Raw genomic sequence first — 70,031 nt, 5'->3', positions numbered from 1 at the left:
TTCTACCTGGAACCATTTGCTTCTGAAAAACCCTTTCCCTGAATAAAGGGTTTTCAAGGGTTTCTTGGTGGAACCCTCCAAATGGGTTCCAGTTGGAACCTTTATAGGCTTTACAGGTTCTACTTGTAGCCAAAAAGGGTTCTCCTATGAGGACAAGCCGAAGAACCTTATATGGTTCTCCTTAGCACTTTTATTCCTAAGAGTGTACCTGGTAAGATGTCTGCTTCACATGAACTGTGTAAAGCAGAGGTGTCAAACTGTCGGCCCGTGGGCCTCATGAGCCACCCGAACAAATGCCATGTCTTATATCTGAGTATATGTACTCAGTGGCTTCTCACCTCTGCTACCAGTTGTAACATAAAACCCAGACATGTGCAGACAAAACAGTATAACTTTTTAAAGTTTTTTTGTTTTTTTTGTTTTTTTAAAGGGAGAAACAGATGTGATTGGCTTACATATAATTATTATCTGCAGCAGCAGTTTCATCTGGAGGATGTTTGAATAGCTGGAGATAGACAAAGTGTTATTGCAATGCTGGAACAGTCGTGACAGCGTTTGTTATCGACTCACTCTGCTTCACGCACGGCGTGACGGCAATGAAGGACATGAGGCCGCAGAGTCCCAGGTTAATCCACAGCAGAGCCTTGTTGAATTGGCAGGTGATGGGATGCGTGTAGTACTTGTACATGAAGGTGAAGGCCATGGTGGCGATGGTGTAGAAGAAGAGTGTGGCGCACATCACGGCCAGGTACCAGCGTTTGTTTTCTGCCGCACCAGTTAACCTGAGAACAGCATCCAGAAGGCATTTGTAATTATTATAGATCATACACTAAAAGTGCTAAGTAGAACCATATAAGGTTCTTCGGCTTGTCCTCATAGGAGAACCCTTTTTGGCTCCAGGTAGAACATTTTTATAAAGGTTCTACCTGAAACCCTTTTGGAAGGTTCCACCAAGAACCCTTTAAACCCTAGAACACTATCGCTCAACACCATCACTAACGCTGGGTGATTTTTACCCGAGATAATAAATACACCCAATCAAAAGTACTTGTCATCAAAATATATCAAAATATGACAATACAAGACAAATTTCTTTCTAAAATTCTTTTACTGTGTCATGTCTGACAAAATGAAAGAAAAGCATCATGAGGGGACCATATACAAATGCTCCAAAATTACTGGAAAATGAGGAATTTGGGAACAAAAAATTTCTAAAACAATAAATAATGAAGATGAAAACTTGGTTTTCATGAGAATCACATACATTTATTTGCTCGGGTGAAAACCACCTGGCAATGGTGTTCTAGGGTTAAAAGCCTTTATTCAGGAAAGGGGTTTTAAAGGATTCTCTGGATCAAAATGGTTCTTACTGGAACCATTAGTGTTACCAAAGGGTTTTTCAGAAGCAAATGGTTCCAGGAAGAACCTCAGCCCTTGTAGAAAGACCCTTTTGGAACCCTTATTTCTAAGAGTGTAGTCAGGATTGAGGTAAAGTCAGTAGGTCAGTCGGAGGATAAAACACAGAAAACACTGCTTTCTTCTTTATGGGAAATAATTTACCACATTATTGAACCTTCTCAGCAGCATGGGGAATGTAAAATCTTCTTCTGACCTAAAAACACATTGTAGTTTTAAAAGGAGACTAACGAAAAGCCCAAAATGCTGTAAACGAATTAAGAGGATTTGGTTTGATTCTGCGTGTTTGCCTTGAATTAATAAATCCTCTTAGCTGTTATAACTAAAAACTCTGCCGTATCACAGCAGCGTTCAGACGTGTGTGTGTGTGTGTGAGGGAGAGAGAGAAAGAGCCACAGCCAACTCGGTAAATAACATCTTGTCTGGGACGAGCAGGCTGTCGAGAGGGCTAAATGATTCAGGACATGGTAGCTTAAACTGAGGTAGAACAAGAGATCAAAAAATAAAAACCTAGAAAAGAATATTAAGCATTTAAATACAAAAGACAGAATAAACCAAAAAAATAAAGAGGTCATCAAACAGCTGCTGCTCTGGTATTGACAACTTATTGAGTTGATCAAAAGAAAAAAATAATCAGCAGCTATTTTAATGAAACACAAATGTGTTTCTTACTGGAAAAAACCCATCAAAAACAATAATGAAAAAGGAATACAAAAACTTAAAGCTGATTTTTGACGTTTTTTGTACATTTAAGTCTCTGAATATTGTTCAGTCACACACTTTTCACAGTGTCTACCTGCTCCAAACCTCGGCAGTGCGAAGACAGAGATTCACTACAAGTCACTGACCCATCAAAATGATTTTGAAAGAACACGTTAAAAGATCACAGCAGGGCCTCTGTCTGTCAGCCTGTCTGTGTACAGATGTTGGAAGTTGAAGTGCACGAGGTTCTTATGATTTACAGAGCACTGTCGGAGAGAAGGGAAATCAATCATCACCGGTGAGCAGTGAGGACATATGAGCCAGGCTGCAGTCTGTATACAATATGTGTATAGTAAGTGTGTGTGTGTGTGTGTGTGTGTGTACACACACGTGTATTTGTTACCTCTTTAAGCCCTTTCCTGGCATAAACACTGATCTCGTCAGGACCAGTAGTCCTCATGGAGGACTAATTTCTGAGGAACTGCTTCAGTTTATGGGCAAGATTTGAATTGAGATTAGGTAAGATTAGGGTTAAGGTTAAGGTTATGGTTAAAGTTAGGCATGAACTGGTTAGCGATAACACTTTGTTTAGGCTTTCCAAATGAATGGAAGTCAATGCAGTGTTCTTTGAAGAATAGCTGCAAAAACCTGTGTGTGTGTGTTGTACTTTTGTAGAAATGTTTACTTGGCCTCATGAATGAACGGAGTACAATTTGAGGTCAATATCATGCAGACATTATAAGAACTAATGTTTGGAATGTCATTATATCTCTGGCAAAAATGTACACTTGGATTCAGGGATGTCCTGATTAGGCTTTGGTGGTCTAAGGTCAAAGGTTAAACCCTTTTTTTGGCCTTGAGGATATCCACAGATGAATGAAACATACACTAAAGATAAAGGTTGCATCCCCCCACAGTCTTCTGCCAACTAAATAATACTACAGTTCTAAGTATACATTTATTTTTTTCCCCTATGATGACACTCACTCACCAGTTCTTGTTCCAGGTGTGTGCAAACGCTGTGATGAGGATGAGTTGGATGAGGATGAAGGCAAATCCTCCCACCACACCAACATAATGCCAAGCTGTGAGGAGGCAACAGGGTGGAGAAGACGAGCTGTGAGTTATAAATCTGCTCTGATATCAGGAATGTATCACCATCACATGTATTGTTAGATTTACAGTCAAATCGTGGACTTAGAATGGCCAACTGCAAGTGGCTTTGGAGACATAGTCTCTGCTGCCCTCTAGCTGAAGCAGAGAGCCGTACGCAAAACAAATCCTTTTAATTCCCAGTAAGTCAAACTGCCTCTGCTCCAGCTCTCACCGTGCAGAAAGGACTCTGTTGGAATGAAGAAGGCAGCGGTGCACATTCCGAGCAGAGTGATGAACTTTAAGAACCAGAAGCTGTAGAAAGCACAGAGAGAGACAACACACGGGGTTAGTTCATTTCAAAGGGTGAGACATTAAAGGTGCCATATGTAAGAATGTGGCCAAACACGGTTACTACATTCAAATTCAAAATACCGAGGTCTTTTTGGTTTCATTTTCTGACGGAACTGGCAACCCGTGGTTGCTCGGCAGCTGAGACTCTACTGACTGCAATGATTGGTAGACGGCGGTAGGTGGCGCCACATGCCAAAAGATTTCAAAACATAAACATGATTTGCAGTCTGCAAAATATTTTTTAATGCAAATAATTTAGCTGTACTGTTGTTGGTGAGTTCAGTGACATATTAGGACGGTTTTATGGCCAGTTGCTTTAGATTTATTACATAATGCACCTTCAAAGAACATTTTGGAAATGTGTCTATATTCAGTAAATAGTGATGCAATGATAACATTTGGTACTGAGTCCATCAGACTACAATAAGAAAGAAACAAAGAAAATTCCTAATTGTCTTTAGTCGTGAATATTTTAGTACTTTATTACCTTTATATTATATTGTCTTGTGCCTTTAAAATTAATCTACTTATTAAAACAAATGTTATCTCAACCTCCCTCCAAACAGTCTTCCATATACATGCACATGTCCCTGTGTGACATCCATATGTCCACTCTGTGGAGCAGAAAGGCACTGGGTCACAGACCACTGGCAGATGCAACTTTTGCCAAGACCCTGGAAGCTTTCGCCTTTGGCCCTGATTAGACTCCTGTGATTAGATTTATAAACAATCCAGTCGGTCAAATCCTAATCCTAATGCATCACTGAGTGCGCTACAGTGGAAAGTGTGACAACCAACAGCTTTAAATAGACTCAGTGAGGCCAGGTGAGGTGAGCAGAGAGAGGAGGAATCTTCTCCTTCTTTACCTTTGCTCAAATAGATTGAAAAGGTGTTTTCAAATTAGAATTTTTTAAAAATTCTCATCTGGGTCTTTCCTATCATTTTTTTTAGATTTAGTTAATGTAGGAAAAGGATTAATATGAGTTTATTCTCATTCAGTCTTTGATTAAGTATTGTGTGTTGTAGATTTAGGAATTTAAAGTTTATATTCTCTTCTTAAATACTTAAATACTCTGCCCTGTATGCCTTCACTAAATACCAGACCTGCCTTCAAAATAAAATGTCTTAACAGATAATATTATGATGTCAGGTTTGAATTTGAGTCATGATTATTATGCTGTGTTCAGGTACAAATGGTACACTATCTGATTAAAGTGCTGTGAGCAAGCGAGCACAGAGTAATGAGGAAATATTCTGGAGAATAAGAAGTGACCTGAAAGACATTTCTGTGTGGAAACAAGACTATGAGAAATAAGCTGATCCTGGAGCAGGAAAACCTGATGATATTTTGAGACCTGCTTAGATTCAGTGACTGAGCTTTTGGTTGGGGGCGACACACAAGTAGCAGATAAGTCAATTTTTCAGTAACTCTCCTGGCGTCTCCTGACTTCCAACCTCAAGCTATAAGCATCCACCCTCACCCCTTTGATGATTACCAAAAAAAACAAAAAACTATGAAATCCGTAACAGCCAGGGTGCTGTTCGATGTAGTAAAGTCTGCAGCACTGACTGACCCGTTGTGTACGAGCGCTCTAAAGTCCTGACTGGACTTCACATCTATGAGGAAGATCGCCATCATCAGGTAGAAACAGGACGTGCCAAAGCAGACTCTGTAAACAGCCGAGTAGCCCACGAGCATCTCACAGTGGCCTCCGCCGTGTGCCTGGTCACACACCATGTTGAAGAAAGGCACCTGGAAAACACACGCACACAAACACACACACACGTTTTCAACCAGTGCATGACTTTGTGAATCTTTATGTCTGAAGATGCAGAGGTGGTCTGACAAAAAATAGAAATCAACAGTAGATAATCGTATAGAAACCTTTGGAAAATGTTTAATGATCCTTATGAATCGTGGCAATTGAAGCCAAATTTACAGTCAAGGTCAAAGGTGAGATTTAAGCACCAGCTGACACTGGTTTTGCTGTTTTTCAAGAATGTAAAAAATCAATCCCATACAACCACTGAGACCTGTGTTTTACTCCCTAATTTGGAGAATGGAGATTAAAGAATCATTTTTAACTGGAAATTTTAATTTGAGGTCAATTTAACCCCAAAAGCTGCATTGAATGTGTGCTAACTTGGGATAAGAGACCAAATTTGAATTTCCATTTAATTCACAAACTAAAATGAGATGAAATGACAAAGATGAACAAAAGATTCCGTGCTCACGTTTTCCCTGACTAGCTCAGAGACGGTGCGGGACAGCATGAGGCAGGAGACGGCGCAGCTCATGATGTGGAAGAGGGTGTACATGACCCGCGTGCTGGTGGACGATTTGACTGGAGGACAGAAGGCACAGCAGAGGGAGCAAGGAGCTGGTCCACAGCAGCAGCATATCTGAAGAGGGGGAAACGGAGGCAGCTCAGCATCCAAACAATCAAACATTTATTAGTAGTGTGACATAGAAACAGTGTTGTTATTGTGAATATACATACAACATTCGTATCTGTTCTTGTCTTTGTTATTTATATTTCTAGCAAATTTTACTTTCACTCCACTACATTTCCTCTAAATGTCTTTGTTACTCGTTACTACCGATAGTCTGTATTTATATAGAGCTTGATGAGCTGCTTTAAAAGAGATGTGTGAATGGCTAAAGCTATAGTGAGTTTTGTCATTCACCCATTCACACATCTTTCATACCCATTCACACGCTGCAATATGGGGTTAAGTGTCTTGCTCAAGGACACATATAGACTGACAGAGCCAGGATTCAAACTCACAACCTTCTAGTTGAAAGACAATTTACCCTATCACTGAGAAATTACTTTTGATACTTAAGTACATATACTTTAAGGTACGGGTACTAACGTATAATCCGTTTTTCTGACAAAACCAAAAAACGGAAATACGGCAACAACCTCCTTTTCTTTTTTTTGTTTTAAACCAAAACAAAAGTGGCAAAATAAGTTGGCACGCTACTTTTATTTTGAAGTTTGTTACACTTCACTTCCGCTTCCGGTCTGTCACGAAAAAACGGAAAAAGGAATTTGCAAAAAACAAAGTTGGGCCGTTATTTTGTTTTAGTTTTTTTTTTTTTACGTTATTCCGTATTTTGACGCAAACAGCAGTTTTTCTGTTTATGGTTTTTTGGTTTTGTGAGAAAAACGGATTATACTTTAGTACCTGGACCCTTTAAGACTTCAGCTTCTACCAAAGTCATTTTCTGCATAAATAAAGCCATCACAGCTGAACAAGGTTTTAAAAAAATGAAAGATGATGCAGTTGAAAATCACATGTGACATCGGGATAATAACGTCTTTATTCTTGCTCTTCCATTATGAAAGAATTGGGGCATTTTACAACATTTGTTGTTTATTCACCTTCAGGAGCACCAGTGCAGGGGGTGGTGTTCATTCGTTGCTCTCAAATTTGAGACTTCTGCGAAGTATTTAACTAAAAATATTAGTTTATTATTAATAATAATACTTGTATTGCAATTATAACATGCATCCATAACCTGTCCTTTACTCATTTGACTGCAAATCTGTATATAAAAATGTGTGGGGTTTTTTCATAGAAAAAAAATACAGAGAAATACTAATCTGCTCATTGACAAATGACTCAGATAGACTCAGTATAAACTGTACATGTATTTAATTCCAGACTAATCAAACAGCTGGAAGTCCTTTTTGGGGTCAGAGCATCAGATGTGTTGAATGTAATGGACGTCAGTGGCAGATTATTCTCATGGGTCTAGGATCATGTAGCCGGTTCTGATTCTGTAAAAACAATTGGGCCATGGTGACAACTGGATAATAAAACCAGTCATCACTGACCCTGAACCAAATCTTAAGAAGGGAAAACCTGCGTGCACATCAGCAAATTACAATCTTGTCTGCATTATCAGGTTCACATGAAGCTGCAAGAACTTGTGATGATTTTCAATATCTGTGAAATCCTCACTTTAAACAATCGTGTTGCCCTGTCCCACACTGTACTCTTTGATGAATGTGTTTTCAGAATGCTGTTGCAGTGGATTCTGAAATGCAGGTTATAATCTGATGGATAATACAGAGAGGAGCTTATCCATCTTCTCGCTGAAGGGAGAACTGAATAGAAACAGAGCGTTTCGTGTTACAGTGGCTGGAAAATGATTTGATCCTGTACCAAAATGATTAAAGGGACAGTTCATGCACATTTTGTCTCCATCTGTGGAATGTGTATGGAACACTGTTTTCTTATAAGAAAAATCCACACTACATAGAAGGAACCCATTGCTATTTATTCATAAATGTTCACTTTTTTTTGTTACTTCTGTAGCTTTAACGTTATGTGTCTCTATGCTGATAATACAGTCACACATTAAAACATTTTAATTCATAGACCATACTAATCATTTTAAGTGATTTAGGATAAGTTATGTTTGTTTTACTTTGTCATTTTTCTGTCTTCTAGGTTCCCTTTACACCTGGCATTAAAATTAGTTTTCTGTGATCAGATTGCAATTGGATAGCAATCAGATAGCTCCTGACTAAATACAGGTGTAAATACACCCGAGACATTTTTGATTTGTTCCTTTCATGTTCCCTGTTGTTACCTCCATCTATGAAATCTGCTGTCTGTGTGTTTTGTCATGCATGATTGCTTAAAAACTACTGAAGTGATTTCATAAAATCTTGTGGGAGGATGGGGCCTGACCCACGGATGAACCCATATTTAGTATTTTGGAGTGGGATCATTGAAAGGGCTGGAAACTGTATTTTTTTTTCACTTTCTTCTGTAAGATTTTGAGATATGAGATCAGTGGATTAGTTTCCTTGTGCATAACAACTTAAAAAGACCGTAAGACAATTACAGTCTTTTACAGTGGTATAAAACTCACTTGATCTGTCTGACGTGTGTAACGTGGGAAACTGCTACACTCTCCTGCTGTGTGAAGGAATAATTGCTGAGCAGGGCATCCTCAGATTTAAGATCCAAACGACTGAGCCCTAATCGAAACATTGTACAACTTCGGAAAATGGTACAATGTTCAAGGGAGGGTCAAATATTCATTTGCTATGCACAGAGGGGGAGAGAGGAGAGAGGACACATGCCGGCTGTTTGTTTAGAGATGATTGTAGAACTCCCTGCGTGTTCCCAAGTATCCAGGCAGCTAATCTGAGAGCTAATCCTGCATGAATCACATTCGTAATGCCCTAATGGTCCAGATTTAACTTTCATCATAAACAGCAGCAGCTCTGTGCATTCATATTTCGTTTTCATAAAATGTTAAGTGATAAAATGTATGTGTACATAAGTGGTTGTTTTTAAGATAATTCATAATAATAAAACTATTTTTTATGCTTTGTTCCAGAAAGAGTACATGGGACCAGGAGTCACCTGGTCAGGTGAGCTATGCATGACAACAGCTGATCAGACAGGTGCTCTATAGGCAAGCAAAAATAATCAAAAAGCTAAATCCCACATTTCCTGTTCGACGTTGAATACTGCAGACAGCCATGGAGATTATTCATGATATGTCTCGATCGCAATCAAAGTGGTGGACTGACCAAAAAGGCCAGGGTTGGTCTGTTGGAGCAACATTTACTAACTCCTGCAGTGGCTGGTTCTTTCATACAATTACAGGACAATAAAATAAAGCCACAGTATGTTCAGTATCTTTATGATGCACGTTTAATGGTTGGCATCATCAATCAGAACCAGTGGGCAGGGGTCTGTTCAGTGTTATTGATCCAAAATGGATTTCTGTTATACATCAGAATCTAGGTTATTACACACTTTAATACAATAAATGAATGACTTGGCAGTATCTCACAAGTAGTCTACCTTTACAAACTCCATATTTAACTTATGGCCACATGCACCAAAGTGCACCACACATTCTGACCCCTCAGTATGTGTGAGGGCCCCTGTTGATGGTGCTATCAGTTATATCAGAACTATAAGATGAGCACATTGAACACATTTCTGCATGAAACAGACATTTCTGCTTCATCTTCCTTCAGTACACTATGATGGACGGTCATATATTGTTCAGCCAGTCATTTCAACATATTAAAACAGCATTCATTTACACATATCTGAGAATGATAAATGGCAAATCCACATGTATTATATGCTGGTAACTTTGGTTAGCAGGCCTGCTAATTTAGACTGTGTGTTTCCGTAGTTAACATTATGACGACAGAAATCAGCCTTCATCTGTAGTGGAATATCGTCAGAAAGTTTGTGCACCAAAGAACTTATTTGTGGTTTAAACGTCTTGAGTGCATAATATCTTGTACCTTACACCATCTGCTCGAGACTTGCAGGTGCATGTATGTTATGATCACTTACAGACACCATTCTGTAGCAGGTTATACTTTTCTAATAATACTTAAGCACTTAACTATGTTGTCTTCATGATGAAAGGTTCAGCGTGATTAAGTCTAACTGTGCTATTGCAAATGCTCTAAATTAATCTCCAGAGTTAAAATATAATCATTTAAAATCAGGACTAAGCTGACATTGGGAAAAAAAAGCTCCAGCTGCAGTCCCTGCCTGCTGTGCTGCTGTTCATCCACTCTCACCTGATAGGCCACCATGTTGAGGAAGTAGTTGTAGATGCCACTGCGGTTCATCCCCTGAGTGGCCGACATTGTGCCTAAATTGCCTCTAAATTGCTTCTCCTCCACTGCCACAGCTCCACATTTGGCCATGGACTTCCAGCACAGAGTTTTCTCAGATGGCCTGCAAAGATGGCATCCTCATATCCTCAAAGAGGCCGTAACACAACATTTATCATCTAACAGGCCTGTTGGAAAACACAAAATAAAAAGTAAAGCCCCGATGCTCAATCCAGCAGGTTGTCCCCGCTCTCTCCTTATGCTGGATTAGCAGCAAATCTAGTCCGAATGGGCTCCCTACAGCCGACAACCTCAGCATGAGCTCTAGCTCAGCTACCCTCAGTCCAGCCTCACAGGGAATAAGTTCTTTTTTTGCCCATATCCTGTGTGCTTTGGCTCCGTGGCTGTGGTGGGTGCTGCCAGAAAAGAGGGAGAGGTGGTAGAGAATGCCCGGTGCCCTCCCCCATCCTCCCCCTGTCCAACCCAGTCAGATTAGGCAGAGAGTCTGTGAGGGGAGGAGGAGGAGGAGGAGGAGGAGGAGGAGGAGGTCGACAGGGACCATGTAAGTCCCATCTGTCTCCTCCTTCCCTTCCCCCATCGCTGTTCAAACCCCACAGTACGATGCGATTCTTCTGTTTCAATAATAATTACCCATAATGTCATTTTTTGGGGGGGATTATGCTGCCTGTCACTTAATGGCCTCCTGTTGCATTAGTGAAGCACTCCAGGTCTCCCCTCAGAGACAGAGTCTGTGCGTCACTCACAGAAACAGGCCATGTCCATAATCCTGACAAGTTATCATGGCTGTATTACAACCCAGACGCACTAAAAGTGCGGCGGCTGACTCAGATGGAATCCACAGAGGCAGGGTGCATTAGCAGAAGTGTGGGTTTAACAATGTCATTATGTATTTATTTTTTTGACCTGTTGCAGTCATCTAACTATTTAGGTTTGTGCGTCTCATTTGTATTTATTTTTGTTTTCAAGGCAATGGTTGCAGCTGGCATTTGTAATGATGTATTATCGCCTCATTCAACCTTCACATTTACCTTAAACTTAGTGAGTAATTCTTATTGTTTGTGCACAATCGAACAGTCGCACAAATGGAATAGAAGAGTTTTATTAGTATTATTGTTTGGTCTCATCACATATTTAATACATTGATTAATAAGTTCCTGCCTTCCCTCTGACAGTCATGGGAGAAGCTAAAACCAATCATTTCATAATAAGTGTTACTTAATTAATAGCTCTATTTTTCTGGAAAGCCATGTTGAATGTTGTCAGTGCCGGCCCAAGCCTTTATGGGGCCTTCAATTAATTCATTATAGTTGTGTTATTTAAACCAATTTAAACCAATCCAGTGTCACTCCTTTTTTAACCTTAGAGGGCAGTGGAATCACAAAAGTGTATTCTCTTTTGTTTTCAAAGTGAAGCATGAAGTGCAGTGACACTGAACTTGATTTTAACACTTAAAAAACATGTGCAAATATGCAGTAAATAAGAAAATCTTCAACTACAAACTAAAACCAAGTAACTTAAGATAAACACTTTTTAGTTATCTAACTATATCTAGATTTCTTTAATATGTTAAAGTAAAAAAAAAAAAGAAGATTTCTCCACACACTACTACTGGGGGCCCCCTGGTGATCTGATTCGCTTAGGCCGGCTCTGAATGTTGTTCAGAATAAAGAAAAAGCTGGATATAAACTATGCAATTTGTTAAAGGATATACGTTTTCAGTTGAGGGTGCCAAGTGATACAGATGTGTCTGTTTTGCACAGCAGCAAAGATAAATATAAAGTGATGTATTTGTTGTTAGTTGTTTAAAAGGCACCGATCGCAGGAGGAGAGCGTCTGATAAGATTTGGGTTGTTGTGCAGGGTGGAGTGGAGTGTCCCGATAATCCCGCCATTGTTTAGCCCTCCTTTCAGTCAGGATGACCTTCATCTGCTGGGATTGGGTTAGCTGCAGCCTGCAGTTTAGACGCTGCGACAGAGCCAGAGGGTCTGCAGGCAAACTGTTGTGATTTGCTCCTGTACTTCATCTCACCTGATAATACACAGTGTCCCACAAGGAAATATATATATATATATAAAAAGATACACAGATTACATGGTAAAGGACCAGCTGGGAGCTCTACATTGCATGTTTAAGGGATTTAATGGCTTTATTGTTTATCTCAGCGATAAAATTTAAATTTCTCGGTGCCACTACCCGATCAAGAATAAGAGAAGAGAAGAAAGAAAATCCAAGACGAATTAAATTAAAGGTGCATTATGTAATAAATCTAAAGCAACTGGCCATAAAATCCTCCTAATATGTCACAGAGACTCAGGAATAATGTTCATATAAGAAACTGAACTCACCAACAACAACAACAGTACAGCCTAAATATTTGCATTAAAAAATATATTTTGCAGACTGCAAATCTTGTTTATATTTTGAAATCATGTTTTGGCATGTGGCGCCACCTACCGCCGCCTACCAATCATTGCAGTCAGTAGAGTCTCAGCTGCCGAGCAACCACGGGTTGCCAGTTACGTCAGAAAACGAAACCTAAAAGACCTCTGTATTTTGAATTTGAATGTAGTAACCGTTTTTGGCCACATTCTTACATATGGCACCTTTAAGAATATATCATACTAAAAGTAAAGAATAAAAAAACAATACATAGTGTACACACACACACACACACACTTTACCATACAACTGTTGGATTACTTTACTTTCCAAAATCAACTACATTCTGAAGAACCATAAACTTTGCACACTTTGCACATCTATGCCTGATGTGAACATGTAATATCTTAATACTGCTCAAATAATCCCTCGAACGGAAACCCATGCTTGTTCTAAGAATTGGCAAAACATCTGTTCTAGTTAGTTATCGATCTGATTTTCACAAAAATTCCTGATTTTATTGATGAGAATAGTTTTTGTAAATGACAACAGATATTCATGTTGCAGTAAAGTGGTTCAATACTGATGAATGGAGAGATAAGGACTTCCTTGGGCTTCCTTTAAAAAGAATATTGGGGAAAAACAGACTCTGCCAAAGTCTTTACTGTGATTCCTCAGAAGAACCAGAGTCTAACCAGAGTCTGTCCAGAGTCACTTTCTAGGAGCTGAGGTTTAATAAGAGTTAAACGTCAAAGGTTAGCTTGGCTCAGACTCAACTAAGAGGCTTCGACTCACACACACCCAGTGAACTGTGACTCTCATTTCTGGAGCAACAGTTGTAGGATTATGGGACTGATGATGGCATCAGCAGCAGCAGCAGCAGCAGTAGCACAGGACACAACCAAGAACACATGGAACCAAAGGAACACAGACTAAAACACACACCGTCTATTCATTTGTACTCACAAAACCGGATGTTGCAACCGAGCTTTCACGAATCCAATCGGAAAACAACAGTTTAAACAAAGGAGCATGTTCCCTATAAATCTTTATTTTTATAAAGCAAGAAGGATTGTCAGAGCATTGGCCTTTTTAAATTATCAAACATAACCTCTGGTTTAAGAGAGGACAGTGTCAGTCAGTCCTGTCCATCATGAGGTTGAACCAGCTGTTAAAGAACTGTTTGTATTTAAAGCAAGTAATATGTTAATTATCAAATCACCAGATGTTGTTAGATTCATGAATAAACTCATGACGACTGTTATAAAGAAGTGGTTTAGATCAGCTAAGCTTGCATTTTCAAGTTTGTACAATGAATATCTTTGTATAATTAGATATGCTTATATGTATTTGGTAACATATTTATAATTAAGAGAACATGTTGTTCAATCTCACTTTCATTCATTCCCTCCAACATTAATGCTTGTTTGCGTGCGTGCGTGTGGTGTGTGTGTGTGTGTGTGTGTGTGTGTGTGTGTGTGTGTGTGTGTGTGTGTGTGTGTGTGTGTGTGTGTGTGTGTGTGTGTGTGTGTGTGTGTGTGTGTGTGTGTGTGTGTGTGTGTATACTACAAGCTACTGTGATATACACGCGTTGCTCTGAGTGGCTCAGGCCGCCATGGCCTGGCATTCCTGGGGGCCCCTTTCACTCTAAAGATAATTGCTGCTGCTGTGTGAGAGAGGAGGAAGTGCCAAATGGAACAAACAAAAGAAAACTAGTGGATGCAAATCGCCATTCGAGTGAAAGCGCTCAACCTATGGTTTCAATAGGCTTGCGCAATAACGGCTGGTCGGAATCCAGTACTTGTTTAGCAAAAAGGACACAAAAATTATCCATTCATAATTAATCTGGAGCTTTTCTTTTTAATAGTTTGTCTTGGGAGTTGGGAGCTGTACGCTATTTTCTAGGGGTGGGGGAAAAAATTGATTCACATAGGAATCGCGATTATAATCATCCACGATTCTGAATCGATTCATAAATTTCAAAAAATATATTTTTGAAAAAAAATAAAATCTTCTAATTATTTTTTTTTAAGGTGCATTATGTAATAAATCTAAATCAACTGGCCATAAAATCCTTATAATATGTCACAGAGACACTGAACTCACCACCAACAACAGTACAACCAAAATGTTTGCATTAAAAAAATTATTTTGCAGTTTTTATTTTATGTTTTTAAATCATGTTTTGGCATGTGGCGCTACCTACTGCCTCCTACCAATCATTGCAGTCAGTAGAGTCTCAGCTGCCGAGCAACCCACAGGTTGCCAGTTACGTTAGAAAACAAAACCTAAAAGACCTTTGTATTTTGAATTTGAATGTAGTAAACGTTTTTGGCCACATTCATACATATGGCACCTTTAAAGTTTCTATTTTGAAAAACCACAAAAAACACCAGTTTGTTATTTTTGTACAGTTTATTTTTGTAACTTCTGGGAGAAAAAGACTGCTAGCCTCAGCTTTTATTATTATACAAGATATTTTTTGTACAGTGAGTAAGTTTTTATTTGTTTTGAATTAATAAACGTTAACTTTTGTCTTAAGTTTGCCTTTGTGTGATCACATTATCACATTATCTTATACAAATGGTATTGTTTTGATGCCATAATTTGCCTCAACACACTACGCATTGTATCAATTTTTGAATCGAGAATTGTTTGAATCGAGAATCGTATGAATCGAATCGGTTGAATTGAAAATCGATTTTGAATCGAATCGTGACCCTAAGAATCGGAATCGAATCGAATCGGAATCGAATCGAATCATGATCCATCCAAAGATTCACATCCCTACTATTTACAAGTAATTGGTAAAAATTGCCCAGAGAAAAACATAAAACCTTTATCTTCAGGTCAATCTGTAACATTTTATTTATGTATTTATTTATTTATTTAAAATGAACACGTTTTCATTAATTCCAACACCAAAACCAGGTATTTGCTGTAGTATTCTTTTGCATGATTTATGCAAAAGAATACTACCACACTCATGTACATGCTCTGATTGGTTTATTCTTGGTTTGGAGTTGTTGAGGCTTATTCATTCAAATAATTTGCTATGTTATTATCACCTGTACCTTTTGCTCACTCACAGTGGGTGTTTTCTACACTGTACCCATGCGAGGATCCAGGTTGAGCGCAGAAGCTTTGAGTTACTATGACCATGTATTCTGAAACAAACTGACCTCAGTGACTGTTTTCTTATATAAATGAAAACATTGTTTTCTCGGGCTAAAAGGATGTGTGTGTGGGTGCTTAACAAATTAAAACAACAGAATTTCTGTGTGATCTATAGTTCACCTTTATGTTTTTGTTTTTTTTTCTTGTTTTTTTTTTAAATCATCTCAGTATTTTGTACTTCCACTAAAAGAAACAAAACAAAACTGTTGTCTCACCTGAGCCCGAAACTGTCGTGCTGACATCATGTCCCTGAGGCCTGAGGTGATGGGAGCTTCACACAGTCAGGCGGACATCAGTCATAAAGCAAAATGAAGGGGTTGGTGTGATAACAGCGTTGTCTCCTCAGTCCCGGCACCATTGCTCTGGCCACTTACATTTCCGTCAAGGCAAAAGCAGCACCAGAGAGCACTGATGGAGTTGTGAGCCCTGCTCAGGGTTCAAGACACAAGCAGGTTTCTCTTTCCTTTTAATCTGATTAAAAGGATTGAAAAAGCTCAACAGCACGAATGGACTGGAAAAGTCTACAGACACAGAAAATCTATTACAGTGGAGGAAAAGCTGTTTGTATTACAGAAGGCCAAGACTAAACCTCTTATAATAGACAGGAATAGAACAAGCAGCAAGTGATTCAGTAATCCAGTCTGCCGATTTGCATTTTATTGGTTGGATTTCACTAAATGTCTGTTAAAAGGCCTTTTGTATAGATTAGAGATTTTGTTCAGTTAATAAACTGATATGTTTTCATATGTCAACCTATACCGCACTATCCTCAGTGCGGTATAGGTTAAATTGAAATGTAGTAGACTAGGCAAGTTCATTTGTAATAAATCCAGATGTAGAAATCATAATTAAATCATGTCTGAGAGCTGATGTACAGGTTAATTTATGACACATACTTTGTGTTAACACGAATCCCTCTATAAGACCATGTGCTTCATCCCTGTAATTTTTTTAAAATAAAAAAGAACACAGAATTCACTAAAAGGAATATTCAATCATAGCCTTTATAAAACTGTAAATACCAAAGCAATATTGAAAAAAATACTCTATTTGTTATCAGTGGTAAATAAATACCTGTAATCACAATTTAGTAGACATTGTAAGAAACTACTAGCCAACAAGTTTCCTATTAAAGCTTACAGACCATGTAAGCTTCTTTTTTTTGTATTATTATTATTATTATTCGTATTATTATTAATAACACTACTACTAATAATAATAACACTACTACTACTACTACTACTGCTACTACTACTAATAATAATAATAATAATAATAATAAAGTAACGACTAATACTTTTTAAATTAAGCTCAAATAATAAGAAAAGGCAGTTGAAGAATGTTTTGCATGGACAGTTTGTTTAAATTCCCTTTCACATCCGGTGCTACCCAATATTCCCTCCGACGTTTGATTGAATCGTCCGCTTTTGTTCCGGCCTTCTTACTAACTGGAGTAAACATGGCGGCAGAGGGAGACGTCGACTTGGACCTTGAAGCCGAGGAAAACTGCACTGGGAAACCGGCAGAGAAGCCCCGGAAACATGACAGCGGAGCCGCGGATCTGGAGAGAGTCACTGACTATGCGGAGGAGAAGGAAATATCCAGCTCGGATTTAGAAACGGTGAGAGCTTCGGGCTAACGCTAGCCGGGGGAACATGCGGCCACTCCTGCCGTCAGTGTCTGCTCATCATCCCTCTGACACCGACCCACGTGAAGAGTTCAGCTCTACTTACTTATTCTATAAATCAGCTCATTACCTTTAATGTATTTAATGCTTGCTAAATTGTGGCTAACGTTTGCCTTGAAATTGCGTGATAAATAATTAGCTCAGTGGCTAATTAACTGGCTAAACCTCATCACGATTATTTCAATTAATCGACATATTTGTTCAAGCACATTCATGAACTTTCTCGTTATTCATCAGTGTTTATGTACATATAGGTATGATATATAGATAGATTAATCGATCGAGGATCAATCCAAACAACAACTATCCACATTTGAGTTGCTATATCATATGTCACACAGCTAACACTTTTCCAATGATCTGCTCTCTGATAATTCAGGTCAATTATTATTCATTAAACATATATGTGTGTCGTATTTTAATGTAGTGTTAATGAACAAAACATGGGTTTGATGTTTTTTTTAAACCTAAAATAATTTTTCATCACCTTGTTAGAAAAAAATTGACAGCCTCCATAAAGCAAGGCCTTTCCCTTACATACAAACAATATCCTTAAAATAAGGCAAAGTGGATGAAGTGACTTTTATGTTGAAAGTGATTATTCGTTTCAATTGTTGGTGAACAACAACATGCAATGACTGCAATTTAATCATATTTTTAATCTTATCAGATGGTTTTATGTTCTGTAAAAATTTAATGCAAGTTGGAAAAGATTGTTATATGCACATTTTGTCATTAAACTGGTTTACTTGTTAGATCTGTCTTGATCATGTACACTCAGATCTGAGTTCTGAAAATGAAGCAGTGCCTCAGTGTGTAATTCCTCTGAGACAAGTTAATATTCTTCTTGAAACCAAGACAAATAAATTAATAACATGTCTCTTCTTTCAGGCTATGTCAGTGATTGGCGACAGAAGGTCACGTGAACAAAAAGCCAAACAAGAAAGGTGAGATCAGTGTTGACCCAGCTCTGCCTTTACACATCAAACAGAGAGTCTGTGCAACAGCAGCATCAACTCCCTGATTCTTACTCTTGGATGTAAAGATTTTAAATATGTGTCTTGTTTTTTTTAATGCTTTCAGAGAAAAAGAGTTGGCCAAAGTCACAATCAAGAAAGAGGATGTAGAACTAATTGTAAGTTGTTGTTTTTTTTTGCTCAGTTTCTGTTTTTAATTTTGTTTGCCAATGCATGGCCAAAAGTTTATGGACATCAGGACATTTAATACTGAATGAAAATCATAGGTGTTGTTTCTCCAGCTACAAAAGCCTATTTATAACCTGCTAGATGCTGCAATGTATCTGTAGGTAAAATTGAATTCAATTCAATTTACACAAAAAAGTTTTAAGATTGTATTAGAGAGAAAAAAAATGCCGTCTCTGACTATTAGCAGTTATTTGACACCTATACATTCAAGGTGCCTGTGTTATTGAAGGATATTGTTCAGTCTCTATTACTTGGTGTCACTTAACAATGTAAAAAAAACATGTCTCACTTTAGTTTATTGATCACAGACGTTCAAACGCAACAATCAAACAACACAAGTAAGTTAAAATAGGAGGACAGAGAGAAAACAAAAGAAAGAGGGCTTTGGCGCTGCCACAGGAAAGGCTCTATATCCCCTGCTTTATTGACATGATATCAGCACATCCAAGAGCAGCTGTTGACCTGGAGTGAGTGGCTTCAAGAGTTCTGTCTGTTACACAGGTGCCAGGCCATTGAGACATTTACAAAGCAAGTAATACAATCTTAAGGATCCCCTATTGTGCAAAATCAACTTTTTAATCTTTTAGTACTTATATTTGGGACTCAGTGGGCCATACCAGTCCCCAAAATGTGAAAAAACAAGACTCAGTCATGTTTTAGTGGTTCCACTTTGTGTAAGTATAGGCGATAAAACGCACGACGTTTACACCTCCCGACCAAGTGACGACAGTGCGGACATTTCACCGTGAATGTTGGCACCCCGCCAGGCAGAGTACTTCACAGCTCCACCGTAGCTCCCCCTTGTCCCTGTGAAATACGAGAGTGCAGGCAAGGAGGAAGAGTGGCTGCACAGCGGAGCACAGTGTTTTACACAAACTTCCAGCCTCAGAGGATGTTTGTGTCCAGAGGATATATTTTATTTATGAAAAAAATGTTCACACGCTTCCCCTGGAAGCAGTGGATGTGTGTTTACCTGGGTCTCATTCACATGTAAATGACCAGGCACAAAACCGAGCGTTCTGAAAAAGGCTGTTTTGGCAGGTTATTGAACTGCTATTGTGCTTCATCCTTATGATATTTTGACTAAAGCATGACACAGACATGTTCATTAGGGCACCAGGACCTAGTTTAACTTGGGTTAATAGGGTAGAATATGGGACCTTTAAAATTAATCCTAAAATAGACGGGGGCCAGTGTAAAGAGGCCATCAAAATGCAACCTGTAACCATGATCGAGACCAATTTACAATAGTTGATTTGAAACTATAATGGAGTCTTGATTCACCCTCTCAAAGTCTTTCAAGGCAAGGTAGGAAATGAGCCTTATTTGGAAGAAGCTTGTTTTTACTACTGAGTGTAGGTTTTCAAGTTTAAATGTGCTGTCCATAATCACACTGATTCCTTTCATTTGTGTGACAGAATGGCACTGTCCTAACCTTCTGAAAGGTCATGTTGTCCTAATAAAAAATAATTTCATTTTACTTTTTGTGAAAGCATATCTGTATGTCTCTGAGACAGTCTGGCTGAGACTGGAAGCTGGGCTGTTTGACAGTAAGGGAAGATTATAGTATCTGTAAATCATCAGCAAAAAATGGAAGGTGATGTTGTATTTAAAAATAAATCCCAAGTGGAGCAGGTACAGTGAGAGAAGGATAATAGGATTTTAACCAATTAAGGGCTGTGCCACACACAAGGCGAGACCAAAGAATGTTAACTACTTTATCAAAGGCTTTAGTTAAGTTAAAACACTACTGCAGCCTGTCCGCGCTCATGTTTAGCTTTTAGCATTTGTATGTGAATCCCTGCTTTATAGTTCTGAATAGGTAGTTAAGTTTTTAAACATGAGGGCTTACTTTACTGCAATTTTATCATTTATAACATTGAAGTTATTAATTCAATATAATGGATCAACAGTGTAATCATGAATGGTCTTTAAAAAATTTAACTTTCCTTGAATTTCTCTGATACAAATGTTAATTTTCCTTGAGGACAGGATCATCTTTTTGTATTTTACACAAGTGATTAATGACGCGTGAAACTAATTTGTGTCAGTATTGTATTTTCCCAATGAGGTTGCTAATGTAATTATTTACCATTTGTCATAGTAACAGCTTAAATTCTTTTGATGGTTTGCAGATGTCAGAGATGGAGATTTCGAGGGTTGTAGCAGAGCGCAGTCTGAGGGAACACATGGGGAATGTGGTCGAGGCTCTGGTGGCTCTCACCAATTGAACAGCTTTCTCAAAAAATTGACTCTTTCTTCATTGAGGTTGAACTGTGGCTTCTACCCATTTTTTTTTCTTTTTTAAAATAAAGTTTGACATTTGACCCACCTTTTCTCTACCTGTGATTTAAATCATGGAATCATGAACATGTTATAAAAATGAAAATACAGATTTTATTTGCAAACAAATCAATACATGATTTACCAATACCTGTACTTTCACAAAAGTAGATATTAAAAAGAAAATCAACACAAATCTGCCACATTTTATATTTACAAACGGTGTTTTGTCTCAAACTCGACAAGACTGGGGTGATGTGGCTCAAAAACCTGAATAACGTACATCAAGTTATTTTACACATCCACAAACCAAAAACGAGCTGAATGTTTGTGCACCTTTTAGGTAGATGTGCAGGAAGAGACGCTACATCCTTGAAATCAGGAGGGTGCAGCGAAGTTTCAATAGTCTCTAAAGCTGCAGCATTGGCCCGATGAAATCAGTTCCACGCTCTTATGTCTTCCTCTTCTTCACTGTGGGCCGGTCAAACACGTCCCTCACTCCTGCTGCCTTCTGCTTAAAGAACTTGCTGTTCTGAGCACTCTCCTGGGCCCAGGCAGAGTCGAATGATGTGGTGTCCTGGTCCACCAGGTGGGTGTACTTGGTGCGACCAGACCTACCAAAGTTTTTCACCTTAAGGGAAAATAGGATAAAGTCAAATCAGAGTTGTACATATTAAATGTATACTACACATTCATTTAAAAAAAGAAAAAAGGTGAGCAGCACCATGGAAAAATTAGGGTGATGTTCATTTTAAGCAGCTAATGTGGCAGGTTAAGCCATATTCTGTGTTTTTCCCCTTAATTTCTCATACAAAGTGTAAATGTGGAAATTGTTTAGCAGCAAACACGTACCCCTTTTCCCCCACTACTTTAAATAAACACATTTGATATTGTGTTACATGTGTAACTTCACTGCAACCACATTCTGTTGATCAGACTAGGGATATAACATGCAACTTGCAATACAGCAGATGAATGATCAGTAAAAAAAAACAAAAAAACAGCTGACCTGCATGACTTTAGGTAAGATGGTTTTGTTGAAGTGATCCTCCAGAGTAGGTGCGCTGAAATCTCTCTTGTACACATCATCCTCTTCGTCCTGTAACAGAAACCATGTGTTTACATGAGTTAGAGAAAAACGATGGTTTGCTGTCCATAGCACTTTCAACCGGAGCAATTTTAGTCAGATTTAGACATTAAATGAGAAAGCAACAGACCACAAACATGGAGTAACCCTAACTAATGAATACACATTTATTGATGGTTCATCGAGGAGAACGAGTTGTAAGATAAAATCTGGGAACCATAAGGCTGTAGATCAAACTGAAGCCACCGTAAGCGTTCACCACAGCGTTGACTTACCATAAAGAAGGCTCCTCTGTGGTAGTACTTCTGGAGGAACTTGTATTTGCCTTTGGAGGCTTTGTTGGTGATAAGTTTGCCACTGTTGCGCAGCTCAGCCCGACGCTCCTCCTCTGTCAAGTTGTGGAATCTCTCAATTTCACTCTTCTCCTTCTCCATGCTGAGGGCAAACACCACATATTAGCCAACACTGTGACAACTGCAGTGCTACAAAATACTAGTACTGATTTAATACAGTCAAATAAATGTTTACTCACGCTTCTCTGGCCTCTCTGTCCCTCTTGATGCGTTTCAGCTCTCGTACTTTCCAGGCTTCAAATTCTTCCTCCTCATTCTCATCATCTGTGTCCAGGGCATCCAGTGCAGCCTGTGAGCGCCTGTTCTCCTCAAACTCCTTCTTAGCCTCCTCCTCCACAATCTTGAGTGTGTAGCGCCGTCGATCTTCAACTTGCTTCTTGGCCTCGGCCTCCAGCTCTCTTTGCTTCAGCTCCTCTGCTTCACGCTCTGCCACGGTGATTCTGTCCTTTCTGTGAAACGGAAAAGAAACTTACTACCTTTCACAAATGGTTTTATTGTTACATTGCTTCGCAAGAAAAAAAAACACAACAAATTGGAATTTGTTTTTAATTCATACTTGCGAATGAAGACCGGCTTGAGTCGTGGCTCTGCTTCATCCTCGCTGTCTGTGTACTCTTCATATTCTGACTCGGACTCTGACTCTTCCCCTGACTTCCCTTCCTCCTCCACCTCCATTACCTCCATATCCTCATTCTTTCGTTCTACTGCACGCTGTCGCATCATCGATCGTCTTCTTTCAATTTCCTGCAAAGAAGGACAAACTCTGTTAAACTAACTATATATTTGATAATATGATGTAAAAATAAAACATCACTAAAACAACAAAGATCCCAACCTCATCGTCTACTTCTTCCTCTTCCTCCTCTTCTTCCTCACTACTCTCTTCACGCTCTGGGTGCCATGTGCCTTCATCGGAGTCCTCGCTGCTCTCAGCAACAACTTCAGGTTCTACAATTTGTCTGTGTCTTGCAAGTCTGAGGAGAAAGACGTGAATATGAAGGGATCAACATAGAATTTTAGCAACAAAAAATTGCATGCTCATACCAGTCATATTCAATCATGTACGTACCTCTCCTCCACATCCTCAGACACACGGTTGAGCAAACGCTTTAAACGTGGGTCAGATACATCTTCTTCCTCCAGCTCCACCTCTTGCTCCGCTTCCTTTCCTTTCTTTGGAAACTGGAAATCCTCTTCTTCCTCGTCTGATGACTCCATTGGGGCATAGTCAGGTCGTTTACCTGATACATACCTCTTCACCTTGACCTTCTCCATGGAGAGCTCACCTGGAAATTGAAGAGACAGGAGTTATGCGATGGATTGTCACTAGTTCACACAAATCATTAAAATATCCGATTGACTGTGTTCAAAGTGTAACTGAGGTACTGCTATGCTTAATTTTGAAACTGTTCGCTACAAGCTCTTTCTGGAAATGCTGAAGAAAAATGTGGATAACGAAAGAGGCAATATCCCCCATAATCGAATAAAACATTTAGGAGAATGGAGGTATTATTCCTCCTTGACGTTACAGTAAATTAGGAAAAAACAACAACCAATTTAATAACATGAGTAAGTATCTGATTATGTAACTACCACTGCCCCACACCTCAATAACTGGTGATAGACTACATTATTAAATACTAGGGAAAAAAAATATTAATACAACGTTAGCTACAGCGCTACTAGCTGCTAGCTTAGCACACGGTCAGTTGCCTGCTAAACGTTCTCTTACCTTTCTCATTCCGGATTGGGACAGCCCCAGCCGTCGACTGGATCGGCGGCAGCTTCATGTTGACGGATTCGTGACTAGACATGATTGTCTGGTCGACGGCACCAGCTAAATACAAATAAAAACGAGTATTTTGATGGACACAAGTTAGATTCTTGTCGACTCTTCAGCGAAACGGAAGCAGCTTATCAGAACACGTAAAGGGACAGGAAGAGGATTTGTTCCGACCAGACACAATAAATGGTTCCGCACTTCTCGATCTACTCCCCACCTTTTTAATGTTTTTTCTTCTTCTTATGTGTGTGTTTAAAGGCAGCTTGCATCCATTATGTTGTTATTTCAAATTCCGGAGGTAGGAAACTCGTACACTACACAGTTTGCTTATTCCTGCTGCTCTATTAACGTTTAACAGCCACTTTCTGCGATTCTCTGTGTTGTCGCCTGTGCCTGCCTTTCTCATCACAGTTGCCACGGAAACTCAGATGATTGTTGTGTCTCACGGACCCACGAAGCACGACACACTCTCCAGTATCTGGTTCCGGTTATCCAAGCGAGTTATTCCAGCAGTTACAAGATCACTTGACTTCCCTTGGGCTGACTATCAATATAATATCATAGCATGCAATCATCAAATGCACTAATCCTTTAAGGATAAACTCAATGGTCATCACAGGTCCAAGATACCAAGATTTTTATCATTTTTTCCTAGAATGAATAATAATTACAGTGGAATAATTCATACTCTTGCCTTTGCAGCAAGAAAGCCCAGGTTGGAACAAGTGCCTTTCTGCATGGAGTTTGCATGTTCTCCCAGTGTGTGCATGGGTTTTCCTCAGTGTTCAAAAAAACATGCAGCTTTGGGGATTAGGCAAATTGGACAATCTACATTGAACATAGGTGTGAGTGTGAATTGTTGTTGATCTCTACAGTATGTGGAACTGTGATGGACTGGTCCAGGGTGTACCCTGTCTTTCACCATGTCAGCTGAGATTGGCACCAGGACCCCCCCCCCCCCCGTGTGGATAAAGCAGTAGAAGATGAATGAATGAACTCAATTTTGCCAAAGGATCGTGCAACTACTTTTTAATTTTTTAAACACATAAAGATCAAAATTTGTGTGCAAACCTTAGACCATACAAAATACCAAAAATAATACATTGCAAACTAAATTTATACAAAAACAGCAAATAAAATATTATATAAAATATAATTTATTTGTGGTCTATTTATATTTGAGTTAATCAAAACTGAAATAAGTCTGTAATGCACTGTTTTGTGGTGAAGTTGTCAGAGCTGGACTCCTCTCTGTCTGAACAGCTCCTCCAGCTTCTCCTCCAAAACCAAGTTGGTTCCTTTGAGGCCTTTCACCACCTCTGAAGCCCACACAAAGTACTCCTGGACCCGTTGAGCTGTCCAGCCTCACACACACACAAACACACAGTGGATAGTAAGTACACAGAGTAATACTGGTATGTGCATTTTCATTACGAGTGAACGTACAGACGGTCGTTTACTTTATTTCCTTTCCGTCGTAATCATGTCGCAATGCATACTGAACTCATAACTTTGACATACTTGTTTTTACAACTGTAAAATAATCTGCTTTCAATGTTTCAAACACAATTAAATACAAAACATAACTTAAATTATTAGATAAAATCTGTCCTAAACTCTCATTGAAAATAAGCTGTTTTCAATGTGACTAAGATTTGGAATGAGAGAAGATTTGAGGGAAGTTTTGTTTAAAAAGAAATATCAATGTATATATTGTCAAAAAATAGTTGCAATTGTAAAATATACATAAACAAAACATTAAAGATGAATGCAATTGCTATAAATGCCTGAGGTTAGACAGAGACATAGGTGCTGACCAACAGGAGTGCAGCGGTTCAGGTCCCTCAGGTTGTACAGCTTGTCAGCCAGTTTGACCAGTTTGGCCTGGTGGCTGCAGTGCGGTGCGTGTTCCACCTGCTGGCGCTTCCTCTCCTGTTTGGGCAGACTTTTGTCATCGGTCACCTCCGCAACAATTCTAGCTACAGTTGGACCAAACGTGTCTTCAAGCTCTGCCGGAGTGGTGTCCGTGTCCTCCACTGTGTCGTGAAGCACAGCAGCCTGCAGAGACAGTACACACACACACACACACACACACACACACACACACACACACACACACACACACACACACACACACACACACACACACACACACACACACACACACACACACACACACACACACACACACACACACACACACACACACACACACACATCGACCACAGAAAGTTATTCATTGGAACTTGACATTGTAAGTAATACTGATATCCACGCACTTGTAAAACTTCAATGTCTGTGACCCCTCCTTCATGGCTTAGGATCCGTGCAACACCTTAAATGTAAACACACACATAAAGAGAAGCAAGTATCTGCAGCATGACAGTAATCACTGTGTTAGACTGCTTCCAGGCAAGATACAGAGACGTGTACATATACCTGAAATTAGACTTAAACACAAACAGTAAATGGAATGTGTTTGTGTGTTAAATTAAACACCTAACAAAACAAAAAAAACAGTTGTTTCCGTCAGATTTACGGAGCATATGAAGGCACCACAGAGTGAAAACGTACGAACCGATAGGGTGATTAATATACGGTGTTTTGTCCGCATCTTTGCGTCGCTGGTTGCGATGTTTCTCAGCGGCAAAATTAACTGTCTCCAACAACAAATGTGCGTCCGAGCTCATTATGGAACACTACTTGGAGAGAAAACAAACAAACGCGTCGGTAAAGTTTGACAGTCCGTTTTCTTTAGTTTCCGGGTGGAAACCAATGACTGTGGATTCACTTCCGTTTCTTTAGCTATGGAAGCAAGTGTCTGTTAATATGATCCGGGTGCCTTATTTTATGTATTTAGCAGGTTAACGAATGTTCGCTGCTAAGCTTCCGTCATTCGTTGACATTTTTGGAAGATTCTTTCCAAATCAGCGTCTTCACTTTGACGCCAATCGTTGAGAATCCGTGTGATGTGAAGGTGTGTTTTTAGCATACTAGCTAACTGTGCTATTCAGTCAGCCACAGCACATTATGTGTAAATAGTAACCTTACGTGAGTATTGTGTTTGATTATTTTGTGTAGAGTGTCCGTCGTCCTGTCCCATCATGGCTCACAGTGCCAGGAGAGACTCTCCTAAGCTCCCTGACTTTTCTCTGCTGAAGCGGTTGGCCAAAGATCAGCTCGTCTACCTGCTGGAGCAGGTGAGATCAAGTCAATTACTTGATGACTTACTTCATTACCCTTTACATTTTATTTGTTGAAAAACTTTGAATGGAATAGTGCTGATGTTATATGGTCTTGGCCTTCAACTAACTGGTTTTCATGATCAATACATCTACACATTATTTTGTCCAGTAATCCATTTGTTGCCCTGTCAAATAAAGTGTGAGAGTCTGATCTATTTTATCTCTCCTCAACAAATTTATTCCTGTTTTAACGGTAGACAGACATTATTGATCTCAATTTTTTGTGTGTGTTTAAGCAACATGGTAAAATAGAGGAAATAGAATGAATACAAAAACTACATGTCAACTGAGGAATATGTAAAATATTAAATACAAAGAAGGAACAAAATCTCACAATAAAGTGTTAAAATGTAAGGATACACACAGCAGCTATACCAGGGGTCTCAAACTGGTGTCCTGGGGGCCACATGCGGCCCCCCAATCGATTACATGCGATTAAATATCATGTTATTATGAAAACATGGACCACGACCTCACCGTCTATTAAACGCAGTGTGTAACTGAGGCACAGCTGCCAGCGGGGTGATAGAATATAATGCTTTTTTATTATTATTTTAACAGAAATAATAAGAAATTTGGTCATAATTATCCCATTATTAAATGTATCATATACAACATTGAATTACATATACAGTATAAATACGCTTGTTAGGGCCCGAGCCACGAATGGCAGTCTGGTACGAATTTTAATTACAGTTGTCCACACTATTATTTATGTAATTTTAAAATCAATGTCTGTTTTTGATATTAATACATTAGTTTTGCATCATAAATAGTATTATTAAGTATGCGTGTGATCACATGATGCAATATTGTGAACAGTTGTTTTTTTTTCTCCCCCACTTTTTGTTCTCAATGCCGGCCCCCTCTTGACCACAAAAGATGCGCATTGGCCCCCAGGTCATTTGAGTTTGAGACCCCTGAGTTATTGAGGATAAGGAATAGTAACTTTAACAATGAATATATATAGTGCAACTGTGCAGTTTATGCGAAATATAAAGGTGCAGAGGGGGATTTGTATATTAAGTTATGTTATGTTAACTCCAGATTGCTCTCTGTCAGAGTAGATGTTTCATACAGAGTTAAGGTAACTTTATTCATCTACATGGAGAAAATCCAATCCTCTACTCGGAACTCCTCAAACTAGGAACAGTGGACAGCCACTGAGCAGCACCCAGGATGGATGGAGAGAACTTGCAAACTCGAGACAAAAATACACTGCTAATAGTGCTGATCTGTGTTCCTCAATGCACTCCACGGTTTTATTGCAGTAAACACAAAATATTTTCTGTACTGGGTCTTGTGACATAGAAGCTGTAAGAGGCCGTTTGAGAAGGTGCTTCACTGTCTGTTGGGTGGTAAAGACGATGCTCTAGGTTGTTTGATTGTCCTTTCAGTCACAGCTTCAAATGTCTCCTGTTTGCATCCAGTCAAATGTTCTTATCAGGTTGTTCAGTCTGTTAGTGTAGCTGACTCTGATGCTGCCCCCACTGCTTTTGGATATATTATTCTACTTTACTCAAATATCTCGTCCTCTGTGACACACAGCTGCCAGGAAAGAAGGATCTCTTCATTGAGGCAGACTTGATGAGCCCGCTGGATCGTATCGCTAACGTGTCAACATTAAAGGTGAGTTCCTCATTAGGTAATGCTGACTGCTTTCATTTTGGACATTGTTTTTTTTTTTCAAACATTTTGTTCTTTTTTGTTTCAGCAACATGAAGTCGACAAACTTTATAAAGTGGAATACAAACCTATTGTCAGCACCTCAGATCAGCTCTGTTTTCTGATCCGGCCAAGAATAAAAACTGTGAAATGGATATGTGGTAAGTAGAGTTTTTTTTTCTCTATGATGTCATAATACTTAATAATTATTTAATAGACCTGAAAATAAAAATGGAAACAAGGTGAATGTGACTGTATGTGCCAGTGTCATCATCAGCTGTTCTATGATCATAGCCTTTTGCCCTTTCTGCCTAACATTTATATTATTATTAAAATTACTAAAGTTAACTCACAGAAAAGTACTGACTTCATTATAGAAAGTGAATACCTGAAAAACTCAAAATGTCAGTAATAGTAACAGCTCATCAGATCCTCAGTAATCATTTCTGGTATCAGTGTTGAGTGTTGTAAATGTATTGAAACTGATTCTAGATTATAATCTTATTCATTTATTCTGTGACAATGCTGGGTCTCAATTTGGCAGATTCAGGTATAAAACATGTTGTTTGATAGCACAATAATTGACCGTTTTAAAAAGTCAAGTCATCCCATTTCACACACAGTTTTTTGTGACAATAAAATATTTGTATTGTTTTTGTTTCCAAACTTGTCTGGAGAATAACCACTTCTATCATTCCAGATGTCTGATGTTATGTAAAATAGTAGTAGTTTTTAATAAGGATTATAATATACTTACTAAATCATTCTACATCACCTCCTCCCTACTGGTTGTATGTACATTTGGCAACGTGTTAGTGACATTGGTGCTAACTTACATTTTGTGTGGTATTTGAAAGGCTTCAAGAAGTCTAAGATTAGGTGAATCTTGCAATGTCAAGTGTATTTCATGCTGTTGTCCTTCTTGTTCCAGATGTGGCCAACGCTGACAAAGCAGCAGGAAGATTTAGAAGATACAAGATAATCTTCACCCCTCAAAAGGTATTTCTGCTTCCACTATTTTGCTCACACTGGTGATTTGAGGTGCTCGAAATAAAGGGTTTTTAACACATTCTGTGTTGTCCAGTTCTATGCCTGCGAGTCGGTGCTGGAGGAGCAGGGTTTATTCGGAGGTGAGTGTCCTCGTCTGTTCACGTCTCATTTTTGTAGCAATGATTATTGATAATGAATGAGCGCATTAAACTTATTGTTGCCCTTCCACAGATGTGACCACAGATGAATGGGCTTTCTACCTCCTTCCACTTGATGATGATATCATCAGCATGGAGCTGCCAGAATTCTTTCAAGACAACTTCCTGGTAAGGTCTGGGTCTGAGGAAGAACTGAAACGATTAGTTTATTGGTTATTTTTTAGAAAAAAATGTTCCTTGTTGATATAAACAGCTGTAGCTAAAGGCATTCTATTTTTAGGGAATTTCGACATATTTGGTGCAAAGGTTCTCTTTGATTGAGCTAATGAGATTAGGGAGGTCAAAGGTCAAGATCAATATGAGTTCACAAATACATTGTTGGCATCTTGCACATGTCAAGATTGCTTAGAGGTTATGAGAAGGTGTGAGAAAACAAAAAAGTCTTCCAGATAAAGTAAATTGCAACTGTTCACCATCTGTTAGAGATTAGTGGAAGTGATTCTCTTGCACAGTGTCAGCTGGGATTGGTTTCTAGCTCCTAGTTATTGATCAATAATCCAGTCTTTTTTTAACACTAGCGACAATTTGAACCACTGTACATGTAGCACCCACTTTCTTACTTTACCAAAACTACTGTTTCTGATCGTTATTTCTTGATTTGTAGCTCAAAAAAGAAAAAAAAATCCAACTGTGTACATGAACCCTTTTTCCTCAGGCAGGGGACCAGCGCTGGGTGAGAACAGCCGGCAGCACTCTGCACCTTCTTCACTCTATTTATGGCCCGTTTTCAAAGATCTATGGGATTGGAAGATGTTCCAAGGTGCGGTACAATAAGACACCAAATACTATCAACAAAGCATCGAAAAGATAATGTTTCTCCAGCTCTTAACTGTTGTTCATTCTGTCTCTGCCTGGTACCAGATGGTATATGAGTCGTGGAGGGAGCAGGTGGAAGAGGGAGAAACAAAAGGTCGTCAGGCTGAAATAGGAAATGTTTTTCTTATCGATAGAGGTAAGCATGTGTCATTTACACATTTCGCATATTGATTTGTCTTCTTCTCTTTTTTAAATCCTAACGTCATTTTTTGTGTTTCACAGATGTGGACTTTGTCACTCCTCTGTGCTCACAAGTCGTCTATGAAGGACTCGTGGACGATATATTTAGAATCAAGTGTGGTGGGTATTAATGTTAACAAACATTTTCTACTAGTCCTGACCACATTGATGTTCCATAGCATAAAGGAGTTAGGGTCAAATGAATTGAGTGCACATGTCCTGGTTTTGGAGAATTGCAAATTAATTAGGTGAAAGCTGGTTTCTAAATATTCTCTCTTCATAGAAGAATGAGTGGCGAAGATGCTCAGAAATACTAGTTACACGTGTGTCGATGTGTGATCACATATCCTCATTTGCTCTGCAGGATGTGTGGGGTTTGGAGGTGATGTCGCTGCAGACAAAAATGTGAAAGTCATGTTGAACTCCCAGGATAAGGTAAAGCTGATAGTGTCACAAGTGTTATTATTATTATTATTATTATTATTATTATTAGTGCTGTGCAAAAGGCTAACGCATGCCACGTTTCCATGACGACTGACTGGAAAAAGACGCGAATGACGCCATGTTTACATGCCGCGACACCAGAGTCCAGGCACTGTTTACCAGTTAGCTCCGTTGGCTGCATTAGCTCCTTCTGGCACCGGCTAGCGAGCCTACAGTCAAACTGGAGCGGTCTGTTTATTAGAAGAAAAGAGCAGTGCTACAAATAACCAGCGTACCTGTGTACTGCGTACGTGTGCCTCTGTTTTTAAAGTTTACCGTTACTTTAGGGACTCATTTTCGAGCAGAAGCACCTTCAGCAACAGACTCATTCTCCCCCGGTGTAACACAGAACGCCAGAGGAAGTCTTTTCTTCCTGTGGCCATCAGGCTGTTTAATTTTGCTACTTCTGGCCGCATTAGGAACAGTGGAGACACTGTGTCCTGATCCAATGTCACTTTACCTATATCACTTCATCACTTTACTTTGTGTGCACTATGCAGATATTATTAGTCACCTTATCACTGTTTATCACTTTCAACATTTGCTCACCATATTTAGTTAATAATACTTATTTTATTTTCGTGCGTACTGCTGTATATTATATATACCTACGTTGACTGTGATTCTTTTTTGATTCTTCTTTTTTGTGGCATTGTTGCATTTAAGTTACTGTTGTAAGTTACTGTTGTATGTCTTTTTCCTTCTGTTTGGCACTTTGTTGCATTTGTCTTATTTGTTTATTTTACTTTTATTTTTATATATTTTTTTTTTTTATTATTTTATTTTATTTTATTTTATTTTATGTATCTTTTAACTCTTGTACATCTACACTTTTACCTCCCAATTGTTGCACAAAAATTATCCCCGGGATAAATAAAGCATCTTGAATCTTGAATCTTGAATTAACAATCGGAAGTCACGTAAACATGATGCGCATCTTTTTCCCGTCAGTCGTCATGGAAACGTGTCATGCATTAACACGCGTTAACGTTGACGCCGTTTAACGCTGTTGACGTTTGACAGCACTAATTATTATTTTGTTGTTATTAAATGTCCCTGTGATCTCATTTATAGGTTTTCAACGAAATCCGAAATGAGCATTTCTCTAATGTCTTTGGCTTTCTCAGCCAGAAAGCCAGGAATCTGCAAACTGCATACGATGTGAGTAAATATTCATTACCCTTCACCAGCTTGTGGGACTGAAGTAACTGACTTGTGTTTTGATCACTACAGAAGCGTCGGGGGATGGACATAAAGCAGATGAAGACGTTTGTCTCGGAGGAACTGAAGGGGTTAAAACAGGAGCACCGGCTGCTCAGTCTACGTGAGTGTTATGGCACTTCACCGTGTGTCAGAGTGAGTGTGACACTCTTCAAATAATATCTGCGTCACTGAAGAACACATTTTCTCTCTCTCAGACATCAGCGCTAGCGAAACAATCATGAAGAAGAAAACAAAGCAGGATTTCCAGGAAATGTTGAAGACGGAACACTGTAAGATCACATTCAGATCTCGTAACACATGATGTGTTTAGTCAATGAAACTTGACTCCTTGTTTTCTTTTCTAGCTTTACTTGAGGGATTTGAACTCCGTGAATGTATTACTTTTATAGAGGAGCACATCATCAGACAGGTACAAGTAGTAAAAAAATAAAGTAGTATAATATATAGTTGTAATGAAGCTCTGGAAACTGAATTATTCCTTTTTGAAAGGTCTCCATGATCGAAAGTCTAAGGCTCCTTTGTCTTCTCTCCATCACAGAAAATGGTGAGTTGTCTTTTTACGTACGGTATGATCCCAGATATGGAATGAAATGATCCTTTATAACTGCGTGATGGCATGTTCTCACAGGACTCCTGCCAAAAGATTACCGGTCGTTAAAAGCACAGTTTCTACAGGTGAGGCCAGACTTTTTTGATAAATAACATGTAGCTGTTTCTGACCAATGGTTCCAAAACTTTAAAGCCATAAACAGTGGGTAATTGGACAGTCGAGCTCATAAAAAAATGTTTTATTTGTCACTGTAGAAATCTGACAATTATGACAAAACTGCAAAATGTCCTGCTGAAGTGTTTCTGAGCTTTTTTCATAGTTGGTATGGAGTATGCTGTTCTGTGTTGTTTTTAGTGGCTCTGTCTGTTTGTGCTTCCACACTTGCACTTGCCAATATGACCAGCAGAGGCCACCAGAGGCTTGAATGGGGTGAAGTCTGCCATCTCTGATTGCCTTGTTATCTAAGAATTCAAATCACAAGTGTGATGCTGGGATCATTTCATGATATAGCCAAAGAAAAACACTTTTTTTTAGCACATAAGCAAATAAGGAACTGTACATTTTGGGTGTGTGTTTACTTGCTTACTGAATTAGTAAGATCTAGCTAGACTGACTGGTAAAGCAAGTCTCAGAATCCAATATCTGTTTGAATGTGAGGACAACACAACTGATGCTGATTTTCAGTCTTCTTGTTGACCTCCTCTTGAGACTGTAAGGTAATAAGGAAGTAACCCAAGAACTCATGAAGTGACTCAACCTACAGTTAAAGTCCTCATAATGCAATACAATAAATGACAACAATTTCCACCAATGTGGAAAAAAATAGAATATGACTGTGTATTTCAAAATTAAATGAACCGTTTAAAGTGTTAAATAGACATGCCCCTGTGTTTTATTGGACTACAGTTAAGGAGCCACTGACCCCATGTATAACTTTTTGTTTCTGCTCGACATCATCAGAGCTATGGAGTGGACCACCTGCTCACATTCGCCAACCTAAAGCAGCTGGGGCTCCTGGTGGAGCAGCAGCCAGGGGAGACACTGACTGCCATGGAGAGCAAAGTGGGCAAACTGGTAAACGACAAAACTGCAGGTGAAACTCACAGTCTCTGTAAATCTTGCTCTATAGCATTATTATTTTTTTTTTTCTTCATATTATTTTGTCCTTTTCTCTTCCAGGAAAGCTGACTGATGCCTTTTCCTCTCTGGCAAAGAAGAGCAATTTTAGAGCCCTTAGTCGGAAGCTAAATCTGGTAAGCATTAACTTTACTAGTTTTGCTCTTAAAGACTATTTAATCACACATCAAGGTTGTTTGCCTTTAACACCTTGGAAATGTAAAAGAAGAGCAACTGGATGATCATGTGTTTGGTAAAGGTGCCCAAATCGGATGAAGAATATAACCTGCGTGTCCCTCGAGATATGGCTTACATCTTCAGTGGTGCTTATATCCCTTTGAGTTGCAAACTGATTGAGCAGGTGAGTAAATCAGCAGGTTTGTTTTGTTTGTTTTGTTTGTTTTTTCTCCAATGAGAAACAGCAATTCAACTTATTCCTTAATGGGCTGCTGTGTAGGTGCTGGAGAGAGATGGATGGACGGGGCTTGAAGAGGCCACAAGGCTGCTGAATGGACATGAATTTTCTGTCACAGGTTAGTTCATTAGGGGATATGTATGAAATGGAAATTCAATAAATGATATGAAGATAGATGTTTCAGTCGCAGTTCTAATAAAAGTATTAGAGGAACCTGATTTCTTCAGCTGGATTTCCATTTTAAGGACTGTTTCTTTTTCAGTTACTGCAGAAACAGGTTCCTAACTTTTCTTGACATGAATAATGAAATAAAGGGCGCAATGTTGTTGTTTTTTTCTCTATCATCAGGCAGCAATGGAGCTGATTTAAAAGCAGATAATGATGCTCCTCGCATCGTCCTGGTCATGTTCCTCGGTGGCTGTACCTTCTCTGAGATCTCAGCCCTGCGTTTCCTTGGCAAAGAGAAAGGTAAGCATGATCGATGTCACAGAGGAACATCTTTTCCCTTCCTTTCTTCAAGCATGTACCAGGCATTCCAGTAAATAATATGACCTGTTATATTCATATGTGTTTTTTCTCCCTATGTATGAAAGATGAGAAAGAAAACAGGACATTAATTGTTTTAATTAACACAGTTTTCTTCTTTACTTTTAGGTTATAAATTCATTGTGGTAACAACTGCCATTACAAACAGTTCAAGGCTACTCGAAGCTTTGCTTGGCAACCACACATGAGACCTGTAAACGCTTGATGATGGACAGCAACCTGAAGCATTCCTGCAGACATACTGTCATGCATTCCAACCAGCCCTGGAATTACACATGTAAAATGTTCATTTCTGGATTGTTCTTGTCAAATGGACTGAAAATATGTGTAAGGGAAAAAATTATATGTTTTTAATACACTTTTCCTTCTAATGATGTCTCTATCGCAAAATATGAAGAATAATGATTATGAATATCAGAGAAAAGACAACACAAATCAATGATCAATTAGCACAACAGCAGGTTCCAATTCCTGCTGATGTCCAGCAACATTACAGGGCCATTCAGGGGGAGGAGACCAATATTCCACAGGCCACAAATCTCAACTATGAAGAAACCTTGTGAGGCCAGTGGTAGCCATACCAGTTACTGATACCCATTCTCTGACCCCCCACCCCCCCCAAAGAAGTCCGATGTGAAGCTTTAATTAAATGCCTAATAAAGGTGTTAAATATTAACTACACATTTAAGAGTGACCTTTTTCTGAACAGTCCAAAGCACACCTACCTGGGGCAATAATCATGCTCTTAAATCAGCATATTCACCTTCCAGGTGGATGGATGGATTATTGTAGTAAAGATGAAGAGCTCACTAATAGATACAATATTTTAACTAATTTGTCAACCAAATAAATACTTACATGTAAGAAATCTCACATTTTTTGAATTCATGGAAAATGGGTGCATAAAAAGAACTGTTTCGATTATTATTATTATTATTATTTTAAATCATTATTCAACCACGGTTACAACCAACGGCTCGCATAGTCTGTCGGTTGCGTCGTGAGGAGCGTCTGACGTCACACGGCGAATCAGCGAGCGTCTGCGGAAGCAGCCAATCAGAGAGCAGAGTGCGCGTGTTTTGAATTGCGAACAGACCGTGCTCTCTGTGAAGTGTGAAAGCAGCAGCAGGCGACGTCCCGCAGCTCGGCTCTCTGACAGGTTTCGGTGGTTTTTTTGACCCTAAGCTTTACACGAGGAACGCAACAGAATTGGAATTTAACGATGAGAAAGAGGTAAGAATAATGATACTAATAATTGTTTTTTCATTAGACTAATGTCAATATGAGAGTAGCTATTAGTTTAAGTTGTTCTTACGCGGATTTCAGTTAGCTCAGTCAGTCAGTGAGGAGTGCACTGTCTCTATTATGTTTAGCTTGAATGTTACATGCTAGCCAGTCAGCAATACAACTTATCGGTGAACGGACTGATCATGCTCATCCTTGCCCCTGTAGCGAGGTGCTCGCAGCGGAGTCTGTGTCGTGCCTGAATAAAGCGCTGTGCCATTTGAAGGACATTTGGGAGGAGATCGGTATCCCGGAGGAGCAGCGACTCCAGAGAACCAATGTCGTCAAAAACCACATCAAGGTGAGACACCACCTGTTGACGGCGAGAGGGCAAATCATGTAAAAGGCAGCTCAGTATTTGTGAAAATGGATTCCAAAAGAACAATTTCACTGTTCTTAGCCTGACTACCACTTGCTCAACATAGATGAATTAATTAGGACTGAAACGAGTTACCAACAGTGGGGTGTGGTGGAGGTTAAGGACACACCAGTTTCTATGTGTGTGAACATTGTTTTGTAATTTAATTAGTCTTAATGTTGTGCTGGACTTTGGTCAAAAAAAGTATAATTCATCATGAGATATAAACCACTGAGCAGTTTTTAAGTTAGCTTGACTAGTGACTGTTTCCACTCACAGTCAAAATACATGCAGATTTGAGTTTGGTTACAGCGAAGCAAGTATGCATTTGTGTTCTTTCTTTCATATGTCTGAGACAGCATTTACCATTTAAGACGATTAAACTGTAAATAACACAGTTGTACTGATGCTTTTACTACCTAGTGAAAACCATTAAAACACAATACTCTTCTCTCATAACCATCGCTCGCATCTTGGTTCATCTTGGCATCATCACTACGATGGTGCACGTCTCCCATCTTCGTACTTTTACCCCATACACAAACCGTATCCGGACGATTCCACTACATTCCAGTATCGGATTGGCTTATTCGTAAAATACTTTGTGCTCATTTCCTTTAAATAGTTTTTACTGAAAAGGGCCATTGTCAATTAAACGTTTTCAATATCTATTTTAAGGGCGACTAATGTCCAAGTCTATGAAATTAGATGCTTCATATAATGCGATTGCAATCATCTATACTCCCCCCCCCCCCCCCCCCCCCAAATCATCATTTACTGGATACTGAAACAAATGTTGATGCAGCGACATGATTTATTTATCCACCAGAACTTACTTGAAATGATGGTCAAGGAGGAGGAGTCTCTGAGGAAGAGGATTGTAAGCAGCATTCAGTTGTGTAGGACAGAAATGGAAAAACTCTGCCTGGAACTTCAACTTCCTATGTTTGGGGTGAGTAGCTGTGTTTTTTGTTTTGTTTTCTACCTTTTAAGATGGGGACACACAACAACATTGTTTTGCCTGGTTTTGCCCACGATTCACAGTTGGGCAGTGTCTGCACCACGCGTCCACTAATTGTGGACAGTCGGCATGGCTAATTGGCACAGAAATCTGTTGGTGTGTTGGGGGTAAAGACTCGAATTGGCAAGTGTGTGAGGGTCAGACACAACCTGACCTCAGTCCTTGTCAATCGTACATTTTTTTTGTGCCGACTCTGGACACAATCGGGTAGTGAGTGTTGATTATCGGCCCAACTGCAAACACATGTTGCCAATGAAAAGTAGGAGGGACATAGGAAAGTGTCGGAAGACAAAGATGACAGGAAGTAGTGGCAATATCAAAACAACAATGGCAATGTTTGTTCACCCTTTAAACTGTCGCTCTTGTAGACATGTTCACTCTCGTGTGTTCAGTTGCCTTGAGTTGGTTTAACAAATCATTTCGTTTTCTGTGATCCCTCATCAGCCGCTACCTAGTCAGTTATACCCAGTCTTTCAGTCATCATAACACAATCTGTTGAAACCAGTGTGTCCTCCAAGTCTTTTCAAAATCGGTAACCACTCATGTAGTGTGTCCCAGCTTTACATACTGTTACTAACCTTCTACTTCTATCTATATTAAGGAAGAGGAAGGTATCAGCATGCTCCAGCAAGAGAAGAACATCCGCACTCAGGTTGAGGCCCTGGCGAAGGAGAGGGCTCGTAGGATGCAGCAGCTGAAGCATCTGCTGGAGCAGGACCAGGACCTGTGCGACATCCTGTGCTCTATGCCGTATGGCATTGCTCCAGACTCTGTGCCCTCTACGGAACAACTGGAGAACTTCCACGAGCACATAAGCAACCAGAACACCGAGAAGGTGGGAGATTGTTGTGAACACATGAACATGAACAAGTCAATTTGAGTGAAGCTTCATATCTCTGATCTTCATGTTTTGTCTGAGAGAGGTATTATATGCCTCTCTGAACCAAGCAAATGTGAAATCCTTACTTTGTATTAACAAAAGTAGTTTGATGAAATACAAATGAAGAATGTAAAAGTTTGGTTCTCTCAGTTTCTATAAAGTTTAAGATGCTGACAATGTTTTTCCTTGTTGAGTGTTTACATCTCATTCAAAAGACTTGATGTTTGTAATTCCACCTTGAACCTTAGAAATGATTTTTTTTAGCATCAACATCTAATAAAAATATCCAGCCAGTTTGGCAATAAATAACATCAAATAATTGTTTTCCATAGTAATTCAGCGCAACTTTCCTGTTTTTAGGCAAAGCGGTATGGTGAGTTCATGGACCTCAAAAAGCAGATCACCTTGCACATGGAAGAGCTGGACCACCTTCCTGAGACCAGTTTTGAGAAAGATGTGGTCTGTGAAGATGAAGACTCTTTCTGTCTTTCCAGGGACAATATAACGGCACTGAAATTGCTCCTTTGTCAGGTAAGATTATTATATAACACAGTATCTTACTGATATAAACAGTTTAGTTTGACATGGGTGGTCATTTTTATTTATGAATATATTTTGTTTTTTAAATATTGTAGTCCCAGCCCCTTTCCCCCCCAACTATGTATCCATGTATTACTTACTAAGCATTGTTTTTAGTGGCTCTGTGTGTCTGTCTGTTTGTGTTTTCTTGGCAATATGACCAACACAGGCTGACAGGGGTGAAGTCTGCCATCTCTGATTGCCTAGTTTACTGCTGTTTATCCTGGTCATGATTAAATATGTTACGATGAATAATATAATAAATAAAATGTTAGATTTAATTTACTGAATCCCACAGTAGCCCTCATTACCTTTTTTTGTAACCTGAAGACCTTTTAAGGATATCAAGATAAATGTGTATTATCAATTAACAGGGTCTGTTACCACTTTGGTTGAAGAAGGTATGATTTAAAACCAGTGGACCCTGTCATTGTTTGATGGCGAGTAGCTGATTGATACCACATTTATGCCTTACTGATCTTGCAGCTGGAGGAACGCAAGGTAGAGAATCAGGCAAAGTGTGAGACTCACCGAGAGAAGATCCAGCAGCTGTGGGACCGTCTGCAGGTTCCTGAGGAGGAGAGGAGTGCCTTCAATGAACACATGGTCATGTCCAGGAGGAGGAACCTGGAGGCAGTGAGAATATTTCCTTATAATTACCCTTTCTTCCATCAGTGAAGTTATATCTTTGGTGCAGTCAGGATTACTCAAAAACAATAAAACTGAATTCAGTCCACGATAGAATTGGTTAAGAGGGGCAGAATGCTTTTCCACTTCCCTAAACATTATGAGTTGAGGTGTGTTGGTGCAGATCCAAACACTTATTTAAACACTATTTAAATCAAAATAAGTATTTTAGGTTGGTGATCTGTATTCAGTTTCAGTGCATTTGTAGAGTTCATCAGAAATATTGTGTCTGTTCTCTGGTGAGAATATGTGAAGAAAGAAGAGCCCTGATCGAAAATTGATGGTTGGCTCAAGAACATTAGCAAAGGAGCTATCAGAGCAGTTTGTAATTTATTTTGTGGTTGCTATATTGCTTTTTTCTTCTTCTTTAGTTACAAGCAGAGGTTCAGCGTCTTGAAGAGCTCAAACTGCTAAACATCTGCAATGTCACAGACGCCATCCGCTCCGAGATTGCGGTGTTTTGGGAGAAGTGCTTCTTCAGTGTTGACCAGCGACAGGCATTTTCACCATACTTCAGTGGTAGGTTTACTTGTTGTTGTAGTTACCCTTAAGTAAAATGATCACGTAGTATGTAAAATGATGACACTTGTGCTGTATCTGACTGTTTTTAGAGGATTTTACCGAAGAGCTGTTGGGTCAGCATGATGCAGAGATCCAGCGCTTGAAGCAGCATTATGACGATCACAAAGAGCTTTTTGATGGGGTTCATCAATGGGAAGAAAACTGGAGACTCTTCTTAGAGCTAGAGGTGATTACACCAGAACAGTTTCACTAACATGCACACCTGTGGAAAAACCTTTCTTTTGCATTGCCTACGTGAATATATTTATAATGTTACATGGGTACATTGAAGAAATAATTTTGTTATCTGTACCTTCTTTTCTCATTCTAAGAAAAAAGCCACTGATCCAACCAGATTCACAAACAGGGGAGGGAATCTTCTGAAAGAGGAGAAACAGAGGTCTGATTTGCATAAAAACCTGCCCAAGGTATGACAAAAGGCCACTGATTGTTTTCTAACAGGTCTTAAGCAAATTTTGACTGTCACATGTATCATCTGTGTTGTTGTTGTTTTTGCAATTTAGCTTGAAAAGAAATTAAAGGCTCAGATTGATGCGTGGGAAAGTGAACAGAGTCGGGAGTTTCTAGTAAATGGCCAGAAGTTTCTGCAGTATGTAGCGGAACAGTGGGAGCTGCACTGGATAGAGAAAGAAAAGGAGAAGCAAGAAAGGGTAAAGAAATTGATTTCTCGCATTTCATTTACAACATTCCAAACATTTACTGAGAGAAATATCTTCTCTTCCCATGCTCTGAGCAGCATCTCAAGAAGAGCAAACAGACTGAGGAGGATATGCTGTACGGAACAGCAGTACGGACCCCAACAAAGCGCAGACTCCTGGGCACAACACCAAATAAATCAAAAAAGGTACATTTGATACCTTACTTTTCCTCAATTCTGTGATCTGTGTAGGTCTGCACTAAACCTCTCCCTCTGTCTTCCGTCTCATCAGTTTAATTCGACTTCTAGCATGTCTAGTGCCACCTCTAACAGCACCATGCGCTCTGTCTATGGCGGGACTCTCTGTCGTTCGCCTGTGCCCCGCCCACCTCTCTCTGCAAACAAGGTTGGTTTCGCTCAACAGTCGTTGACACATCAAAGCTAAAGAAAAGGTAGTGGGTGGTGCATCAAATGGGTTAGATGGACACAAACTCACTTTTTTCTAAACCTAAATGCATATATAACCTCAGTGTGTTTTTCCTGTGTTATTTGTTGTGCTACACTTACTCTAATTCATCAGCTTATTCTAACGATTTGGACACGCTGAGGGTATTATGGGTCGTTCCTTCCTCCATTCACCTCTGAATTGAGATTGTTGGATTGAGTCGCTAAAAGGAATCAGTCTATTTTTTTCTCCCCTGATTTATTTGTCCCACTGTCCATCCATCCCTTAGTGTCCAGCACCACGGACACCAGGATCTGGTAAACCACCCCACCCACGACTACAGGGCTGTAACAAGGAGAATGAGGCCCAGTTGAAGGGAACACCAGTGAGTGGTACATTGCTGACTCCCGCTAGTCCACAGCGTAACTTCAGCATGGCCTCTGTTGCTAGCACATATTCAGAATTTGTGGTAATTACACTTTTTTTTTCCCTCACATCATTTTTTCCCTCATTGCTGTTAAATAGCAAACGTTTGGCAGATATTTCTAATGACATACAAATGCTAATGATGTACGTTTATGTTTTAGAGGGACTTGGTCAACACTGAGACTGTTCAGTCAAGGTGTGTTTTGAGTTCTAAAACCCCGAAGTGTTGCTTATTAATCTCTTCTCATAACTGCATGCTTTCCCTTAATGAGCGACTTAAAGTTATGTTTAGCCTTGGGTAGACAAGGTTACCCAGCTTTTACCCAGCCACTGTTGGAGCCTGTACGCCTCAGATAAATCAAGGGTTGAGAGCATTGCACACCAGCTATGTCCAAATACATCCTGTCAAACATTGTACAAATGCAGTTGTTTCTTAGAAATTGACATAAGTTCACAAGAATGTGACTACATTGATAGCAGGATGCTAATAATCTGATTATAGTCACCTTAGTATCAGTCACCTGACTGGTCAGAGTTAAAAATCTTATCAGTCCGTCAGTTTGTGTGAGTGTCTTCTCACTAATTCATACTAACTTGTCACCACAGTGCGCCAGTTAATCATGATTAGACATTACAGATACAAGATACACGCTTGTTTGTTGATGGTCCATTTCCTTCTCCGTGTTGTCTCTTCCACGTGTGTTTCATGTATGGAGTTTTTAAATGTTCTCTTCTGCTTCCACAGCGAGACCTATCCAAGACCTCTAACGCCAAGATCCAGCACGGCATCATGAATTCTACGACCACCAACCATTGACCTTTGAAGGAAACTGACTGCAACAGCGAAAGTTATCATAGTTCTTCCAATGAAGTTGTGATCTGTTAAGATGGCTCACTACCGTACACTGCTATTGACTTTAATCTGTAAATGAAGGTAATAATAATAATAATAACAAGTATTAAGTCATTGATGGGACAAGGAATTCGTTGTCTACCACTGAATCTTTGCCAGGTGTTTCACTGTCTCCAAGAGGAAGAATCTGTGTGAATCACTATCTTGGCTCTGATTTTTCTTTCCATGTAAGTCACTCTTTGTATCTTGTACTGCACATTTTTAAAATGTAAAAGAAACATGAGTGTTTAGCTTTGAAAAGTTATGCAATATGGGGTTACAGGCTTAATGTATTACGAGTACCTTTGCACTTTTTTCAAAAAATCATAGAAAATATTTTGCAGCTTATCTTGTAATTTTACACTAACTCACATTGTTCCTTCCAAACTTGTTTTATATATATATATGTGTTTGTACATATTTCAGTATGTGTTGGTGTGCCTCTTTATGTAAACTCAACTGACAAGGAAATATATAAAGATGTGTGTTACTCCTTCACTTCCTCCCTTTGTAAAGTAAAAAGAAAAAAAACTAAGATATCTCTAATTGTTATTTTGTATTTTCACACTATTATGTTTTCATTTTCAAACAGAAATGTTCTGCATCCAGACAAGTGCTCTATACAATATCACAAGGCTTTTCAGGTCCACTAGTGTGGTTTTAAAAAAAATAACAGAAACAACCCAGCAAAATGTACATATTTGTGACTTTTCAGTTGGACTTGTGTAGCATTCTGGGACACGATGGGCCAGTACTGCAGCCTGCCACCAGGGGATGATCACTGCATTGTTATGTTGTCAGTGGTTTCAACAGGCTGTTACAGCATTTTATATATTGGTGCGGTGTAGCAGCTTAAATATGGTTTTAGTAAACTACCATGGCTGATTGGGGAGAAGCTTGTCAGCATATATAGTAATGTATTTTCTCTTGAAAAAGGCAGTCTGGCACTGTATTTCCTGATATTTCAAATAGTCATTTACCCATTTTCAAAGTTCCAGTGTTGGCTGACAAACCTTTGTTTTTACACTGTGTAACAATAAGATGTAGTGCTCTCCAGCATGTCCTGAAGCATTTTAGACAGTTCAGCAAACATCAATAGTTTAAAGTCTGTCACATGTAAATTAATCTGGTTCAACAGGATTTACACTGTGGACTGATGGACTGGACTGTGACAAGTTAAAAGTTTAGAAGTTTACATCGAACTGTTTAGATTTGTAATCGCTGAAAGTCGGCTACCAAGTGACCAGAAAAGAATTAAACTGTTAACAATAACCAGGTTCTTTAATTATATTATACGATATAATCTAACGTTGTGATCTCCTCAGAGAGAAAGGCCAGCCTCTTAGCTTTCTTTCCACAAATAACATTTCAAACCATATTATTTTTCATAAAAAAATTACATTAAAAACAAGAGAACATGTATTCTTACAGTCATCAAGGTAAACATCCTTGTAGAAACCAGCAGGGTTTCTTCCTGTATGCACACCTAACATGTTATGTCATTGATGATCTCAAACAAATGACAAAAGTGCTTGCTTGTCATGCGTTGATTTGTTTGAGTAAAGATTTTAGAGCATAAATCACATGCGTTTCCAACCATAGCCAATGAGAATCTGATATTTAACAACCTTTATTCAACAGGAGAATACTGCTCCTGTTTCATGAACAGTTCAAAAACCATTCCAGCAATCAAACTATTTTCTCAAAGTGTGTTTCTTCTTTTTTTTCTTCTTCTTCTAATAATAATAATAATGTCCAAGAGGCTTTATGAACACAGAGGTGTGATGCTGCCATGCCCAGTTAGACTGGATTAATGTGTCCTGCGGTATTACAAATGTCAAATATAAAAACAATATTAATTCTCACCTATTTTCTTTCGTAAACTGAGGTTTGCATAGTGCACACAGGTAACTTTAAGATCAAAGCTGAAGATCAAAGCTGAGGCCACGCGCTGCAAACGCGTGTTATGTCAGAAAACTGTCGTGATTGCCTCAGTTACAAACACATGTGTAGACATTACATTTTACTGTTACAGCTTTTTAACCGCATGTATGTATTTTGGGATGTACCAGTGCTCACTTACACAATAATATTCGCGGCAGCACGTTCAGATATGATATTTTCTGACGTCATAGGCAGGAGGAGGACAGAGGGCTCGTAACACCGGAAGTCTCGACACGGGAGGCGGAACTCAAAACACATCCGTGTAGAAACGCGTGCTTTTTTCCTGTCAGGTCAAACTACACGTCCTGAATGTTAGAGGCATTTCACACAGCGACCCTGCTGAGGCTTTGATACGCGTTTACACTGTTTTATTTACATGTTTTTATAAGAAAACACTCCACCATGTCCGGAGCATTAGCACGGCTGCTCTTCTACCCAACTTTAGCCTACAATGTTGTCATGGAGAAGGTAACTTCGCGGCGGTGGTTTGACAGAGTGGATGAGACGGTGGTCCTTGGAGCTCTGCCGTTCAGATCCATGACCAGACAGGTGAGACTCATTCTATCACACTGCAGTGGCAATTGGATGTATTTGTAGATAATATTCCTCATTTAAACTCCTGAGATTGTATCAGGAGTATGAATGTTGTCAATCCTGACTTTATTCTGTGATGTAAATGATTTCAAATAGGCTTCTTGTTGTATTGCAGCTTGTAGAAACAGAAAACATTCGAGGGGTCATCACCATGAACGAGGATTATGAGACTAAATTCTTCTGCAATACCTCTGAGGTGAGTCCTGCCTTCAAATCTGTGATACTAATCATATTGTTCATCTTGAATAAATCTGTGAAATATACACTATTTATTATTTAGTTTTAACTATATTTTAAACTTGTTATACAGATCATAAACATTAGATATTTTATTTGAGTGTACTTGCAGTGTCACTTATCACTTAACATAATATAGATTTAGTTAAGCTAAATTCCTAAACCAGTTTTCCCACGTGAACACCTGTATATATGGGTCTCTAGTAATGTTTATTGTTAATCCAGGTGCAAATCTTCACAGTTTAGTGTAAAGTATTTGAAGTAATTGCCAAAAACTGCCACGACCTTTACATGGCTTATGCCTCGGTGCTCTAAAGTTCCTGAAAGCACTAATACTGTCCAACTTCTGAACATCAAGGGATTTTGAGCCATAGAATCCTCTGAAACTGTTTTCCAGCCATTGTACTTCTTATTTTGCTACCGCACTTATTTTGATACCATACTGCTTTGTCAGTTTTCGTGTTTTTCTTTCAATAATATTTTTTAAAGGAACTAGACATGGATGTATTTAGAGGGGGCACCATCCATAAATTGTCGTTATGTGCAGATAATATTTATTTATTTAAAAAAAGGAAAATTATCTGGCAAAAAAACATTATTTTTCCTAATTAATCCCACAGCTCTCAATTTTCCGGCTTCGCTGTACCCCTTCAAGGTCACCTAAATTTTAAATACTTAGTAATTACAGTTTCATCAACTCTTTTAGCTTAATTTCACCCTTCATGTTCTCTGCCTTTATCAGTGGTCCGTCACATGAATCTTATTAAAATTAATGCAATTCTCCTTTTTTTGGACCTTTTCCTGAACATCCCCATTTTTGTTCTCTTGAGGGTGTTTGCACAGCTCGATTAAAAAAAAATTCTAATTCAATTTGGAATGATAACTTGCCACGCATTCATTAACCAACCAAACGCAAAGGCCCAGACACTCCGGGGGTCTAGCCTTACCCAACCTACTCCATTATTATTTGGTCAGTGATTTTCAGAGGGCTACAAATTGGGTATAGAGCCATTCTAATCCTATAGCTCATATTTGGATGAGGATCATCAGGTTATTATCGCTTTGACTCTCAAAATATAAAGTTCTGTTGATCTGAGACACGAGACATACAGCCTACAGATAACAACATATCATCCTCAATATATTCCTTAATAGTGCTTTTTGTTTGACCTGATTGATTTTGATGCTTGTTGAAGGAGTGGCAGGCTGCAGGCGTAGAGCAGCTGAGACTGAGCACCATCGATATCACCGGCGTCCCCACTCTGGAGAACCTGCACCGTGGTGTGGAGTTTGCTCTGCAGCACAGAGATAAGGGATCCAGTGTGTACATCCACTGCAAGGCTGGACGCTCCCGCAGCGCCACTATGGCTGCAGCCTACCTCATACGGGTCAGTACCTCGTTTTTAAAGTGGCTGCACTGTTGTTATGTCATTTAGTGTTGGTGCCACTGTCAGATTTTCTCACACAATTGAGTTAAGAGAAACACATTTAATCATTTTAATCCTTATATTTGTGACTCTGGAGGCCCTATGAGTGGGCAAAGTGTGAAAAAAGATGACTCACTCATGTTTTTGTGGTCCTCCTCAGTCTAAGTACAGGAGATAAAACACACGATGTTGACTTCCGCACTCATTGTTACGTCACAATGAGACATTCCTGGAATTGTTGTCTCTTGGAGCTTCGCTTTGTCCCCAAAAACCGCGAGAGTGCAGACGAGGGCAATCGTATCCGGAAGAACGGAAGTCCGCAAAGTGTTCTATTCTTGGCTGCACAATGCAGCACAGAGTTCTACACAAACTTCCAGCCTCAGAGGATTTACGTGTCCAGTGGATACATTTTATATATGACGGCAATGTGCCGGCTAGAGTCGGCAAATGATGGCTTTTCCAAATGCTAACTGCTGTTAGATGACGGCGCCTCAGTGACGCTGACGTAGTGTCCTCTGTCTAATTTGCATTTAAAGAGACAGGCACTCAAATGCGAGCATTCTGAACAGGGCTGTTTTGGCAGGGTGATTGAACTGCTGTGGTGCTTCATCCTTAGCGTATTTTAACCAAAGCATGTCACAGACATGTTCATTAGGACACCAGGGAACTAGGTTCACTTGTAGAAATAGGGTATAATAATTCTACATGTGGAGGATAAAGTGGTAGAAGGTGGATGGATGGATGGATTTGACTGCAAATTTAACAATGAAAGCCCTTGACACAGGGAGAAATGTGCATATATGTAATCTAACCCAGTACTGATGTTGTGTTTTACTGCTCAGTTAAACTGCTGGACTCCAGAGGAAGCCTGTCAGAAGCTTGCGTCAGTTCGACCCCACATCTTGGTACGTGCCACTCAGCTGGATGTGCTGAGGAGATACCACCTGCAGGTGTGTGGAACGTCCTGATGAGACCACGTGGCGGCAGGTCGTACATCTGTATGTTCTCAGCAGTTGGACTCCAACTTGTGTAAAGACACAAAACGCAGCTGTTATAGCAATCATTTCTGTACATCATAATGTACACTAATGTACTGTACACCCAAGGTTCATGTCAAACACTGCCCACTCTTTTTTTTTTTTTTTTTTTTTTTAATCAAGTGTCAAGAATTTTATTTGCAAAAAAAAAAGTGACCTTTCATAAATCCTGAACCTTCAAATCAACAGTGTTGACACAGAACAGTGGCTAAAACCATTTTTCCTATAAATCTATTTCCATGATCCTGTTTTAGCCAAAATCATTTTTTTTCAAATTCCACAACAAAACAATATATTTTTCAGTCCAGTTCTTCTCGCACTGAATTGCATTGTTGCGAACTTGTTATATTTGCAGTGACACAACAAGATGAGGACTTTTAAATACGTAGTTAGGTAATGAAGCTTCTGAGTTATTGCGTGCGTAGACCAGAAAAAACTTTTATTTAAAGGGATTATTTTTCATCTGGTGTCTTATAACTTAAAAAAAGTTGTTAAATAAAATATTTGTGACATGAAAACAAACTGAAGGTGTTTCTGCTTCCTTATTTTCAGGTGTTACTGTAAGCTTGTGTGTGCTGTGAGCAGCTGTAAATGATTGTATATTCAGGGAAGCTTAATAATGTCCATGTGGCTGGACAGAAGCCTGCTGTGTGGCTTGTTGGAACAGAAAATGTGTTTTTAACTTGGCCCTCAAAAGTGTGCTCAAATAGTAAGCGAAATAAAAAAAGATGCTGAGTCAGGCCTGGTTTGAACGTGTTGTGTGTGTCATTACTGTGTTTTGTCATTTTTTAAATTTCTGAAAACGGAGAGACGCCCAACTCACGCACCTCAGGCGTGTCTACTTTTGAGGTTTTTTTAACATGTGACATGCTTGTTTCCCAGTAATAACAGAGGGAGAAAAGATCTGTGACTTTCTACAAGCGTGATTACATATAACTGATTTGTCTCACTGCAGTTTTAGTGTATATTTTGGATCTGAATATAGGAAAAAAATTATCTTTTAAACTATTTTAGCAGACATGCAGCTGGTGTGAGCACAAGTGTGAACAAGGGGTTCTGGGACTCTTTTTTTGTTTGCAGCGTTGGTGTAGTCTACGTGATACGCAGGTATATGCAGTATACCCAGTAAAAAAGGCCTGGATTCAGGTATAACCACGTAAAAATGGGCATTCATACGTATCAACTCTGTTATTTGACAGAAATTTTCTGTCGTCTCCGACTGCACAAAATAATCTTTAAGTGTCCGTCACTCCGTCAAGGGACAACGGAGGCGGCAAGAGCTGCGAAGATAACGCTGCTCTGTGCCGGCTCACCGTGCGCACCCGAGTGTCCACAGACTAATGTAATTTGTTTTTGCAAATAAAGAGTAGAGATGACTGTCGTTTTCATTAAAAACACTAAATATAATAAAATACAGTATTAGCCTATACCCACTACAGTAGATCATACTACACCACTGGTTTGCAGTGTATCGAAATGCATATTCTCTCTATATTAATGGCGTTAATAAGGAAGCATTTTCCATCAATACTTTATGAAAATACTTTATGATGAGATGGTTGTCATGTTATAAGCTCATAGCGATACTCTGAGCCAGCTACAGTTGACAAGTTTTTTTTTAATTAATAACATTTGTCCATACAGGAGAACTGGTACAACCAACAATTAGTATTATACAGATTAATATGAATGATACTGATATGAATCCGTTTTGCCCAGTGTATAACATGTTATATAAAACTGGAATATAACATTTATAATCAGTAAGCTTCTACAGGTAATATTTTTTACACCTCTCCTTAAAAGTGTCGTTTTCTCGGCAACAGTAAACGTCATTTCATACGTTTAAACTACTGTGACTACTTTACATCAGTGAAGCAGCCAGTCCACTTCCTGCCACCTGCTTTGTCACACTTTTCCTCCGGTCCACCAGGGGGCGAGCGAGCGCTAACAGCCATTTCTCCGCCTGCGAGACGAACTTCGATAGAAAGCTAACATGGCGGCGTCGTTGGTGCGGTTCGTCCGTGGAGGTCTTGGAAGGAGCATTAACGGTAAATGAACCAGAGACAGATTCGACGTGTCTGTCAAGCGCTTGGTGCAACACTCCATCTATGCTCACTTTAAACCGCATGTCACTGAAAGTGAAACAGGCCTCAGTAAAATCGCTAAATGTCTCAGGTTTGACCTTCGAGCTAGTGTTAGCTACTGCTAACGTTAGCCTACAGGCTGGACAGTTCTTGTTGTTTTTGTGACAGGTACAATACATGGAGACGACAGAAACAGTCGTGCAAAAGTGCTATTTATATATGTATTTCGGAAATGTAACGCGCAGTTGTAGCTATAATAGCTACAATTGGTATAATTTGCACTAATTTCACAGCAGTTTACACCATACCAAGTAAAATCAGTATGAAATACAATTTTAACATCTTTCAATATTCAGTAGGGATGGACAGTTAGTTAAATTTTTTTTGTTGTTTTTTATCTCAAAATAATATTAATAACAGTTTTGCTTCTGTGTGAAAGTTGAATATACTAGTATGATTTAAAGCATTCAAAATCTATGAGTTCTAGCACTAAAACACGTTAGTCACGGTTTAAGAAAGTTACACTCTTGTATTGTGTTTCCTCCAAGCTTGAGGGTTCTGTGTAGTATTTTAGCTGTTCCCGAGACTTTGCTTTTTTGAGTAGAGATTTCAGTTGTTGTTTTGAGAATCTATTGGAGCCACTATCACAGCCTTTAGTGCTTTTATCATCACTGGGACCACAGTTGCGATAACACACCACATCTTCTCTATCTTTCAGCCCTTGGTATTTCTCAAACTTTTTAGATTTATGAATTCATAAAAAGGGTAAAAAACATGTTGCCTTTCAGAAATTGTTAATATAGTGCTTCCAGAAGAATTTACTTTTCTTCCTTTGAAACTAGGTTAAGATCATTTCTTTGATATGCAAATTTAGGTTTAATTCCATTTCTTTTCAGCAAGCATTTATTTCATTATGCATGTTGTGCTTCCATTACCGTAGTTTTCTTCTAATAGTTTTCTAGTTTTTTTTCGGTTGGTTTAGTTGTCAGTGGAGTGTTTATTTCTTTGACTCCTCCCTTCTGCTTTCTTTTCTTCAGTTGCCAGGACTTCATGTTTCCTCCAACAGCAGGCCAGGCTGCAGAGCTCCACCACTGAGAACAGACGTAAGTTCACTGTACCTGCAGCAGATGTATAAAGCCCAATTTATACTCCTGCGTAAAGTGCTCTGCGTAGGTTAAGCAGAGCCTGTCGAAGTGCCTCTGCGTCGTCTCCGACTGCACAAAATAATTTTTAAGTGTCCGTCACTCCGTCAAGGGACAACGGAGGCGGCAAGAGCTGCGAAGATAACGCTGCTCTGTGCCGGCTCACAGTGCGCACCCGAGTGTCCACAGAGGCGGAGCTCATCCCCACCGACAACGTTGCTGCCAAACTATAAATACGTCATATCTTAACACACACAGCACATGTATAGACTCTAAATGGCCAATTTCTCGCCTCAAATTATCTTAAAACTGCGTTCCGTGACACAGAAAAGTGAGAAACGGCCACTGTTTCAACAACAACAGTCTTCCTCTCTCTTTCTCTCTCGACGCCATTGCTCACTGTAGCCAGAAGCACAACAAACTTGCGCAGTCGTCTCCGTGGTGACGCAGTCGGATAACGCATACGCAGTCGGAGAAGTATAATGTGGCCTTAAGGCCTGGTCCAAAGTGGTTGTGTGTGCGGTATATGTTACCAATATGTTTATAGCTAGATGCCAAAACACAACAACAAACTCTTGTGCATGGGCATCGAAATATAAATAAAAAACATGACGGAGGACACTGCAGCAACGCACACACTACACGTGCAGTGTCAACCTGGTATAAGTAAGATAATATGGTTTATTGCCTATGTTTGGACAGGATGACTAAACCATTAAGCTCCTGCTTAACTCGCAAAAAAGATTCAAATTTACATATTTGTAGCACTGTATTGACAAAAAAATGCCAATAGCTTCATGGCAAGGCATCACTGCACTGCTCAATTACTGTAAAACTTGTCTTCTCTTTTTAGCGACAGTGAGGCCCAGTGATGCCGTCACTCACAGCCAGCTGGCAGCGTTTGGAGAGTATGTGGCTGAAATTATGCCCAAATACATCCAGCAGGTCCAGGTCAGTTCATATGCCCTTAACAGACTAACCACACTAGCTGTGGTAGAGAAGCTATCTGTAATGTGTGGTTATATGTGTGGAAAATGAATGTATCCTTGTGATTAATAATTGTGTAAAATCATGTAAACTGGCTGATTGAACATGGCGCAGCTGAGATGGAAGTTGGGAAACACAGACTACATGAATACGCTCTTCACAGAAACAGACTGATATTGTAGTTAAGCTTGTAATGCCATATCACAATGTCTATTGCTTGTTTTTGTTCACACTGGAAGAGCTGTGCTGAAGCTGCATGGGGTCTTTTTTCTGATCCTTGTATTGTCAAACGGAGAGGTAAAAGAGGGTTTCCACAGGTCCTTGAAATCCTTGAAAGTTTGTGAATTTGAAAAAAAAAAAAAGTTTTTGAAAATAGCCCTAAAAAGGGTCAGTGAAAGTGCTTGAGTTTGGTGCAAGAAATAAATTGATATTTAGGTAAATGTCTCCTGCTGCCAATGCCCTTGCATGTTACAACACCACCTACTCTTTCATGTGCTCTGCATTGCTTGATTAGACCTATACAAAACAAACAACAAGTCGTAATTGCTAGCAGTGTTGTGGATACATGGTCTCTCTCCACCTTTGATGGGAAATTCCGTGCAGAACAACAAGAGAGAGCAAATTCCAAGATCTCTGGCTCACCAAAAAAAACAAAGACTGACTTGCCCGAGATCCCAAGGACAATCACTTCAATCACAAATCAATAAAATCGGACGCTATAGTTGAAGCAGATCTTAAAAGTTGCCACCCCATCTTGATCTGTGTCAGCACATTCGGTCTTTGAGTTGACCTGGGAAGTCATTGAAAAATCCTTGAATTTTATGTCAACCAAGGTGTTGGAACCCTGGCAACATGAATACAATTGGATAAGATATCTGCTGGTATCAGAGCATCACAAATATTTATATTATATTTATATATAATATAATATATATATATATATATTTTTTTTAAACCAACCTTTCATGCACTGACTATTGCACCAATCACGATTGAAATTGTGCATATTTCTTTGTGAAGGTGACCTGCTATAATGAACTCGAGTTGATGATCCATCCTGAGGGAGTGATCCCAGTGCTGACCTTCTTGAAGGACCACACCAACGCCCAGTTCAGGAACATGATTGACCTGACGGCCGTTGATGTCCCCACACGGCAGAACCGCTTTGAGGTAATTAGCATCATAGCAACCTGGATCTTTAGCCCTTTTGCTATTTATGGCATTACAGATAAAAGGGCTTTCCCCAGTTTTGTATTTCCAGTGCAGATTTTACTCTGAATATTCTTATCTCATGTGATTATTTATATTAATATTGAGTGTATGTGTGCTGATTTACAGATTGTGTACAACTTTCTGTCGCTGCGCTACAACTCCCGCATCCGCGTCAAGACATACACAGATGAATTAACACCAGTGGACTCTGCTGTCCCTGTCCACAAGGCTGCCAACTGGTACGAGAGAGAGGTATGTCTGAACCTGCTGGCCAACAGTTAAATCCACTGACACTTTTCCTTCATAGTCAAAGAGTAAGTAGGTGATCGTTTGTTTTATGATACATTTCAAAGCAAATATTTTTATAAAATGCCTCAGAGAAAAGAACCCACAACATTGGATTAAAATAGAAATAAATGTATACACATTTAGAGCTGAAACAAATTTGATTAATCGATTATCAATCGATGATAATCAATTAATCGTTTTTTTTTCATTATTAAAAACAAGATTTCTGATTGTTTTAGCTTCTTAAATGTGCATTTTTCCTTTGTTTCTTTGTTTCACATAACAAAGAAATCATTAAAACTGAATCATTTTGGTTTGTGGACAAAACAAGACATTACGATTACATAATGATGTCCCTTCATCTGACCAGTCTTGTTTCAGATAGCAGGACATTTACCTCCAGAATTCAACAAACTTGGTGTAATCCTTGCTTCCATCTCTCCATGCAGGGTTTATTGGGTCACTGGCTGCTACACAACTCTAAAGCTGAATATTTCCACCCTCATGTCTAACAGCTTTTAAGTGTCATGTTTCACAGTTTTTGTTTCACTAAACACTTCTTGGGTGAATTTCCTGAAAGAGCTGAGATTTGTCTTCATCGTCCACAGCACTTGTTTCCAAGTGCTTTGCAGGCTTAAGATGTTAAATTTTTGATGAGGTCGCAGCTAAGATTTCCTCCCGCTTCTTCTACTATGTTTAGTCAGTATGGGCAGAAGTGCTGCTCTGTCTTCACTCTTCTCTTTTTATTCCTATGAATCGCTGATATGAATCCAAAATGCAGATCAAATCACACCGCAATCATGTCAATTGTGTGGAAAAGATTTTGTAAGATCACTGTATCAGACTGGTAGAGAAATAATATTCTACTGGTCCTGACAAGGTCAGTGTTTATGCCAGAAAATGTCCCAAAGAGTGCAGATATGCAAATGCCAGCACGGCTGTACAGCACCTAGATGAAATGTATAATTTGACTCTATACCTGATTCGAAAACTTGGCTTAATGTCAGACATGAAACAGTAGTATTAAGCCATCTCTGTTTGATGTTTTTGGTTTAGCAAGAGTAATATCACATCTTAGGATAACTACAAAAGGACAAAATGATGTGCAGGGGTGTGGATGTGCAACTATGCATTTGCACTTCACAAAAACTCAAAACTCGACATGAAACATGAAAATGTAAAAAAAATTTTTTTCACTTTAATTAGGGTGTATGTTGATGTATCTAGGCTGCGCTGTCGTAGTGACTTCTGCCTCCGTCCTCCCATCACGCGCTCTCCCCACAGATTGTAAACAAACATACCGTTGGATTCTGTCGCAAAAAAGAAGAGCAACTCCGTAAAACCACGTACCAGAATGGCAGTGGTGTGTTGCAGAGCGGACTGCACAAGGGAAGGCGGATGCGGCTACACCACCACCAACTCCGAAGCAAGTAACTCTGCCGGTTTTGTTTTCACGTGGTGTACCATATGACGGAAGACCGAAAGGAGGTGGAAAAATATTACGGTTTCAATCGCATTTCACGTCGCAATAGACATGGTCCCGATATACACGGTAGAAAAGGATGGCTTTCGACATTTGCTTCATGTGCTGCTACCAGGCCGAAAATATTTAATTGAAGTTGTCTTCATAAAAATTGGAAATCGGGTTTTTGAGAGAGGAAAATCAGGATTTTATTTTTTATCAACTTTTGCAGACATCCAGCTTGTCCAGGCTTTCAGTCAGCTATTAATGAATGAATAAGTTCCCTACATGTTACAAACACCTAGAATTGAGTGTCCTCTAAGTGTGTAAATATTTTTAAGTTTTGTTGTTTGAATTTGAACTGACGAGACTGCGGATAAATGTTGTCCCTCTGTGTTTATTCAGGTGTGGGACATGTTTGGTGTGTTCTTCTCCAACCACCCAGACCTGAGGCGTATTCTTACAGACTATGGTTTTGACGGTCACCCCTTCAGAAAGGACTTCCCTCTGTCAGGATATGTTGAAGTGAGTTCTGCCAGGAATTCTTGCTACTCGTTTCAGCCAAAGCATACTGCAATATTGGCAAGGAGTCAGTGAGTCATATGTGAGCTGTGGTCAGAAGTGCCAGATCTCAAACTCTTTAAATGATTTATTTCAGTAAATCCAGGTTTCCCTTAGACCATGTGATCCTTAGGTAGTTTGTGCTGTGAAATGTGTGTAATCTATTGTCTAAATACTGTTTGAAAGAATTATTGATTTAACGTGGTTCTCAAACACCCTCTCATTGACTTCAAGTCTAAATTCATGTGAAATTCATCAAATCATATCTGTGAAACCACTGAAATAAATGTATGTACAAAAAAATTTTTCCCTTCCACAGGTACGTTATGATGATGAGGTGAAGCGTCTGGTGGCTGAGCCCGTGGAGCTGTCGCAGGAGTTTAGGAAGTTTGACCTGAACACTCCCTGGGAAGTGTTTCCCGCCCACCGAGAGCCTAAAGAGGCTGCACCCAAGCTGGAGGCAGGTGACCAAGCTCCTGAGAAGAAGTGATGTCCCACTGTTCAGAGTAAACGTATGCACAAACACACACCGCCATCATCATCTCTCTGTTTGTGTCATTTTGGGGACTCAACCCACCTGAAATATTTATGTATATAGAATACGAATAAAACTGTCTTTAAAGTACTATGTGGAGCAGCCTTTTTTTCCCCAACTGCACTAAGAGATCTATCGTATTTTGGACACAGATTTTCCTCACAGTGGATTGAATGTAGAAACAAAAGCATTTAAAACCCCAGGGTTGAGTCTGCTCCTCTTAAAGGGACTTGCTTCCATCCAGACTTGGCATTAGCGATTCGCTGCTAATTCTTGGTGACTGGGTCTGGTTCACCGTCTGAGAATCAGGTCAGGTGTTTTATTGGCTGTGGGTCAGGGTCAGGATCCAAGAATTATTAAGCGGGCGCCTTATTATTGGGACGACAGTAGCTTTGAAGGTGGAGGTTATGCGTTTGATTCTTGGCTCAGCTAGTGTACATGCCGATGTGTCCTTGACTGCAGAAAGAATGCATGGATGTATTTATTTTCCTCCCCGGGTTCGTTAAAAACAAGGATGCGCAGGCATGCCTGCCCTGCAAGTTCGGCTCAGGGCTTACCATTACAAATTTGTGTGTCCACCTAAAAGCAGAGTCTGCTGGAATCACCCAGCAGAGGGCGCCACTGTTCAATATTTAAAATCAACGAATAAATCTATGCAGCTACACATTCCTCTGAATGCTCCAACTTTCATCTGCCGGGTTCATTATTTCTGTATGGGCTCACATCAAGGGGAAAGAATTGACATCGACACGCACATTTGTCTTTTTTTATTCTGTCAAACATTTTCAATGAAGCAGTTGTTTCACATAAAAATAATTTCAAATCATCAACATGAGACAAGCTACTGAAAACAAGACGGGTCAAAATTATTTTCTGTATTTTCTATTTTGGTTACGATAATTTTTTTTTTTTTGTTGAATGTTGAGCCAAATTTAGAGATAACCAGGAAGTGTTTTCAGTAACATCGTCCTTTATGTCTACTTGACATACAGTGGTTTCTAATATATACCACTGTATATATATATATATAACTGTATATATATATATATATATATATATATATATATATATATAATCTTCAATCTTTCATCATTGTACCGAGAGAGAAAGACACAGACCAGAAACGCATATTGTCAATTACTGCACAGATAATCCACTTATCAATAAAAAATACACAGTTAACAGGCATCGACCTGGCCTGTGGAAGATGATCGACATCTTTTTCTTTTTTTTCTTTCACTTTATTGTATTTTCAGTAACATGCATGCATCACACGTGTGAGTATGTCATTATGCTCAAGTCACTTAACACACCAGGAGTTCTGCACAGGATTTTTTCTCACTGCTTGTTAATGGGAATCGCCTTGTTTTAAAGGAATAATTTACCAATTTGCATTTAGCTTTGTATTACTCGAATATAGGTAGAATTTTTGAATAGTTGAGTTGACTTGAGAAATATCTTCATTCTACATTCTGGGAATGAGGTTCCCGTCCCCCTATGGGTGGGTCTAAAAAGTGCGAAATTAGCGTTGCAGTTTCAAGCCTCGGATAAAATGACCAAGTGTTATTTCTCAACTCAGGGGAAACCGAGTTTGGGAAGCACAATTTTTCAAAAATACTACCCCTGTTCTAGTAATACAAAGCTAAATGCAAATTGGTGAAGTATTCCTTTGTCACAGAGGTAAAACAGAAATCACCAAGGGTTTAGACTGTGACATTTTCTGAGGCGCTCACACTTTTAACCCTAATATTTGTCACTGTGTAAAAAGTCACCGCAGCCGGAAAAGGACAAAAGTTACTTGATCATTAAAACCATGGACAACAGAAGCCTGCCTGGTGATGCTCAACCACTCTGACTCTTTCACGAATTTCTGTTGATATTATTTAATTGGCCTTTTTTCCCCCCTTTTCTTTTTTTCAAGCAGGGTAGCAGGTTTGGTTCTGCACCAACACTCTGTTTATAGTTAAAAGAAAGCACATGGAGTTCAGGGAGCAGGAGAAAACTATGACTAGAGCAGAGGTTAGATGATTAAAAAAACACACAGTTGTGGTGAAAGCAGTAAATAGCAGGGAGAGAACGACTGCTGAGAGTATTTTTGAAGTTACACAGGTATAAGCGCTTTCATCCTGTCCTTGCAGCTTAACCAGTGAAAGCGTTGCACCGTTTCTCTAATATTAGCTCTTGTTCCTGAAGCGTTAACTGGTCACTGCAGCTTTTTGAGTATGTGACAAAATAGCCGAAAGCACTCTCGCGGATAAATAAGTGGGTAGATAGATAAATATATATATATCAGTATGTCATACCAATGTGCCTGCAGGTTTTCATGATTATACACAAAGCTGCAGCATCTTCATTTTTATTTTCAGCATCCATTTGCACTGACTTGTCATTATTTTTCCTCTCCTGCCATGCAAAAGTGCATCTCAGCATCTATTTGTTTGTGACAGTTTGGTAAGAAATCAATCAAGTTTTGTTTTTTTGCCCTACAGGAGCAGAACCAAGAGACTTTAACTGACCAGTGTGACAGTTTTTTTTATTTTTTATTATACGTTTAAGAAATCAGCAGCAGCCCATTCATGTGTAAAAAGCATCACTGTTTATAGTGCAGCGTACTGTGTATTTATATTTATTTGTTGTCTTGTGACCCGTGTATAATTAGCGTGGCTGCTCCTGAGTATTTTCGGAAGTGTGGCGCATTAACTGCCTCATCACGGAATCGGTTGCCGTCGTCGTGCAGCCTGCTAATTAGCAGCACGGTGATGAACGCTGCTGCAATGCAACTGTCTGACTGCACGGTTGAAAAACAGCAGCAATTCCTCTCACTGCTTTTCAGAATCGGGAGTCGTTTTTTGCCTCTATTTGCCATCTATAGCCATTATTTGAAGAGGAAGGTTTTGAGGCCTGTAGATAGGAGCATGTGCATAAGAAAATAAGTAAAAGCAGGAAATAATTGATTGATACATTTATACATATGTGAGTTTTTAGTACTTAGAGGCATAAAAACGTTGTGTTTTGCTTTGTTTTTCTTTTGCCATCATCTTGTGAATCTCTGGGATTCATTCTTCAAGCTCCACAGAGGGTTATGAACTATACAGTGAGGTTGAATTTAGTGCCTCCTTTTAATTGGATCCATTCTTCCAAATTAAAAAAGACACATCCTCCATTATCTAGTAGAATATCACCGTGTAGTTTACGGCTTTGTTGTGTTGAGCGCAGATTTCTGCTCCATTTCATATTTTCTCTTGCCCTGGACAATTCACATACGGACAATTTTTCAGTATAAAGTAATTCAATAAAATAAAATGCATTACTCTGAGGGTTATTGAGAGTACCAGAGATGTTGCTGTAAAACTGAATTAAAACGTATTTGGCCCCTTGGGGCAAGTGGCTACCAAACTTGATAAGACCACTTCCAAAAGTGAAGCCTATCTGGTGACGGCTACCGTATAGTTGATGACCCCAGCCTCTTATATGTTAGCAGATAAAACAAAAAAAGAAGAAGAGTAGATGGTTTCTGTCATTTTATGTAGGTAGGAATTAATAATCAAATTAGAATTTTGTCTCACTTTGAGAACTCTGCACTGCAGCTTCACACGAACAACTGTGCAAACTGGCTCAAAAATAATATTGCAAGCACAAGGTGGAAGTACCCTAACTGTGATATAGTGACTTTTTTTTTTTTTTTTATCATAGGGAGTAAGAATGCCGTCCATCTACAGCAGGGGTCTCAAACTCAAATGACCTCGGGGCCAATGCGCATCTATTGTGGTCAAGAGGGGGCCAGCTGACAAAAAGTGGGAAAAAAACCAACTATACTATACTATAATACTATTTATGATGCAAAATTAATGTATTAATATCAAAAACAGCGATTTATTTTAAAATTACATAAATAATAGTGTTGACAACTGTAATTAATATTCGTACCAGGAACCGTTTCGGCCACTGCCATTCGTGGCTCGGGCCCTAACAAGTGTATTTCTATATGTAATTGAATGTTGAATATTATGGGATAATTATGACCAAATGTCTTATTATTACTGTTATAAAAACATTGCTAGCAAACATATATTATATTCTATCACCTCGCTGGCAGCTGTGCCTCAGCTTACACACTGTGTTTAAAAGACAGTGAGGTTGTGGGCCATGTTTTCATTATAACATGATATTAAGTGGGGGGGCGCCAGTTTGAGACCCCTTATCTGCAGTATGTATATTTTTAACAATATTCAATGCTGTGGTGACAGTATGAACAAAAACACGCTTGTTCCTTATTTACACCTGTCAGACATGGAATATTAGCCACTATCGTTTTTTAGTTTCTGTCATCACCTCTTGAAAATGACATTGCTCTTATGATCTACTAAGGTCAGCAGCAAATTCCTCAGCGTGTCTGACATTTGGTGATGTTTAAGTAGCTTATGAAAGAGGCTGAAGAGAACTGTAGCTGATGATTGTCTATAAGCAACTCCACTCACATTTGGTCCATTGTTATGCAAAAAAATATGCTAAAATGCTTGGATCCTCACAAACAAAACCAAGCTTTTTTTTTTTGGGTTGGTCAGTTTCTAAACTGAACTGACCTACATGCAGCTAACTGGCCTTTTTAAACCATAGTTTATACCAGGGAGAAGTGACGAACTGCTCCTTAATGCACAGCCAGTCAAATCTAATAAAAATGCGTGTCCAATCAAAATATCACTTGGTGCCTCTTCAACAGAGAAGGGGATTTTATAAAGTCAGGGTTCATCACAATTTGAACCACATCATCTTTCTCCCAGCAGTGTGAAATTAAACAGACATGCACGTTACAGTGGCCTGGGAGAAGCAATTCAATTTTCCCTGCAGTGCTCACCGTCTGAAGAAATGAATTAAACGCTGCTAGAATTAGAAATCAAATTATGGTCCAGATCCCTGCAGGCTTAGAGGAGGCATGTGGTCAAAAACTCTTCCAAAACTCAGTTTGGTCCTGCTGTCCTCTGCTCCTGCTGTGACCAATTACTGGGGCAGGTAACACTCCAAACTGAAGAGAGCATACATTTGGACACAAAACACACTGATGGTAATGTTTTCTCATGCTTCTGAAGACACAAAAAAAGTAAATGTGACTTTTTTATACATACAAGCAGAAAACACCTAGTCTTTTACGAGAACAACTGCACTCAATGGAATATTTAAATTTTTAAAAAAAGGGAATCTTTTGTCACCATCTCCTAATCTCTGTCAATTAATCACATTATATCCTTTATTGTGATTGAACTTTTATATTGTGGAATTGTGTTGTTTATGTTACTGAAGTAACTAAACAAATTCTAGCAGTGCAGTAGAAAGTTTAATATTCACATGAAGTAAACTTCTAGTAACTCAAATGTGTCCTTAAATACTGTACTTGAGTAAATACTTTTGATTTCCTTATGCTAATTTGATCCTGGTGTGCACACAGAGATGAGCAGGTAGTGACTGAGGTTTAATTGCACAGGGAAATATTCAATTACACTTCACATTTACTGTCATTCAAGGTTTCACATTTAGGTGATATGAAGTCGTGTCCTGGAGAACCGTTGAGTGGAACTTGAAGCTCTGAGCTCAGTTCAGTGTTCCTGTGACTTTGTGAGGGAATTCATTTGAATAAGAATTGTCACAGGCGATCACAAAAGCAGCAGCCAACTGTCCTCTTCACAGAAACTGTGCCACACTTTCTGGGTCTGGACTCAGAGACTTTCCCATCTTTCATGAATTCCTCCCACAGTGTTCAGTCCCTAACCCATGCTTTTCAGCTAGGGTTTCTTGTCGGCATAGTTTTGGCTGCTGCTCGTGGTGGTGGTGGTGGTGGTGGTATGGAAGTCCGGATAAACCAGGAAGCCAGTGAAGGTGATATACTTGGCATGGTTGCTGTAGGCCCCGAATCCATCTCTCTGGTGCGAGTAAAGCCAGATTGTGTCTCCTTGTTTCAGTGACAACATCAAACTCTGACTCTGCAGAGCTTTCTCTCCCTGGCTGTCATCATAGATCATCGCCTGCACCTCCAGATGGTTCTTCATCAGCTTGACGGACAGCGTCTTTTGCGGCAGCTTGCCCACGTTGAAGGAGAAGTAGTATGCGCCGGGAACACGGCAAGTGAACAACCCCTCTGTCAAGTTGAAGTCTTCTCCGATGGTGACAAATGCTGTATCGAAGCTGATGGGCTGGTGCTGAGGCATACCCACCTCATTAACTCCCAAGATGCTCTGAGTGCGCCCTACCGAGAAGGCAGATCTCTGGTCATCCTCATTGTCGTCGTCGTCGTCCTCCTCCTCCACTTCCTCTTCCTCTCCATGTTGCAGCTCTGTGTTTTCCACTGGACCTCTTGGTCCACCATCATCTGTGGCCTGGTTACTGTTCAACAAAGGGACCTTGTCTTTCTGGGGCTGCTGATGTTGTTGACGGTGTGTCTGGTAGTCGTAGGTGTCCGGGTAGATGAGGTAACCGTTGAAGGTGGTGTAGTGGCCCGTGTTGCTGTAGATTGCATAGCGAGGGTCACCGTGGAGACGGAGCCAGACGGTGTCGCCAAACTCCAACTGCAGCATAACGCTCTGGCTCTGCACCTGAGGATTGAAGCAGACATTATTCCATCAACAGAGTCATATCTGGGTCTGTTCAATGTGAAGGCCGAACATTAACACGTCTGTATGATAAGAGCCAACTTGCACTGTTCGACAGCTGGAAGAGTGTGATAAAAAAAACAAAAAAAAAACCTTTGCAAACATTCTGAAACGGTATTCAGCCAATTTTGAAGCAGAGGCCAGACTTGCACTAACATCGGATTCAGTCAACAACACATTACACGGCATGCACACCCAAGACGATGAGCCAAGACACGGCTCTTTAAAAGAAGTGTTCTTGCTACTAAGTCAATTTTTTTTTTTTTGAAACAAGTTCCAGTCTTTAAAGTTTGATTTTGAATGACATCATTGTCTGCAGCACTGCACAGCAGTCTGATACTAACAGGATTTTAAAACACTGGAAATGGACGATGACGTGCACTCAAATGCTCAAATTGGTTTGGATGAAAAGCATATATGTCGGTCCTACCTACATGTTTTACTGAAACATACAATTATTTAGAATTAAATATTTTTCTAGCAAATGCCACTCACATCTATTTTCAACAGTACACCAATCCCTCATTTGATCTATTTGAAAATTTTTCCTGTAATGGCCTCATATCTTATGATTTTGCATTGTATGATCTTTGCCTGTTTTTCTCATGAGGCACATTTAGTCTGCTGCATGACATTAGCTACATAAATCAGACCTGCAACATGCTACAAGATCATGTGAATGAAGTCCAAACTCTGACTCCATTTGAGTTTTTGGATTTAAACTGTACATTTTAATGTGTGGATAACCTGTGTCCACGTACCTTTCTCTCTTCGCCAGCATTTTCCTCATAGACGATGGCCTGCACTTCGTTTCTGTTCTTCATCAGCATCACAGACAGGTCTTTGTGTGGAAACTTCCCCACTGTGAAGGAGAAGTAGTAAGCCCCAGGGATGCGACAGTGAAACACACCGGCCTTTGGGTCGAAATCCCCGCCGATGTTGACGTAAATGGTGTCAAAGGTCACAGTCATCTTGGGTCCACCTTCCATGCTGCTGGTGCGTGCAACTGAGAAAGCGGATCGTAGCTCCACGTTGTCCTGCAGACGAGCAAAACCCCACACACCGGCCACGTTGCTCAGGCACAGAAAGCCAAACAGCACACTTGCAGGGAGCACCATCATATCTGGAGAAACAAAACATGAGAAATGTGAGTCTGCCCTTCTCTGTTCACCTGCACACAAATTGAGGTATGTTGTTCTTGTTGATCTTGGATAGGCTGCAGCATCATGCATCATAACCAATCTCCCTTGGTCCCTATTCATATATTCAGTCCCAATCTCAACAATGGAGACCATGGAGAGAAAGGTCAGCAACTATCTCAGGTGGTGGCTGGGGCATACGACCCTGATCGTAGCTATTCAATTGTAGCTGGAGCAGGGATCCAAGTGAGGACTGGCATGAAGTAGAGAATGGAGAAAGCTCCCCATGAATTTAAATTAAGGTTTACGGGAGGTTAGTGGGTTAGGCCTGACAAAGCCAAACAGGATTGGTTCCCATGATACGCCCCACAGAAAGGGCACCAATGGAAAGGGAGATCGCCACCTAATCCAGGAGGAAGTACAGCAGTGGTAAAGATCAGAACCTGCAAGGAAGTTGGAATGAGGCAACAGGGAGCTTGGGCAAGATGGGAGAATGCGTTGGAAATCAAAGTGACTTGGGCTGGAAGCTAACTCCATCAAATTTCTTGACCAGGCAGTGAAAGATGTGGTCCCATCATGCCCTTTTTGCACAAAGTGAGGGACACTGGATCATTCTAAGCAGCTGCAAAAAAAACACTTGCCGAGAGATGATACCCTCCAAGAAGAATCCCTTGTCCCTTGCTGGGGAGCAGCAAAACCACAAAGCAAAAACATCTGCAGGGATTCTGAGGGACTGGCAGCTGCTGAGTTACCTTAACCAACAATTAAAATTCCCCAGCCACTTTGGAACCATCACGTTGCACTCAGACATTGCCCTGGTGTCTGAATCCACAAAGCAAGCTGTGATTTTGGAACTAACAGTCCCATGGGAAGATTACTAACAGGGAGCTTTTGAGTGGAAACTCTCCAAATACATGGGTCGAGTCAGGACTTGCCAACAGACCAATGCTGCCATACCCAACATCATGCCATCAAGTAGAGGAAGTAGAGGCAACGAACCAACCATCTCTTTATCCTTATCCATGCTTTATTTTTGGGGTTTCCAATATGTTGTAGTGACAGATGTAATCAGTTAAATGATTATGTTCAGGAGCTACATTTATTAATGACAGGTGATGGTTTGGATAGATGTTGGTCGTAGAAAGCACTGGACTGTGACTTCATAGGTTCAATTCCAATAGACAGCAATAGTCCAATTTTAAATGTTTTCATTCTGTGAAAGCACAGACTCGACGATCCAGTCAAGAGCACGAGAAACAAGCGATTTCAGGGAGGAGATTTGGGATCTCTCAGAAGCTTGTGTGAGTTAATGTGACTTCAGAATATAAACAGAGATTGAGGTGGACTGACGGCAAGAAACACAAAAAAACTGTGGATGAAGTCATGGCGGAGAAGACGGAATCTACTTGGCTTGTACAAGTTACAGTTCTAAACAGAAGTATGCAACATCCACTCTCATTGGTTATTGAGGGTTCTGCTCACATCACCCAATCACTGTTCAGTCGGAAATATCAAACATGTTTAATACTTGATATCGGGAACACGCTGATGCATCGGAAGATGTTAAAATCTCATCTGTTAACCCCTCACACCACAGGATATTTGGTCGGATAATCTGTTCAAATCAGCCTAAAATCGGATGCACCTATGATTGTCGGGACCGAAATCTGTCCTGTTATCTTCTGTGGGGCAGGCTTTAAAGGTCACATAGAGTGGTCCTGTTGCACATATATGTTAGTTATGGAGGTCTACTTGCATATAACTTGTTTTTATGGTTAAAAACCTCCTAGTTGCTGGAAACGAGCCGATAGAAATCTGTCCTTTTTGAAGCACTTGTCAGCCGCGCTATTTCAGACATAAATCTCGCCTGAGAAGACAGACTGTGTTGTGATTGGCCAGTACCCCGGAAGTGACATTCGGCACACCCGCTCTCAGAAGCGCAGCTCCCCCTTCTGGAACGGTGGATGCACTGCTCCTCATTATCAAAACATTGTTTTAACAGTGTTTAAAAATAGTTTCTTCACGACTCCCCGCCGCAGTCCCTTTTATGACTTTGACCCGGAGTCAGACCCAGTCAGAAGACACTGTCGCTCATGAAACGCCTCCACAACGGATGTTATTCTTCTTCTGCGGTTCAATGTACGCAACCGGATGTGCTCGGATTAGTGCCCGGAGCAGTGACGATCTGTTGCTCCGGAGAACCGATGTTTACGTAACTATAACGGGATTTTCAGAGATCTCTCTGAGCCCGAGATTACAATAAAACACAGTGTTCTCAGCAATGGCTGAACTGTTTGTTTCGAAACTTCAGGGCTTCTTAAACAAGGTAATGACGCAGATACACACTAAAACACAGCGTTAATTGGAACTTCCGGTCTAGTTCCGCTTTAATCAATGTTCTTCCCCATTTTGCTGCTTGGTTCAAACTTCAATCGTGACCTTGGCCATCTCTACATGCCTACATGCATTTATTTGCTCCCATGTGACTAATTAGATATTTGCATTAACAAGCACTTGAACAGTTTACCCAATGTCAACATATGCAACTTGACATTCATGGAAATTAGAATTGTCTAACAAAATGTGTTGATGAAATCCAACATATCACTTTTTATGAACTTAATATTTAAGTGCCCTGTCTTACATGGTCCTAAAACGCCCACAAAGTCAGCAGAATATATCTTTCCTGAAGGTGATGACTCCGTTTTTGTTCCTTTAGCCTTGCCATCAATTTAATATGTGAATTTATTGAACTGGCATAGAACATTATGAAGGACTGATTGCCTTCAAATACAATCATTTTTAATCAGTTTATAAGATTTACCGTGTGGCATTTCCACCCTGAGCAGAAGGATGAAATTATTGCCAGTATATTCCCATTAGAGTTATGCTCATCATATTGTTTACTGACACTGGTATGATGAGTCCCTGCTCATCATATCAAGCAGCCTCATTTTCTGCCCCAGATCACCACAATCAAATATCAACATCATCATATAATGATAGTACATTTGGCGAACAATGAGTTGTGTACTGTTCTGCGTTGATTGTGTGCAATAACAATTTTCAGTCAATTACTGCAAACGCATTGAAGTTATTTACTGAAACTAAATGTTCTTGTATATAGTAAATGGAGCTCTCTAATTGGAAACTAATTAGTTTCTTAATTGTACTTAAGGCACCGAGGCATAACTGATGGTTTCAGTCTGAATGTTTGTCCTTGTGCACCACAGGAGAAAAATAATTCTGGAAGAAATGTGCTGCATTACCAGCTGACTGCAGATATGACATTTTCCCTCTGTGAATTATATATTTTTCCATATTCTAAAATGAAAAAAAAAGCAAGTGGATAATGCAGCAGTGATGCTTTTAACAAAATGACAGCTTGTACTAAGAAACAGTGTTTGTGTAATGGCAGCGGATTTAACTATAGTCATGTTGGTCCATTGTTCTCCTTAGAGGGTGTGATGCTTCAGGTTCAAACAACAATGAAAGGATTGATCAAACAAGCTTCCTCCATAATGAGCACTCATGGGAGTCAAGCACAGTGTGGAGCAACAGAGCTGAGCAGAGGAGAGGAGAACACAATTAGTCTGTGGAAAAAAAAGAAAAGAGAAAAAAAGTACACTGTTAAACACATAAAAAAAACGAGAACCAGACTTCACAGCGGCCATTTTGTCACGGAACAGTTGGTACGCTCAGGACCTATTAATGACATTATGGCAAGAAACCTTGAAATGAAAGCTTCAAAATCATTTTGACAGCAACAAGTGTTGCATTTTAATTCCCACCCATCACAACAATTGACTGGTTCTGAGCTGTGGCGTAGGGCCAGACAGTGCACGACCTACAGGCATGCACGGAGGCGTTTACGCTCAACGCGTTGTTCGGTGCAGTATTCGCGACAACGGCAGGGGGCGTACAACTGAAATATTCAGTGAATAGGCAGGAAGTCAACGTGTGCTGCCAAGCAACTTCCGCATATTGCTTTCAATGGTCTCAAAAATTGCTTTTTGCCTTTTGCAAATTGTCCATCTCTCTGTGTTTTACGTATTGGGACAGTCATCCCAGATCCACCACAAGCTTTCCCCCCCCGGGTCGCCACTCTTTCCGTGGACTCTTCTATTGCCCCTTCACAAAGCGACCCCTCGTGTTTTTCCACGTCCTACGGCAAAAACCATTGTCTTTTTGTAACGTGGTAGCAATCTCCTTCCATGAATTTAAGGCCATTTGACTGTGTCGGTGCTCTCTGACAGAAGAGTCATACAAATGCTTGTACAAGCATCTCAACCTGAGTTGGCGCACCACCGAAATAGCGCCGCGGCACCTTTTGGAGCTGACGTGCCCGGTCCGACACAGGATATGACGTCATTTTTGACGCGCGCCCGGCACACTGCGACGACCATAAACCTAGCTTTACTCTGATGATCAGTGGAGAAGAACATGATAGTCGACAAGCTGCTAGAATCGGGTCCAACAACAAGTTCAAGGGTAATGTTGAATAGTAGATCAGTTAAAGAACTGTAAACAGAGTCTGTTTGTGAAGCAGAGGAAGCTCTGCATCACAGCATCGTCCCACCACCTGCTCCCAGAAAACCCACGGCAGTACCAACAATTATTTGTACATGTTGTAGAATTATGTGCAACATAAGAAAGATAGCAGGATAAAGCCAAGGTTTAGCTTAAAATTAAGTCATTGCTTTGTTGGATAATTATTTCAAACACACTCATGTGCGTATCTACACAATCCGTGTGACTGTGTTTGACATTCAGAGTCTGTCTGTTCAGGGTAAAATAACTGATCTAACAGAGGTTGCAAGGGAGATACAGAACGTGGAGAGTCTTGACACACCTCGAGTTATTTGTAATGTGTTTCCATTCCAGCAGAAAGCCTGTCAGCTGAAGCTCTTTGTCTCCAAAAGGTCAAAGATTATCAAAGATTTTCAAAACCCAGCCATTTTTTTTAGATCGACCTTCGTGTATTTTTGAAATTGCATCTCAGAGTCAGGGATTGTCAATGCTCAATGCCTGAGGCCACAACTCACTTATTTTACTTTAAAGGAAAATGCAAAAATATGAGAAAAAAAAAACAAAAAAACACTGTATTTCCATATCAGCGTGGGCGGCGTCATTGCATTAACAGCGCATCAGAGGGAACCAAACATCCTTGAACATAAGCGTCATTGCTTTACAGGCTCCTTCTTTATTGGACTCCTTTATCACCTTGGCATAAAATTAAGCACCAACTCGCGTCCGTGCATTTCTGCTCTATCTCACTCTCAGGTTGTGGCTCTCACTGAGTTCTGTCCTGTGTCTATAAATAGAGAGAGGAGAAAGGCTGAT

General features: G+C 39.7%; 9 protein-coding genes across 9 annotated transcripts in view; 5 read left to right on the top strand and 4 right to left on the bottom strand.

The window, feature by feature from the left end:
• Positions 1-10,274, bottom strand: part of serinc4 (serine incorporator 4) — a gene marked incomplete at both ends in the record, with an annotated part of 17,750 nt that extends 7,476 nt beyond the window's left edge. Inside the window, 6 exons of the mRNA XM_083901197.1 lie at positions 571-782; positions 3,110-3,203; positions 3,446-3,525; positions 5,139-5,317; positions 5,800-5,967; positions 10,146-10,274. Of these exons, the coding sequence (XP_083757323.1) occupies positions 571-782; positions 3,110-3,203; positions 3,446-3,525; positions 5,139-5,317; positions 5,800-5,967; positions 10,146-10,274 (862 nt within the window). The remainder of the gene's footprint in view (positions 1-570; positions 783-3,109; positions 3,204-3,445; positions 3,526-5,138; positions 5,318-5,799; positions 5,968-10,145) is intronic.
• Positions 10,275-17,200: 6,926 nt separating this feature from the next.
• Positions 17,201-20,982, top strand: hypk (huntingtin interacting protein K). Its single transcript, XM_083901258.1, has 4 exons — positions 17,201-17,379; positions 18,337-18,392; positions 18,529-18,580; positions 20,786-20,982. The coding sequence occupies exons 1-4, from the start codon at positions 17,218-17,220 to the stop codon at positions 20,879-20,881; spliced, it is 366 nt and encodes a 121-aa protein (XP_083757384.1). The 5' UTR covers positions 17,201-17,217; the 3' UTR covers positions 20,882-20,982.
• A 153-nt stretch (positions 20,983-21,135) lies between these two features.
• On the bottom strand, positions 21,136-24,271 carry mfap1 (microfibril associated protein 1). Its single transcript, XM_083900399.1, has 8 exons — positions 24,106-24,271; positions 23,443-23,659; positions 23,209-23,347; positions 22,930-23,117; positions 22,553-22,822; positions 22,296-22,455; positions 21,943-22,032; positions 21,136-21,564 (listed from the first exon to the last, which is right to left on the bottom strand). Exons 1-8 carry the CDS (start codon positions 24,185-24,187, stop codon positions 21,385-21,387), a joined length of 1,326 nt encoding a protein of 441 aa, XP_083756525.1. The 5' UTR covers positions 24,188-24,271; the 3' UTR covers positions 21,136-21,384.
• An 899-nt stretch (positions 24,272-25,170) lies between these two features.
• Positions 25,171-26,892, bottom strand: hddc3 (HD domain containing 3). Its single transcript, XM_083901115.1, has 4 exons — positions 26,735-26,892; positions 26,436-26,491; positions 25,974-26,214; positions 25,171-25,520 (listed from the first exon to the last, which is right to left on the bottom strand). Exons 1-4 carry the CDS (start codon positions 26,844-26,846, stop codon positions 25,390-25,392), a joined length of 540 nt encoding a protein of 179 aa, XP_083757241.1. The 5' UTR covers positions 26,847-26,892; the 3' UTR covers positions 25,171-25,389.
• Positions 26,893-26,996: 104 nt separating this feature from the next.
• On the top strand, positions 26,997-36,152 carry vps33b (VPS33B late endosome and lysosome associated). The gene is made up of 23 exons (XM_083900888.1): positions 26,997-27,133; positions 27,238-27,356; positions 28,950-29,030; positions 29,116-29,227; positions 29,998-30,065; positions 30,151-30,196; positions 30,288-30,382; positions 30,930-31,034; positions 31,136-31,226; positions 31,313-31,390; positions 31,635-31,705; positions 32,828-32,914; positions 32,987-33,077; positions 33,172-33,246; positions 33,322-33,386; positions 33,467-33,521; positions 33,606-33,652; positions 34,488-34,620; positions 34,707-34,780; positions 34,903-35,004; positions 35,101-35,176; positions 35,407-35,526; positions 35,713-36,152. The coding sequence occupies exons 2-23, from the start codon at positions 27,261-27,263 to the stop codon at positions 35,790-35,792; spliced, it is 1,848 nt and encodes a 615-aa protein (XP_083757014.1). The 5' UTR covers positions 26,997-27,133; positions 27,238-27,260; the 3' UTR covers positions 35,793-36,152.
• Positions 36,153-36,826: 674 nt separating this feature from the next.
• On the top strand, positions 36,827-43,297 carry prc1b (protein regulator of cytokinesis 1b; the record flags this gene model as incomplete). The annotated part of the gene is made up of 15 exons (XM_083900532.1): positions 36,827-36,837; positions 37,057-37,189; positions 38,076-38,198; positions 38,869-39,102; positions 39,508-39,678; positions 40,213-40,362; positions 40,785-40,932; positions 41,025-41,161; positions 41,307-41,402; positions 41,499-41,645; positions 41,732-41,839; positions 41,925-42,038; positions 42,367-42,546; positions 42,665-42,699; positions 43,249-43,297. The coding sequence occupies 15 exons, from the start codon at positions 36,827-36,829 to the stop codon at positions 43,295-43,297; spliced, it is 1,836 nt and encodes a 611-aa protein (XP_083756658.1).
• Positions 43,298-45,741: 2,444 nt separating this feature from the next.
• On the top strand, positions 45,742-48,899 carry ptpmt1 (protein tyrosine phosphatase mitochondrial 1; the record flags this gene model as incomplete). The annotated part of the gene is made up of 4 exons (XM_083900468.1): positions 45,742-45,888; positions 46,049-46,129; positions 47,367-47,558; positions 48,440-48,899. 4 exons carry the CDS (start codon positions 45,742-45,744, stop codon positions 48,563-48,565), a joined length of 546 nt encoding a protein of 181 aa, XP_083756594.1. The 3' UTR covers positions 48,566-48,899.
• Positions 48,900-50,608: 1,709 nt separating this feature from the next.
• Positions 50,609-56,993, top strand: ndufs3 (NADH:ubiquinone oxidoreductase core subunit S3). The gene is made up of 7 exons (XM_083900682.1): positions 50,609-50,685; positions 51,759-51,824; positions 52,717-52,814; positions 53,871-54,020; positions 54,189-54,314; positions 56,218-56,337; positions 56,693-56,993. Exons 1-7 carry the CDS (start codon positions 50,631-50,633, stop codon positions 56,861-56,863), a joined length of 786 nt encoding a protein of 261 aa, XP_083756808.1. The 5' UTR covers positions 50,609-50,630; the 3' UTR covers positions 56,864-56,993.
• Positions 56,994-62,685: 5,692 nt separating this feature from the next.
• Positions 62,686-64,667, bottom strand: c1qtnf4 (C1q and TNF related 4; the record flags this gene model as incomplete). The annotated part of the gene is made up of 2 exons (XM_083900531.1): positions 62,686-63,492; positions 64,311-64,667. The coding sequence occupies 2 exons, from the start codon at positions 64,665-64,667 to the stop codon at positions 62,686-62,688; spliced, it is 1,164 nt and encodes a 387-aa protein (XP_083756657.1).
• Between the last annotated feature and the right edge of the window lie 5,364 nt (positions 64,668-70,031).

Source organism: Microchirus variegatus (assembly GCF_963457635.1).
Source record: "Microchirus variegatus genome assembly, chromosome: 14".
In the NCBI taxonomy this organism is placed as follows: domain Eukaryota; kingdom Metazoa; phylum Chordata; class Actinopteri; order Pleuronectiformes; family Soleidae; genus Microchirus; species Microchirus variegatus.
Note: the sequence above shows the minus strand (reverse complement) of the source record. Positions and strands in the feature narration are given on the sequence as shown.

Coding starts and splice junctions, on each gene's coding strand:
- hypk (XM_083901258.1), top strand. CDS start 17,218: ATGGCGGCAGAGGGAGACGTCGACTTGGACCTTGAAGCCGAGGAAAAC. Junction 17,380..18,336: donor CCAGCTCGGATTTAGAAACG/GTGAGAGCTTCG, acceptor CTCTTCTTTCAG/GCTATGTCAGTGATTGGCGA. Junction 18,393..18,528: donor CAAAAAGCCAAACAAGAAAG/GTGAGATCAGTG, acceptor TAATGCTTTCAG/AGAAAAAGAGTTGGCCAAAG.
- mfap1 (XM_083900399.1), bottom strand. CDS start 24,187: ATGTCTAGTCACGAATCCGTCAACATGAAGCTGCCGCCGATCCAGTCG. Junction 23,118..23,208: donor AGGAAGAAGTAGACGATGAG/GTTGGGATCTTT, acceptor CCTTCTTTGCAG/GAAATTGAAAGAAGACGATC. Junction 22,456..22,552: donor GACAGAGAGGCCAGAGAAGC/GTGAGTAAACAT, acceptor GTTTGCCCTCAG/CATGGAGAAGGAGAAGAGTG.
- hddc3 (XM_083901115.1), bottom strand. CDS start 26,846: ATGAGCTCGGACGCACATTTGTTGTTGGAGACAGTTAATTTTGCCGCT. Junction 26,492..26,734: donor GTATATTAATCACCCTATCG/GTTCGTACGTTT, acceptor TTTACATTTAAG/GTGTTGCACGGATCCTAAGC. Junction 26,215..26,435: donor CAGACATTGAAGTTTTACAA/GTGCGTGGATAT, acceptor CTGTCTCTGCAG/GCTGCTGTGCTTCACGACAC.
- vps33b (XM_083900888.1), top strand. CDS start 27,261: ATGGCTCACAGTGCCAGGAGAGACTCTCCTAAGCTCCCTGACTTTTCT. Junction 31,391..31,634: donor TATATTTAGAATCAAGTGTG/GTGGGTATTAAT, acceptor TTTGCTCTGCAG/GATGTGTGGGGTTTGGAGGT. Junction 33,522..33,605: donor TCTCTCCATCACAGAAAATG/GTGAGTTGTCTT, acceptor ATGTTCTCACAG/GACTCCTGCCAAAAGATTAC.
- ndufs3 (XM_083900682.1), top strand. CDS start 50,631: ATGGCGGCGTCGTTGGTGCGGTTCGTCCGTGGAGGTCTTGGAAGGAGC. Junction 51,825..52,716: donor CTCCACCACTGAGAACAGAC/GTAAGTTCACTG, acceptor TTCTCTTTTTAG/CGACAGTGAGGCCCAGTGAT. Junction 56,338..56,692: donor CTCTGTCAGGATATGTTGAA/GTGAGTTCTGCC, acceptor TCCCTTCCACAG/GTACGTTATGATGATGAGGT.